Genomic DNA, 72,089 nt, shown 5'->3' on the forward strand with positions numbered 1-72,089 from the left:
GAGACTATCTATAAATGAACTAAGACATTATCATAGTCCATGAGATGCATTGTATGTGATTTATGTGAAAAGTCACAGAAGATATAAATCACAAGTTCTTTGTAAACTCAGAAGTTTAGTTCGTAGTCGGTGATGAAATTGGACGTTTCATCTGCGAAGACTATAACATATCAACTAAGATGATTTGTCTTGATCATGGAAGTGGAGACTTCTAGTTGGTATGTTGATATGTTTTAAGAGTTAAGACATATTGAACTGGACCGCTGTGAGATTTATTATTCTCCTAACGACTGTCAAATGAATAATAAATCTCACGACTTCTATTTACATCAACTCTAAATCCTGAGAGAATAATGGACCTGATCATGAGATGTAGGTTGCTTTGATATATCAGGAGTGAGATCTATTAGTTACGGTCAAAACCTCAGTATGTTGGGCATCCGCATTTAGTGTTGATGGAACATATATTCTCAAGATGGAATTCATAGTCTCTTAATGGAGATACAAAATATTCCCTTGAGATAAGTTTAATGAATTTAGTTATTCAAAGTGTTGGGCCCAACCACTTTAGTAAGGAGTTACTAAAGTATATATTTATGAAATTGGATTTCATAAATATATGACGAATAACATAAATGATTAAACCGGGTACTCAAGGATTAAGATGTAGTAATCTTAAAAGTGGCAGTCTATATTCATGACTTTGGATTACTACGAATATTTTAATGGAGGGGTTGTATGCATGATAAAGTCTTGGGATATAATTTATTAATAAGGCCTAGAGTGCAATTATATTTATATAGTGGTATTAAATATAATTAATGGTAACTTTGGGCTTGTCAAGAGTTGACGGAAAAGCCCAAGGCCCATTGGAGCTAGTGTCTTATTGGTCCCTTTTGGTCCCACTCCAAGCCACACACTAAAGCCCAATTGGAAAGGCCCAATAGGCCAGCCCAATTAGATAATCAGTTAGTTATAAAGGGAGAAACATACAGAATTTTTATTTAGAAGAGACTAGAAAAGAAAAAGAAACGGTGTGTGAGAGAGTGAGAAACACACTTTCATTCTCCCTTTGAAAAACTGATTGAGAGACCACACATCTTGGGCGTAAAGTGAAATTGGAGTGAAGATTAAAAGTGTTCCCAAGTGCTTCTAATCTTTGTTTTGAATTTCTCCACACCAAGGTACGCTATCTTGTTCTTAAATTCTGAAATTTATGTAGTGCACGTTATCAATCATGAATGAAATAGACCCTTGTTCATTGCTTCCGCTGTGGGTTTTGCATGAGATGAAAAACCAGAATTTTTCCTTCACCCTTGGCATCATCCAACCTCTTCTTGAGTTCGTTCACTATTACTTTGTTGACAACCTCTGCCTGTTTATTCTCCTGTAGATAAGTAGGGTGGAATATCTTTTTGTAATGCCTAAATTGCAGTAGTATCTCTTAAAGGCCTAGCTATCAAACTGAAGGCCATTGTCTGAGATGAAGGTACGAGGAACTCCAAATCTGGTGACGATATTTCTCCAGAAAAACTTTTTTGCATCTAAGTCTCTGATATTTGACAATGGCTCAACTTCAACCCACTTAGTGAAATAATCTGTGCCAACCAGTAGCCATCTCCTATTCCCCGCTGCCTTAGGGAAGGGTCCCACAACATCCAAACCCCACTGAGCAAAAGGCCAAAGATTAGACAGAGGATTAAAGATGCCCCCTAGTTGATGAATGTTTGTAGCAAACCTCTGACACTTATCGCACTTTTTCACATATTCTTGTGTTTCTTTCTGCATATATGGCCACCAATACCCTTAAGCTAGTGCCCTGTGAGATAAAAATCTACCTCTTCTGTGGCTTCCACAAATTCCTTCATGTAATTCTTCCAATAGTAACTTGGTTGCCTCAGGGTGTATACACAATAGGTGTAGTCAAGAAAAAGAGCATTTATACAGCTTTTGGTCCTCGGATAACTAGAACCGATGAGCCTTTCTTTGCACTTTGTTAGTTTCGGACCTCTCTTCAGGTAAGACATCTTCTTTAAGAAATAGCACAATAGAGTCCATCCAACTAGGCCCTACTCGAGTTTGATGAACACGGGCTGCATTCCCATTCATCTCATTAGGTCTACACAAGTCTTCCACCAGGATAACTCGAGGTAAGCTTTGTGTTGAGGACGTTGCTAATGTGGCAAGAGGGTCTGCATGAGTATTTCTGCTTCTAGGGACTTGCACTAAGATGAAAGACTCAAATTTTAATTGTAAATGTCTAACCTGGTTTAAATACTCTTGCATCCTTGGATCCCTGACCTCTAGTTCCCCTTTTACCTAGCCTACAACCAGCCTCGAATCCAAGAACATTTCCACCATCTTTCCTCCCATCCTTTGAACCATGGTCATCCCTACTAAGAGAGCCTCATACTCGGCCTCATTATTCGTGGCTAAGAAGTTCAACCTCAAAGATTTCTCAATAATGATTCTTTTCGATGAGATCAAAACCAGTCCCACTCCTAATCCTCTTTGATTTGCAGCGCCATCCACGTACACTTTCCACCGTAGAGGTTCCTTCAGGGAGATTGTGTCAACTGATTTTTCATCCATGCCCAACATCTTGGCATTTTCTTCTAACGAAGGCTCAGTGAATTCAGCCACCAAATTGGCAAGGACTTGGCCTTTTACAGAGATATAAGGCATATACTTGATGTTAAAAGCTTCCAAGATAGTACCCCATTTGGCAATCCTTTCCGTGTAGTTGGCACTTCGAAGTATTGACCTAAGCGAAAGTTGAGTCAAAACAAAAATGGTATGGGATTGGAAGTAATGGGGAAGCTTATGCGTAGCATGCACCACTGCTAGAATAGCTTTTTCCAACGGTAAATAATGCACCTCGACCTCATGTAATGACTTGCTCACATAATAAACCGGCCTCTTTACACAACCATCAACCCGTATCAGCACCAGACTAATGGCATGATGAGCCACGACAATGTAAGCGAATAGAACTTCATCCACCTCGGGTCGAGACATAATAGGCGGTCGAGAAAGATATTCTTTAAGCTGCTAAAAGGCTAAAGCGCACTCCTTGGTCCATTTAAATTCCTTCCACTTATTTAACAACTGGAAGAAAGGCCGACATCTGTCCGTGGACCAAGAAATAAACCGGTTTAAGGCAGCAGTCATCCCTGTTAACTTTTGAACTTCTTTAGGATTTCGAGGTGGCTGCAAGCTGTTAATTGCTCTAACCTGTACAGGGTTAACCCCAATTCCAGGATGAGTGACCATATAACCCAGAAATTACCTGATCCCACACCAAAGGAACATTTAGAAGCATTAAGGCGCAGTTTATGTTTTCTAAGTATCCGAAAGGTGTCACCTAGGTCTCCCATATGTGCGGATGCCATTTTACTCTTCATGACCATGTCATCCACATAGACCTCAATAGTTTTACCTAGTCGTGGCTCAAACATCCTAGTCATCATCCTTTGATAAGTAGCCCTTGCGTTTTTCAAACCAAAGGGCATTACCTTGTAATGATAATTTCCTGTGAGAGTGACGAAGGTTGTTTTCTTTTGATCATCTAATGCCAAAGGTATTTGGTGATAACCTTGAAAAGCATCCAGGAAACTCATCCAAGGATGTCCAACAGTGGCATCCACTAACTGATCCATACTAGGCATTGGGAAAGGATCTTTGGGACAAGCCTTATTCAAATCTGTAAAGTCTACACATATTCTCCACTTCCCATTCTTCTATTTCACTACCACGGTATTAGCCAACCACTCAAGATAAAATACTTCCTTGATAGCTCTGGCCTGTTTGAGCTTGATCACCTCTTCTTTGACAGCCTCAGAATGCTCTTTGAATGAATGCCGAGGTGGTTGTTTTCTCAGTACTACAGCTGGATTGACGTTCAAATGATGGCAAATAAAGCTCGGATCCACCTCAAGAGCCTCATAAGAGTTCCAGGCAAGCACATCAATATTTTCCTTCAAGAACATCATCAACTCTTCCTTCTCCTGAGGAGGTAGTTGAGATCCGACCTGAAAATACTTCTCCTTATCATCATCTATTACAATTCTTTCCAATTCCTCACACTCTATCCCCTCTGCCGTAACGGCAATTGATGCTGGCTCTTTTGATTGCTACAAACTTTGCTTGGTTGATGCCGAAGACTCCACCTCAGTTTGATGCCTAACGGTGGCCACCATGCACTGCCTGGCTATAGGTTGGCTACCTCTTAGCTCTTCCACCAGGTCACCGTACGAATATTTTACCTTCAAATGCAGGGTAGAAGAGACAGCTCCCATGGCATGAAGCCAGGGTCTCGCCACGATGGCTGTGTAGGGGGAAAAAGCATTCACCACTATGAAGTTGACGTCTACTATCTCTGTCCCAATTTGCACTGGTAGCTTGATCTGACACATTGGTATGACTACTTTCCCATCGAAACCTACTAAGGGTGAATCATAATTGGTTAAATCCCTCAATTTCAGTCCCAAACCCTTATACATAGCAGGGTACATAATTTCCGCCCCACTACCTTGATCAACCATCACTCGCTTCACGTCGTATCCTCCTATCTTGAGGGTAACCACCAATGTGTCATCATGTGGTTGTAGAGTACCAGCCTTATCGTCATCAGAGAAACTCAGCACTGGTCGGCCCCCTACCCTACTCCTTTTGGGTTTGGGGTAGCATTCTCCTTCAAGTGGCTGGGCTACAGATATTACCCTAGAATGATGGAAACCAACTCTTCCTAGTGTGGCGAGAACGAAATTGATTATGCCTAGAGGTGGTTTTGAAGAATTATCTTTCTGAGATCCTGACCCTGCTTGGCTTCCCTGCCCAACTGGATGGTATATGAATTGCTTTAGTTTACCTCCTTGTACTAGCTGCTCCAAGTGACCCCACAGAGTTATGCAATCTTCTATAGTATGCCCTCGCTCCTGATGGTATTGACAATGAAGGCTTTGGTTATGCCTTGTAGGATCCCCTCCCATTTTGTTTGGCCACTAGAAAAAATGTTCATTCTTGATCTTCTCCAAGATTTGATGCATTGGTTCTCAAAACAACAAGTTAACTGCTTGCGGTGCTGCAGCAACCTCAGCTGCCTAGAAAAGTCTTGCCGAGGACGATTATTGTTGAATCGGTCAGACCTGAAGTCCCTCCTATCCTGAGGGACCACCTTCCCCTTGCCTTTACCTAATTGTTGATCCTCCTCGACCCGCTTATACTTGTCAATGTAGTCCATAAGCTAGCGTACATTATTAACCGGTATTTTGCTCATTTTGTGGGTTTTGGGGGGGTATTTTGGTCATTTTTTGGGTTTTGGGGGTATTTTGGTTATTTTTAGTTTTCAGGGGTACTTTGGTCATTTTTTGGGTTTTGGGAGTACTTTGGTCATTTTTTGGGTTTTGGAAGTATTTAGTTCATTTTTAGTTTTTGGGGGTACTTTGGTCATTATTTGGGTTTTGGAAGTATATTAGTTCATTTTTAGGTTTCAAGGGTATTTTGGTCATTTTTTGGGTTTTGGGTGATATTTTGGTCAGTTTTAGGTTTCAGGGGTATTTTGGTAATTTTGAGATTTTGGTGGTAATTTGGTCAATTTTTGGGTTTAGGAGGTATTTTGGTCATTTTTTGGGTTTGGGGGTATTTTGGTAATTTTTAGGTTTCGGGAGTATTTTGGTCATTTGTTGGATTTTGGGGGTATTTTGGTCATTTTTTGGGTTTAGGAGGTATTTTGGTCTTTTTTTTTGTTTTGGGGGTATTTTGGTAATTTTTTGGGTTTTTGGAGTATTTTGGTTATTTTTTAGGTTTTAGGGGTATTTTGGTCATTTTCTAGAAATTTAGATTTTATGTTGTTTATTTAAATTTTAGATGGGTTTAGTGAGTATTAGTGGATTTATCCATTTAGATCCATCTAATTAAATAACCAAATGGGTCTTTACCCATTTAACCCAAATATTCAAATAGGTTGGGTTAAGATTTATTCAAATAAGGTGAGTAATGGGTGGGTTCATGGATATGGATAAAAATTGCCACCCCTAGCCGCCACTGCTTGATCTGGTATTTTCATCTCTTTCATTCATTGTGAGCGTGTGTGTTTATAGTGTTTTGATAGACTTCTATCGGTGAATCACGGTGTGTGTGTGTGGGGGGTTATAGTGTTTTGATACTTTATCTTTGAGTTCTGAGTTTTGGCTAGTTGATTGTCGCTTTCTATGCATCTGTACTATTAAGTTTTTATAGTATTTGATATAAAGTATTGAGTTATGAGTTTTGTCTTTTGCTTTTTTGAGTCTTTGACTGAAGTGTGTGGGAGTGATTGTTGCTACGTAGGTGGGTTAGTACCTTACATGAAGAGTTGTAAAGAATATATAAAATAATTTATCAAAATGTCTAGCAAATTCATAAAAAATTGGTAAAGAGTAAAAAAAACTAATAAATTAAAGTATTCTAAGTAATAATAATTAAAGTTCACTTACAACAATAATTAATATGTTATTGTATTAGAAAAAAAATGTGTCAAATGAATTTATAGTGTTTTTTTAATAGATTTTGTATAATTTATGTTTCTTATTGACCCCTTTGAACAAAAATCCTGGAGCCGCCACTGCTCAACCAATGTGAGTGAAGGAGAGAGAGAGCTAAGAATGAAAATCAAGATTTTAGCAATGCTATACATTATAAAAAATATGAGTAACTTATCAACAGTAAGTCTTTATTATTATTTTTTTTTATAAGACAACAGTAAGTTTTTTTTTTTTAGCGATAATTACAACATGCTGCTAACCTCGAAGCAAGTCTTTATTAATGATGATTACAAGTTAATTTTTTCATCAAAAACAACTTTTTCATAACTCCAATGTCATAACTCATAAGTAATACCAACACAAGCTTCAAAGTTTAATGCTGATTACCTCGTTGGAACAAAAGCAATGATAAACATAACCAGAGTCTAAAAGTTTCTCAGCGTGTTGCTTGTACAGAGAGTTTCTTTCAGATTGTCGGTATGGACCATAGTCTCCACCAACACCAGGACCTTCAAAGTATAAACACGGTATTACTAAGAGTTTATATCTTAATCAATTCATTCACTTTCTTGCTCAGAAGTAGAAGGACATCAATGTTCTACTACATATAATTTAATATAGAAGCAGGCAAGTCAAAAACACAGATAGAATTGTATAAAAACCAAATGAAAACAAGCAATGCTAATTATGAGTAGAGAATTATCACTCAACTCCAACTCCATCTCAGTAGCCAACTGTCTATCATAGCCAAGAATGTGTGCAAGCTAAACAAATAAATACAATTAAGTCTTGTGAAACAAAAAAAAAAAATTACATTTTTTCACAATTATTAAGGTGACAAGTTGTGATTGATGTATAATAAAAATGGTATTAGCATCTTATCAGGACACATGGAAACTTAACACCTCAACAAGTTACAAAACAACAACTACAACTTATTAGTTTCAGAATTTTAGGGTCATCTAATGTATTATGACATTCATAATAGAGTGACTAAATTTTATAATTACCATTACTCTACTACAACCCTTAGACCCTAAACAAAATATACGACACTATGCACAAAATATATGACACGATTGATTGCGTAACAGCATAGGGTGCCTTGTACAACTTGGGCTTTTTAAGCCCAAGATGGACTTCAGAATTTCAAAATTAACGGTAACCTTTTCTGACACCTGCCCAGCCGTCTCGTCTGCTATATAAACAAACCGAACCCCCAGAGGAAACCCACCAAAAAAAAACTTTATTGGCTTTCAATCATCATAATCAGAGAAGAAGATCAGATATGTCTCTCATGGGCATTACCAAAGTGGTTTACTACATGGATCCATTGATGTCAAAAAATCTGCTTCAAAAATTTCCTGACAAGTCTTCTGCTTTCGACTTCAACTACTCTCAGAGTTCTATCTGGTCCCCTTTGGTTCCTCGGCTTCACAGTGCCATTGATTTGGATTTTGAATACTTTGGTTTCGTGACACCAAAGAGAAAATCACTTGGCAGCAAAAGCAAGATCAAGAAAGTCACTTCTAACATCAAGAAGAAACTCAAAGTTGCTGCCAATCTTGTGAAGTCCAAGGCCAAGCACAACAACAACATCAAAACCAAGGCTTCTGACTTCTCCCCATCTCCTCTCAAACCCACAACAAAGGTATTTCTTTTTCTGTTTGTTTCTTGAGAAATTTTTTATTTTTTATTTTTAGGGTTAGCAAAAAACCTGAAACTAATAAACCCTTTTGAGAGAAAAAAAAAAAAAAAGGAAAATTAATTTTAATACATAACAATTATTTTGGGGTTTTTTTTTTTTTTTCGTAGGGTTTTTTTTTTTTATATTTTTCAATCTGAACAATTTTGAAATTATTAACCTGAAAGTAATAAACCCATTTGAGAGACAAAATTTAGGAATTAATTTTTGTTAGGGAATGATTATTTGGTCAATGAATACATTGTTTGTTTGTTGGCATTCAAACCCATTATTCTTGTTTGTTCTTGTCCTCTGTCTGAAAACAGAACAAACAAACATGCTCTATAGATTCTGTAATTCGAATATATTATGTCTACTGTTTGAATTTCTTTGGGGAAACATATAAGATTTAGAACCAGTATCCTTATTATATTTTACATTGTTTATTACAGGCTTGTTGGACTAAGGCACTGAAAGCTGGCTCTAAAAATTTCAAGAAAACGAGGAAAGATCCCACGGCCCATGTGAAGCTCTATACCTATTTGATGAGCGAAAATATTTAAAGATTATTAATTGGTAAGTTTTCTTGTTGTGTCATTTCATTTGTAATCTGCCTACCAATTGTTTGTGAAAATACCTAACCAAAGCCTTTTTGTGTGAACTATGTGTCATTTCCTTGGTTGTTCTGTTTCCAACATGTATGGCATGTGCTTAAACTCTGCTTTATAACATTTACAGTTCCGTTAGAGTTGACCAATTGATAAGTCCTTAGGGATAATGTTTGGGTAATGAAAATTTCTGCTTTATAACATTTACAGTTCCTTTAGAGTTGACCAATTGATAAGTTGGAGTGATAAAGTGAAGCATGATGAAAAAATTTAAATTTTATGAAAATATTTATGATCGTTAAATGAAAAACATAAACAGAAAACAAGCTGCCGTTTAATTATTTTGAAATAAAGAAACCAAGCTGATATATTATTATTCACAGTTTTGCTTTTATAATTTCCAAGAACCATAAAATGTGGAGAAAGTAAGGAAGAAAACTATTTTGAATGTGATGCTTGTACTTGTGTTGGATTCTTTTTAAAACAATGACAAAGCAGGACTGATCAGCTGCCATTTTATATTTTAACAAGGAGAAAGCTGCCATTTTTTTTTGCTATTACTACATGAGCTTATTGAAAGCATGTCAGTTGCATGGGTTAGCATAGTTAAATATCTGGATTTGTAACTAATATCTGTTATAAGTTAGTTGCATTATTAGTTAGTTACCTCCACATCGGCATGTGCATGCTAAGAGCAGCACACAAAATTCGTTGTAATGAATCTCATTGTACTGTCTCATTTTCTTAATGAATTAAATACTTCTTTCTCTACTTGTTATTGTTTTTTCCATTTCTCATCTTTCGTTGCTTGGTATTACCAGTTTGTGCGACAAAATATCTGCATAATTCATCTTCTGCCACTTATATTGTTGTCATGCTGCAATACTCTCTGCTATGGCTTTTTCCTGAACTAGCTTGGATTAGTCATTTTGAAATATGAACTAGCAATCTCTATAATTTGTCTTTGCCTTTCCTACTTGGCAGATGGTCTCAATGCATAAATAAGGGTTGGATTTGCTGTTGGGATTTCCGTAATTGCACATACAAGAGAGCAACATGAAAAGGCTGGTGAAGAGCAGGGTTTGAAGGAGAGTTTGATGCTCTATAACTCTTAGAGCCAATAGACTCAGCAAGCCCCATAATTTGACAAATTTATGTGCCCCATCATTTACTGGGTTTTGCCATGTATATTATGTGTCTCAATTAGGCAATTTATATTTCGTCGTTCTTTATTTGATGTAAGACGTGTGAATTTTTTGAGTGCATAGTTTGTTTTTTTGTTTTTTTTTTGGGGTGATGTCAATTTTGTTATTTTATGTAAAAACAGCATCTGCATGCCTTCCAAGCATTTCTATCAAGTTATCTTCCATGAATTGTCATATTTGATTGTTGGCAATTGATAATATGAAATAATTACAATTAAAATTTTCAAGAAAAAAGCTAATAAAAATCTAAGCTGGATCAAATATCACAACACAACTAACAATAGGCATTAACAATACTTAAAATTAGAAAAGAAAGGAAAAGAACAGAAAAACACACGCACGCACACTTGAGACCAAATAAGTAAGTAAATAAGGAAAAAATTTATCTCTTTCTAGCTGCTTTATGCTTCACCAAATACTTTGTAGTAAAATGTTCATTACTTCTTTTTAGAAAATTCCATTCATATTATTCAATGAATTACAACTAGTTTAGTTTTCCAATAGCATATGGTGTACAGGCTAAGTTTCTCATGATTAATACAATTTCAATTTAAAGACATTAATAAAAACATTAATGTGAAAATCTATGAAAATTCATAAATTGTTGATTTGGATAAAGGTGTTTAAAAAGAGAATGATTTGGATTTCAACTATGTGGTAGATAGAAAATTTGGATCTCAACTTCTAACTCATTTAAATGACTTATATAGAGTACGTATGACATGATAATTTTTCCCACTCGATGTATATATTTCAATTTTATTAATACGTTGGTTTAAAATGATCAAGTATAAGATGTAATTTCAAATACATAATATTACCGATATTTTTGTTTGAGAAAATGTTTCATCATGTCTAGTTGAGTATTTTATAAAAAAAAAAAAAATCATGTCTTGTTAAATCTATATTTGGCTATTTATACAATCAAGTGTTGTTAAAATCCTTCTTATATTAAAAAAAAAAAAAGTGTTGTTAAAATCCCAAAAAGTTACAGCCCAGACCAAATTGATTTTCAAACAAACTTTGCCAAATCATTTGATTTGTCTTGAGTGACTTAGTCATCATAAATTTTGGATTGAAATTCGGTGTAATAGCATAGCATAGCACCATCTACTATCTTTTTAATGGTTCAAATCAAAAGTTAAAATGTTGACTTTTGACATTAACCATTAGATCAAAAAAGTTAACATGTAAAAAAAAATTGAGTTAAAAAAAGTTTAAAATTTTGAAAAAGTAAAAATGTTGTGAGAGGGATTCGTTGACTATTGCACCTGATCACAACCCATAAATTATATATAATATTTTTTTAAAAAAAAATTGTTCTGAACCCCTACTATAAACATTTGCACACCCTAAAAGCCCGGTTAAATTCATTTTTAAACTCCCAAAAAAAAGTCCAACTGAAAATTGTTGGTCTTTAATCTCAGATAAAAAAGCTTATAAATCAAATTAAAAAAAAATCATAAAAAAAGGGGCCAAACCAAACCTAAGAGGGAAAAATGCAGTCCTCTTCCACTATCCCTCTTCACTCTCCAAACCCAAAGAAAAAAGGTAGCCACTTCACACACAAACAATCTTTTGCCATCTTACTCAGATCTACTGCCGCATCACCAATGCCTAGATTGTCCCTAATTTGCCGCCGCCACTAGGGGTGGCAAATGAGTTGGTTGGGTCATAAATGGGTTGTGTGTGTAATTACCTATTTATCCATTTATGACCCGTTTATATATAAATTAATTATCCATTACCAACCAAACCCATTTAATTAGTAACCCACCCATTTAACCCAATATGACCCAAATACATCTAAAACTACTTGAATACCATCTTGACCTCCAAAATACCCTTAAATACCTAAAATGATGCAAATACACACTTCCAAAATTACCAATATACCCTTTGTGGGGAGTAAAAGGACCCTGATGGAGATGTGGGCCTTTGGGCCATGCTAAGGAAGGCCGACCTGCTCTTGGGCTTGGAACTTGTTAGTATAACGGGTCGGCTCATACGCCGAGGATCCGAGAATCCAGCCGAGGATGAATTTCTCTTCGGACGGACACCGGAGAACCCGGGACTTTATGGTAAAAGTTAGAGAATGACATGGTCAAGACCAATGGTTAAAGGGGGGAAGCCCTTGAATGTCCTAGAAGCACCGATGTTAGAGAGATACCAAAGATAAAGGCTGCCACCTCCACATTAAAGACCCTGCACCTACCACCCTGGCCGCATTAATGGGGAAGTGACACCTGAACAGTGGAAGGGAAACTTCTGGTTACTATTCAAAGGCACTGAGAAAAGAAATATCTAGGCTAAGGGGGAGTTTGGGGCAACACGTGTACAAAGTATCAAAAAGAAGAGTATTTAAGGAGCAACCTAGAACAGAAATAGGAAATCCCTTCTTTGTAATCTAAAAAGAAAAAGAAAAAAAGAGAAAAAGATAATAGAAGAACTGTTCTCGGCTTACGTCCGAGCAGGTTAATTTACAGTATTCCTTGTTGTTTTCAAGTGTTTACAATCTTTGGCTTGTCATTTAATCCTCAAACACTTCTAACCTGGGTTTCAAGCCCACACTCTACAAATTATATTGTTTAAGGCTCATTGGGCCTGAGCCCGTAACTGTTCTTGGGGCCAGGTGCAATTGTGCTCTTACACCCTTAGACATCCAAAATTATCCCCAAAATCTCTAAAATAAGCAAAATACCCATGAAACCTTTAAAATGACCAAAATACCCCCGACATCTCTAAAATCACCAAATATGCTTAAAAACCACTAAAATGACCAAAATACCTCCAAATCTCTAAAATGACAAAAATACTCATTGAAACCCAAAAAAATAACCAAAATACTCCTGGAACCTAAAAATAACCAAATTACCCCCAAAACCTAAAAATGACCAAAATACCCCAAAAACAAAAAAATGACCAAAATACCCCCGAAACCCAAAAAATGACCAAAATACCTTTGAAACCTAAAAATGACCAAAATAACCCTGAAACCTAAAAATGACCAAAATACTTCCAAAACCCAAAAAATGACAAAAATACCCCAAAACCCAAAAAATGACAAAAAAACCTCTAAAACCCAAAAAATGACCAAAATACCCTCGAAACCCAAAAAATGACCAAAATACCCTTGAAACCTAAAAATGATCAAAATACTTCCAAAATCCAAAAAATGACCAAAATACCCCTGAAACCCAAAAAAAAAAAAAACCAAAATACCCTTGAAACCAAAAAAATGACCAAAATACCATCGAAACCTAAAAATGACCGAAATACCCTCAACACCTAAAAATGACCAAAATATTTCCAAAACTCAAAAAATGACCAAAATACTCCCGAAACCTAAAAATTACCAAAATACTTTCGAAACCCAAAAAATGACCAAATACCCTGAAACCTAAAAATGACCAAAAAACTTCCAATACCCAAAAAATGACCAAAGTGCCCCTCAAAACCCAAAAAATGACCAAAATACCCCTGAAATCCAAAATACCCTTGAAACAAAAAAATGACCAAAATACCCCCGAAACTCAAAAAATGACCAAAATACCCCTGAAACCTTAAAATGACCAAAATACCCCCGAAACCTAAAAAAAAAATACCGAAATACCCCAAAACCTAAAAATTACAAAAATACTTCTGTACCCTAGAAATTTACCGAAATAACCAAAAAATCTAAAAATTATTCGAAATAACCCTAAAACTAAAAGATGACAGCAATGCCCTCATAACCTAAAAAATGAATAAAATACCCTTAGAATCTAAAAGATGATCAAAATAACCCTGAAACCTAAAAAATTACCGAAATTCACTCGAAACCTAATAAATTAACAAAATTCCCTAGAAACCTATAAAATGACTAAAAGACTCTTAGAACCTTTAATTTGTCAAAAATATCCTTGAAACATCCAAAATACCATAAACCTCTATTTCAATAATTTTAGATGTTTCAGGTGTATTTTGGTCATCTTACATGTTTAGGGGTATGTTGGTCATAATTTGGATTTCAGGGGTTTTTATCGACCATTTTTTAAAGGTTTTGAGGTTATTTTGGTCATTTTTTAGGTTTTGGGAGTATTTCGATCAATTTTGAGGTTTCATGGTATTTTCGTAATTTTTTTAAGATTCGAGGGTATTTCAGTTAATTTTTAGGTTTTGGAAGTACTTCGGTCATTTTTTAGGTTCAGAGAGTATTTTGGTAATTTTTTAGGTTTAGGGTGCATTTTGGTAATTGTTAGGTTTTAGGGGTATTTCGGTCATTTTCTTAGGTTTTTGGGGGTATTTTGGTAATTTTTTAGGTTTCAAGGGTATTTCAGTCATTTTTAAGGTTTAAGGGGTATTTTGGTATTTTTTTAGGTTTAGGGTGTATTTTGGTAATTCTTAGGTTTCAAGGGTATTTTGGTCACTTTCTTAGGTTTTGGGGGTATTTTGGTAATTTTTTAGGTTTTGGGGGGAGGGGGTATTTTAGTCATTTTCTTAGGTTTCATGGTATTTTGGTCATTTTTAAATTTTAGGGGGTATTTTGGTAATTTTATGGGTTTCGGAGGTATTTCAATCATTTTTTAGGTTACGGGGTAATGTGGTAATTTTTTCAGGTTTCGGGGGTATTTTAGTCATTTTATAGGTTTCAGAGGTATTTTTGGTAATTTTAAGGTTTCAGAGGTATTTCGGTCATTTTTTAGGTTTAGGAAGCATTTTGGTCATTTTTTTGGGTTTTGGGGGTATTTTGGTAATTTTTGGGGATATTTTGGACATTTTAGAGGTTTGGGGGGGTATTTTGCTCATTTTAGAGGTTTTGGAGGTATTTTGCTCATTTTGGGGGTATTTTGGTCATTTTAAGGTTTTGGGGATATTTGGTCATTTTTTGGGTTTTGGGGGTACTTTGGTTATTTTTTGGGTTTTGGAAGTATTTTGGTCATTTTTAGGTTTTGAGAGTATTTTGGTAATTTTTTGGCTTTCGGGGGTATTTTGGTCATTTGTTGGGTTTTAGGGGTATTTTGGTCATTTTTTGGGTTTCAGGGGTATTTTTATAATTTTTAAGGTTTCAGTGGTATTTTGGTAATTTTTTGGGTTTTGGGATTTTGGTCATTTTTTAGATTTCAGGGGTATTTTGTCATTTTCTAGAAATTTAGATTTTATGTTGTTTAGACCCATCTAATTAAATAACCAAATGGGTCTTTATTCATTTAACCCAAATATTTAATTGGGTTGGGTTAAGACTTATCCAAATAAGGTGGGTAATGGGTGAGTTCATGGATATGGATAAAAATTGCCACCCCTAGCCGCCACTTCTTTAATAGATTTTGTATAATTTATGTTTCTTATTGACCCCTCTGAACAAAAATCCTGGAGCCGCCACTGCTCAACCAATGTGAGTGAAGGATAGAGAGAGCTAAGAATGAAAATCAAGATTTTAGCCATGCCATACATTATAGAAAATATGAGTAACTTATCAACAGTAATTCTTTATTAATTTTTTTTTTATGAGACAACAATAAGTTTTTTTTTTTTTTGAGAGATAATTACAACATATTGTTAACCCCGCAGTAAGTCTTTATTAATGATGATTACAAGTTCATTTTTTCATCAAATACAATTTTTCATAACTCCAATGTCATAACTCATAAGTAATACCAACACAAGCTTCAAAGTTTAATGTCGATTACCTCGTTGGAACAAAAGCAACGATAAACATAACCAGAGTCTAAAAGTATCCACCAACACCAAGACCTTCTGTTGAAAAATTTGGTTTTGTATCTCATACAAAACACACAACGGAAGCAACAAATATGGATCTATTTCATTCATGATTGATAACATGCACAATGTAAATTTCAAAATTTAAGAACAAGATAGCGTACCTTGGTGCGGTGAAATTCAAAACAAAAGATTAGAAGTACTTGGAAACACTTTTAATCTTCACTCCAATTCCACTTTATGCCCAAGAAGTGTGGTCTCTCAATCAGTTTCCAAAGGAGAATAATCAAGTGGCTTCTAACTACACATACACATCATTTCACAATGATGTATTTTTTCTAATAAAAAATTATGTATGTTTCTCCCTTTATAACTAACTGATTATCTAATTGGGCTGGCCTATTGGATCTTTCCAATTGGGTTTTAGTATGTGGCTTGGAATGGGACCAAAAGGGACCAATAAGACACGAGCTCCAATGGGCCTTGGGCTTTTTTGTCAACTCTTGACAAGTTCAAAGTTACCATTAATTATATTTAATACCACTATATAAATATAATTGCACTCTAGGCCTTATTAATAAATTATATCCCAAGACTCTAATAATATCATTTGACTCTTCTATGAAATATCCATAGTGAACAAAGTCATAATAAACTGTCATTTTGTGAACAACTATTTTATCTTTGAGTACTCGGTTTAATCTTTTAGTTATTCACATTAAAAGTGTGCGCCCTGAATAACCAGTTTCCATTAAACTTATCTTAAGGGGATATTTTGTGTCTCTATAAAAAGAGATTATGAATTCCATCTTGAGAATATGTGTTCTCTCAACACTACGTGTGGTTATCAACGTACTGAGGTTTTGATCGTGAATATTAGATCTCACTCCTGATATATCAAAGTAACCTATACTTCATAATCGAGTTCGCTACCCTCTCAGGATTGAGAGTCTATGAAATTAGAAGTCATGAGATTAATTATTCAGGTGACAGTTGTTGATTGAATAACTAATCTCACAACGGTCCAGTTCAATATGTCTTAACTCTTAAGACACATCAACACATCAACTAGAAATCTCTACTTCGATGATCAAGACAAATCATCTTAGTTATGTGTTATAGTCTTTGCAGATGAAATGCCCAATTTTATCACCGATTACGAACTACATTTTGAGTTTACAAGGAACTTGTGACTTACATCTTCTATGACTAAATCACATAAATCACATACAATGCATCTCATGGACTATGATAATGTCTCATTAGTTCATTTATAAACAGTCTCCTATAATTAAACAATTTAATTATTTATGACATGCCAATAAATTGGATTTTAAGGCATAAACCGCAACACCTTCAAAGTATAAACACGGTACTACTAAGAGTTTATATCTTAATCAATTCATTCACTTTTTTTCTCAGAAGTATAAGGACATCAATTTTCTAGTACATACAATTTAATATAGAAGTAGGCAAGTCAAAAACACAGATAGAATTGTACAAAAACCAAATGAAAACAAGCAATGCTAATCATGAGTAGAGAATTATGGCTCAACTCCAATTCCATCTCAGTAGCCAACTGTCTATCATAGCCAAGAATGTGTGCAAGATAAACAAATAAATACAATTAAGTCTTGCGAAACCAAAAAAAAAAAATCACATTTTTTCACAATTGTTAAGATGACAAGTTGTGATTGATGTATAATAAAAATGGTGTCGGCATCTTAGCAAGGGCACATGGAAACTTGACACCTCAACAAGTTGCAAAACTTTTTGTGTTTTTAGCCGCAACAACAACAACTACAACTTATTAGTCTCAGAATTTCAGGGCCATCTAATGTATTATGACATTCATAATAGAGTGACTAAATTTTATAATTACCGTTACTCTCCTGCAACCCTCAGACCCTAAACAAAATATATGACACTATGCACTGAAAATGGAAGGAAAAGCAACCTCAGCAATTATACTAATCCTCATCCAAGACGATGGCATTGTTCCTATGAAGGTCGTTGCCATTGTTCTCAATCTCAAACCCAAATTCAAGTATGCGCCATTATAGGTTCTAGTATCTCAATTAGTTTACTCGTTTATTGTAGGCTTTATAATGTCCAACTCAAACTCAATTGACAAATATAATTCACGTGATTATTATTTTTTTATATAATTAAAAAAAAACATTTTATGATAACATCATTCAAAATATATAAAAAAAATTAATGTGAAAAATATGGGTCAATCGACCCATTTCTAAAAAATAACTCGATTCTGACCCGAACTTGCCGGTTTTGAGTTTCAACGCGTCTAGTCCCAAACAGACTTTAATAATTGTTTGGGGGGCCTTGAGGGTCTTTTTCACCTTATGCCACACGATTGATTGTGTAGCAGCATAGGGAGCCTTGTACAAGTTGGGCTTTTTAAGCCCAAGATGGACTTCAGAATTTCAAAATTAACGGTAACCTTTTCTGACACCTGCCCAGCCCTCTCCTCTGCTATATAAGCAAACCGAACTCCCAGAGGAAACCCACCAAAAATTTTTTTATTGGCTTTCAATCATCAAGATCAGAGAAGAAGATCAGATATGTCTCTCATGGGCATTACTAAAGTGGTTTACTACATGGATCCATTGATGTCAAAAAATCTGCTTCAAAAATTTCCTGACAAGTCTTCTGCTTTCGACTTCAACTACTCTCAGAGTTCAATCTGGTCCCCTTTGGTCCCTCGGCTTCACAGTGCCATTGATTTGGATTTTGAATACTTTGGTTTCGTGACGCCAAAGAGAAAATCACTTGGCAGCAAAAGCAAGATCAAGAAAGTCACTTCTAACATCAAGAAGAAACTCAAAGTTGCTGCCAATTTTGTGAAGTCCAAGGCCAAGCACAACAACAACATCAAAACCAAGGCTTCTGACTTCTCCCCATCTCCTCTCAAACCCACAACAAAGGTATTTCTTTTTCTGTTTGTTTCTTGAGAAATTTTTTATTTTTTATTTTTAGGGTTAGCAAAAAAACCTGAAATTAATAAACCCTTTTGAGAGAAAAAAAAAAGGAAAATTAATTTTAATAGATAACAATTATTTTGGGTTTTTTTTTTTTCAAGAGTTTTATTTATTTATTTATATTTTTCAATCTGAACAAGTTTGAGATTATTAACCTGAAATAAATAAATCCATTTGAGAGACAAAATTTAGGAATTAATTTTTATTAGGGAATGATTACTTGATCAATGAATACCTTATTTGTTTGTTGGCATTCAAACCCATCATTCTTGTTTGTTCTTGTCCTCTGTCTGAAAACAGGACAGACAAACATGCTCTACAGATTCCATAATACGAATGTATTATGTCTCCTATTTGAATTTCTTTGGGGAAACATATAAGATTTAGAACCAGTATTCTTATTATATTTTACATTGTTTATTACAGGCTTGTTGGACTAAGGCACTGAAAGCCGGCTCTAAAAATTTCAAGAAAACGAGGAAAGATCCCACGGCCCATGTGAAGCTCTATACCTATTTGATGAGCGAAAATATTTGAAGATTATTAATTGGTAAGTTTTCTTGTTGTGTCACTTCATTTGTAATCTGCCTACCAATTGTTTGTGAAAATACCTAACCAAAGCCTCTTTTTGTGTGAACTATGTGTCATTTCCTTGGTTGTTCTGTTTTCAACATGTATGGCATGTGTTTACTTATTCATGGGGACTTTTCCTTCCATTTTTGCAAGAATATTCTCGATGGCTTTGTACTGTGGCCATGGTTGTTCACTCTCTTTGTTGAATTTAATTTCAAAGAATTTGGTAGGTGATTCACTATCTTTGATTACCACTGTCCTGAAATAACAGGGAAGCTTATACCTTTAAAGGAAATATACATTAGTCAAATAAGAGCTAGGATCATGATCAAGTCCCTAGGGATAATGTTTGGGTAATGAAAATTTCTGCTTTATAACATTTACAGTTTCTTTAGAGTTGACCAATTGATAAGTTTGAGTGATAAAGTGTAGCGTGATGAAAAAATTTATGATCGTTGAATGAAAAACATAGACAGAAAACAAGCTGCCGTTTAATTATTTTGAAATAAAGAAATCAAGCTGATATATTATTATTCACAGTTTAGCTTTTATAATTTCCAAGAGCCATAAAATTAAAATGTGGAGAAAATAAGGAAGAAAACTTTTTTGAATGTGATGCTTGTACTTGTGTTGGATTTTTTTTTAAAACAACGACAAAGCAAAGACTGATCAGCTGCCATTTTATTTTTTAATAAGGAGAATGCTGCCATTTTTTTAGCTATTACTAGATGCGCTTATTGAAAGCATGTCAGTTGCATGGGTTGTTAGCTTAGTTAAACATCAGGATTTGTAACTAATAGCTGTTATAGGCTAGTCGCATTGTAATTAGTTACTTCAACATTGGCACGTGCATGCTAAGAGCAGCACACGAAATTCAGAGGTTGTAATGGATCTCATTGCACTGTTTTGTTTTCTTAATGAATTAAACGCTTCCTTCTCTACTTGTTATTGTGTTTTCCATTTCTTATCTTTCATTGCTTGGTATTACCAGTTTGTGCGACAAAACCTATCTGCATAATTCATCTTCTGTCAATTATGTTGTTGTCATGAACTAGCAATCTCTATAATTTGACTTTGCCTTTCCTTCTTGACAGATGGCCTCAGTGGATAAATACGGGTTGGATTTACTGTTGGAATTTCGGTAATTACATATACAAGAGAGCAACATGAAAAGACTGGTGAAGAGCAGGGTTTGAAGGAGAGTTTGATGCTCTATAACTCTTAGAGCCAATAGACTCAGCAAGCCCCATAATTTGACAAATTCATGTGCCCCATCATTTACTGGGTTTTGCCATGTATATTATGTGTCTCAATTGAGCAATTTATATTTCGTCATTCTTTATTTGATGTAAGACGTGTGAATTTTGTGAGTGCATAGTTTTTTCTTTTTGTTTTTTTTGGGGGTGATGTCAATTTTGTTATTTTATGTAAAAACAGCATCTGCATGCCTTCCAAGCATTTCTATCAAGTTATCTTCCATGAATTGTCATATTTGATTGTTGGCAATTGATAATATGAAATAACTCTTTCTCAAAAAAAAAAAAAAAAAAAAAAAAAAAGATAATATGAAATAACTACAACTAAAATTTTCGAGAAAAAAGCTAATAAAAATCTAAGCTGGATCAAATATCACAACGCAACTAACAATAGGCATTAACAATACTTAAAAATTAGAAGAAAGGAAAAGAACAGAAAAACACACACACACACTTGAGACCAAATAAGTCAGTAAATAAGGAAAAAATTTATCTCTTTCTAGCTGCTTTATGCTTCATCAAATACTTTGTAGTAAAATGTTCATTACTTCTTTTAGAAAATTCCATTCATATTATTCAATGCATTACAACTAGTTTAGTCCATTCATATTATTCAATGCATTCCAACTAGTATAGTTTTTCAATAGCATGTAGTGTACAGGCTAAGTTTCTCATGATTAATACAATTTCAATTTAAAAACATTAATAAAAACATTAATATGAAAATATGTGAAAAGTCATAAATGGTTGATTTGGATAAAGGTGTTTAAAAAGAGAATGATTTGGATTTCAACTGTCTTTTTTCAAGATAGAAAATTTGGATCTCAACTTCTAACTTATTTAAATGACTTATTGAGTACGTATGACACGATAGTTTTTCCCACTTGATGTATATATTTCAATTTTATTAATACGTTGGTTTAAAATGATCAAGTATAAGATGTAATTTCAAATACATAATATTACCGATATTTTTGTTTGAGAAAATGTTTCATCATGTCTAGTTGAGTATTTTATAAAAATTAAAAAACAATCATTTCTTGTTAAATCTATATTTGGCTATTTATACAATCAAGTGTTGTTAAAATCCTTCTTATGTATATATATTTTTAAAAAGTATTGTTAAAATCCCAAAAGTTCCAGCCCAGACCAATTTGATTTTCAAACAAACTTTGCCAACTCATTTGATTTGTCTTGAGGGACTCAAGGGCTGTTTGGCTGATCAATTATAACACGTTTCAACACATTTTAAATAACTTTACACACATATCAACACACTTTTTGACCTATACGTATATCAAAAACACTCAAACAACATTACTTAAACTAACTTACCAAACAGCCTCTTGGTGGTCATAAATTTTGCATTGAGATTGGGTGTAATAGCATAGCACCATCTAATACTTTTTTAATGGTTCAAATCAAAAGTTAAAAAGTTGAATTTTGACATTAACCATTAGATTAGAAAAAGTTAACATGTAAAAACAAATTAGAGTTAAAAGAAGTTGAAAATTTTGAAAAAGTTAAAATCTCGTGAGAGGGATTCCTTGTCTATTGCACCAAATCACAACTCATAAATTTCACGAAATTTAGGATCTGCAAAGAGCAAGTAATGCTACAAATACAAACTATTTTACAATATTTTTATAAAATGCTAATGTGACTTTAGCATTTTCCAAATAATTATTGGTAAATAAAAATGTAATGTTAGTTGTGGAGTCCGAATAAAACTAGTAAAAATTTATCATATTAATATTTCATAAAAGTGTTGTAAAATAATTTGTGACGAGCAAAGAATAAAACCTAAAAGTTGTTAATTGCGTTAGACATTAATGTTACCAAGTGTAAAAGTTCCCGTAAATACTGCTAAATCAAAACTGAACATTGCTGTTGTCTAAATTTACTAATCATATTTGGTTTTTTTTTCCTGTTCCTTGGAGGTCTCCCCCACGTTTTTTCCTTCTTCGCCGCGGGTCGGTGATCTTTCTCAATCATTCCATTTTCAGCATGTCCCTCCTTTGGTTCTTGCAATCATTCTTATTATTTTCTAGTTTCTTAGCCTTTGCCACGGCTAATACCGATGATGATGCAGCCCAATTCGAGTTGTTCCATAGACATGCACCACAAGTCTACAAAAATGGAACCACATTAGGACCCCCAAAGAGCCAGCTTGAACGTGTAAAACAGCTTGTGCACAGCGACAATGCAAGGCAGCAAATGATATCACATAGGCTGATGAAGAGCAGCAGCCACAGGAGAAAGGCTTTTGAGTTTCAAGATGGCAATGATAATAATAATAATTATGTTCATCAGCTGGTTGATATTCCAATGAGATCAGCTGCTGATACAGGTGCAGGGCAGTACTTTGTATCGTTTAGAGTTGGAAGCCCTCCACAAAAGTTTGTACTAATAGCTGATACCGGTAGCGATGTCACCTGGATGAATTGCTATTACAGGCCTAGCCCTGTGTGTCACCGTGAAAATTGTCCCAATTTGGGTGCCACTAGGAGGATCTTCCATGCTTCTCGATCACCAACCTTTAAGACCATTCCTTGCGTTTCTGATTTGTGTAAATATGATCTCTCTGGATCTTTCTCTCTGGACTACTGTCCTACAGCATTATCACCCTGCCAATTCGAATACTCGTAAGCTTCTGCTTCTTTTATTATATTCTTAACCTATATAATTTTCTCCTTTTTCGTTCACAAAACCCGTCATAAAAAATCAAAATTCTTGTATATGTTTCTTTTATTGATATGGCTGGATTTGAAATTATTGCATCTCCTTCAAGATTATTGCTTTTTACAATCAAAATAATATACCAATTGTTTTTTTTTTTCTTCTAACTAATTAATTAATTTTTTTTTTTTTAATGTTAGACAAGACTCAAACCCAGATTTCTTAATTGGAAACTTTCTATATTAGGCTAACTGAAACCTACAAATTCTCTTATATTTACATAGTCTTATAAGTTGTTATGGTAAAGCTTGGTCGTAAGTTGTTGTGGTTATAATTACGCCAAGTCAAATAACAAAGAGCCTTATGGTAGATTCTAGCTAGACCAAAAACAATAAACAATAACATGTGAGACTAATCATGAGACTCTCAAGAGTATATTAGACTAATCATGGGTCTTTGAGAGATTTTGACATTTTGAGACTTAATTTAAGCAAATAAGTTTTTAAATTTTTTTTTAAAAAAAAAAATTTTAAAAATTAAGCGGGTGTCTAACATACAGTCGATACATCATTGAGCCATGTTTATTGATAACGAAGTTTTGTGGTAAATTCATTACAAAATTACTAACCTCATTTCTCAAAATGAAAATAAGGCTGACTTCTTAATTTACATTGATTCACTTCTTGACTTAGTGGAAATCATTTGATGTCACAATTATTAAGTTGATATCACATCTAAAAAATCCAACTTCTAGTATTCCATAAGTTGTCTGCGTTTGAATTATGATATCCTCATTGATATAGTCTGGTCTTCTTTATAAATAGAGCCAAGTTTTAACTATTGAATTTTAATTTAAAAATAATACTCACTGAGTTGGGCATAATTAATTAGTTCTCACTCTTAGACATGAATGAGATTTGGAATTTGAACCATAAGAATAATGAACTTTACGACGTTAAATAATTTTTTACTCATTCCTAATGTTTGTGATAGATATGCAGATGGTTCAAGAGCTCTGGGGATCTTTGCCAATGAGACTGTTACAGTGGGGCTTGGGCTCCACAAGCACCGAAAGAAGAAACTTCACAATGTCTTGATTGGGTGTAGCCAAATAAATGAAGGGACTGTTCATGCATTTGATGGAGTCATGGGCTTAGGCTACAGCAAGCATTCTTTTGCCGTAAGGGTGGCAGAAGAGTTTGGATATGTGTTCTCATATTGTCTGGTTGATCACTTGAGCCCAAGTAACTTTGCCAACTACCTAAGCTTTGGCCACAAAAGTGAAGTTTCAAAATTGCATAACATGCAATACACAAAGCTCATCCTAGGAGTCATAAATCCATTTTATGCTGTGAATGTTGCTGGTATCTCAATAGGTGGGACAATGCTTAAAATCCCATCGGAAGTATGGGACATTGAAGGCCGTGGTGGAGTCATTATTGATTCTGGTACAAGCTTGACTGCTTTAACAGAACTTGCATACAAACCTGTCATTGCCGCTTTGGATCCCCACCTAAAGAATTTTCAAAAGTTAGGCATCGACATTGAGGAATTGAACTATTGTTTTAATGCCACAGGATTTAAGGAGAGCCTTGTGCCAAAGTTGGCATTTCATTTTGCTGATGGGGCTCAGTTTGTGCCACCAGTTAAGAGTTATATTATTGATGCTGATGATGGTGTGAGGTGTCTTGGGTTCACTTCAATAAAATGGCCTGGCAACTCTATTATTGGTAACATTATGCAGCAGAATCATTTCTGGGAGTTTGATCTTGTTGGGAAGAAGTTAGGTTTTGCACCTTCATCCTGTACAATGCTTAAGTCCAAGGTTTAAATGTGGCATTCTGAATTTTTGTTGTTAAGTATATTCCTCCCACAGCACATTATTGTGTGCTTGTCTGTTTCATTTATACGTTTTAAAAAACCATTTGGAAGTATTTTTGGTTTTATGGTGGATTGGGTGCAAACCATGATCAGATCGTAAATAATTTAATTTATAATTATTTGATTAAACAATTAAATAAAACTAGTATATATTTTGCTCGTCTCATTTTGATTGTTTAGTTTTGTTTTTAGTGTGTCCCAAAATATTGTCCATTTTGTAAAGACAATAAAATTCTTACTTATATGTCCTTTAATTTATTGATTATAGACAATGTCCTTTATACTTTTGTTTTGTATAGCCTTATATTACAGAAGGCAATGTTTGAAATTTATATCTTTTTAGTTGGGTATCAAATTGTGGTTGGAATGTGGAAGCTAGCAGAAGCATACATGTACACGACTGAGAAATAAACATCTACACAGTATGTAACTTTTAACATGATTTTGTCAATTTCATGCCTACAATGCCAATTAAAATCCAATATCATGATATGGATTACAATCAATATCAATAAAACCTTACAAACTAAACATACAGGTTCTCACAAGTAACGCTCACAAACCTGAAATCTCATAAACACAAATATAAACAAAGTAAGCCTCACACAAACATACAATAAATAAACTTACTAATTAACACAAGACAATCTTCCAACTCCAGAAACACTACCACACCACTCCTCTCACAAGAGTACTACCTTGGGCTTGGACTGAGCTCTCACCTAAGGCTAACATCACCAAATTCTTTGCAACAATATTATTTATAAGACTCCAATTCTATTCCCGGATAGATAAGGAATATACAATTACTATTTGTCTATCTATATCTCTCTCTCTCTCTCTCTCTCTCTCTCTCTCTCTATATATATATATATATATATATATATATTACTTCAATGTTGATACACCTAGAATTAGTGATAAAGATTGTGATCGATTGAGGCCTACAAGGGCATTAGAGATTTAAATCTTAAGGAATTTCTTACAATCAAGTTGTCACGCCCTAAATCCAAGAGGATCCAAAGTACGACGAAAACGAACCATCAAGAGAAATTCTCAAGGATTTTCTTTTCAATTCCACATGATGATATAAATATATAAACATATTGAAATCTCCATAATATAAGTTCGAGCTTTATGATACATTTACAAACAACACAATTTACAAATCATGTGTCTCCAATATATACATAAATATATTCTGAAACACCAAAAGAACCAACAAAAATCCACCGTCTTCCCTAAAAAACCTCCCTAAAATATACAACCTCAACAACAAATCTAAGTCTACCAAGCCCAAGTCTAACAAACTCTAAGAGTCTAACTATTGTCTCCTCAAAGTTAGTAAGACTAGAGGCCATTAATAATGTTTCTCGTAACATAGTACTCCAATCACTAACAATAAAGGAAGCTCTGTGCTTGAGATATAGCTAACTGATTTGAAAAACTGTTAGGGAGTGGGATGAGCTAAAACTCAGTAAGTAGCATAATTAATAAGATTGAGGAAAATGCAAGGTTCATGATGATGTGCAATTTATAAGACACGATATAAATTGGGAATTTCCAACTAAATTTTGCAAGATCATTTTAGTTGATAATGGGATAAGAATGATGCAACACAAAGTTTCTTAAGATAGCCACCATGAAATTATGTACTATATTTTGTGAGCAATAACATTACAATTCCAAAACTAGAAAATCTAATACAAGGCAAAATGTCACAAAGGCACCATATTATCATAGAGACAGGTCAGGAGATCCACCCACTCACAAGTGGCATGATATACCTTCAAGGTTTTGCCTCTCCCCCTATTGTTAACAGGGGAGAACGTGTCATGTAAGACCTCTTTTGCATGTGGAATGTTGGCCCCCATGGGCTGCAGTCTCACCTAAACACTCAAGGGTTTACCTCTTCCCCCATGGGCAGCAGGAAAGAATGTGTTATCCAAAGCGAAAGACACTGACCTAGCTTTGATACTATTGTCACAAACACTATGGGGAAAAAATTGAGGGGAAAGCTTAAACCAACGTTATACTTTACAACCTATCCCAATGATCTTCCCACTGTGAAGATCTTTCATAGCATAACCATGTTGAAAAAAGAAGAGAGTAATTGCGAGTTCACATAATTGACCAACAAGTAGTAAGTTATGAGCAAGACTAAGAACATGAAAAGTGTTAGAAAGTTATAATTTGTGGTAGTTTTAGAATCACTAATAGACTTAGTAGATCCATTTACAATGTGAATAGGAGGCATATGAGAGGAAAATAACTTGTGAGAAAAAAAGAGACGGATTAGAAGTCTTATGATTATAGCATGTGGTATCAATGAGCCAATGAAAATTACTTGAAGTGGTTGAAAGAGAAAAAAGAATGGATATTATGGTGAAATACATCTTGGTTGAAGAGTGTTTCTGTATCAATCATATTAAATGTGAAAAGTGTCTCAATAGGGACAATGGTTATGTTAGAGTATGTAGCATGAGTAGGTGTAGTGGTAGCAGTAGAGTTAGCTTAAGTTCGCTTCCAATGGTTTTGAGTGATAAAACTCTTTTTGCGATAGTAACTGTTAGGTTCTAAGAAATTAGGAACTAATGTATTAGAACTTCAATATGTATATGTTGACAAACCATGATCAAAATGTTTAGTCTAGATTTAGGCTGCTCAAAGTATGTGTTTATGTAAAGTTGGAATCGAGTAATTGCAGGAAGTTACTATTCAATTTCTGTAAGGCTTGATCAATCGAAAATTAGACTCGATTGATCGAAGGTCGTATAAAATGTTTTTCTGCAGAATTTTCTAACTCAGCCCAAGCCTATTTGATTTGTAGGGTTTTATGTTTTATGTCTCATATAAATAGAAAAATCCTAGCCACGTTTTAGTTGTTGTTGTTTCTGTGTGTGTGAATCTCTTGTGAGATCTAGAGATATTTACCTTCATACACACTTAGAGTTATCAAGATCAAGATTGATGTCGAGAGCTTGGTGATCGCTTCAGTTGCTGTTTCAAGAGCTTAAAGAAAAACAAGTGGTATACTTGTGGATGTTGTGGATCTAAGAAAGAAGTAGTCCATGGACTCGGAGTTGTCACGTGGTCGTGATAGTAAGTTTTCTACTTGAGGTAGCAATAGGATGTTAGTGGTTTAAGTCGCTATTGTAAAACTTCAATTCTTTGATATTGAATTTTGTTTTACCTTGAGGACAGTTATGTTAAATCCTCCTAAAGTTTTTTATCGGTTTGGTTTTTCTGAGTTATCATATCGTGTGTTATTTACTTTTCCACACTCTTTACATGATATGATTTGTTTGTGTTAACTTAGATTTGAATAATTTATCTAAGTAATCACTTGGCTAAATAACTAGGTTAATCAACTAATGTTTTTAAGGGGTCTAAAAATGTACAGTAACGATAGTAGACAACTGAATTTCCAAGAGCAAAGAAACTTCCATGAGTTGGAGTTCAATCAGTTGGGGAGGATGGAACCAACGAAGCCATTGCTGTAGAGGAATTGCCTTTGTATTTTTCTTCAGATATCAACTCTTGGATTGCACTATCATGTGTAGGTAGTTGGATCACAATGCAAGATGAATGTTCTAACAAATTCATACTCATCAATCAAGTGCCACCCAAAAAAATAAATTTGTTGTGTTAGGTGAAAAGCATCATAATAAAAAACTAGAGGAATCTGTTGACATCTTCAAAATTATCCCATTCTACCTCAAAATTGTGTTAGATGATTAGCATCAAAATACTGGAGAAATCTCTCGACATCTTTAGAATTATCCCATTCTACCTTAAAATAAGAAAACTGATCCCAAACATCAGATATTTATGAAAATTCAGCAATTAAATACCATTTTTCTTGTTGCATATGACGAAGAATGGTATATATTAATATTGATATGAAAGATCAATTACGTGATAATGCAGTGCCAAGAAGTTCAATATGTTCATATAAAAAAAAAAGTTATATACGTCATATGTTGTCTCAAACCATCGTAGCAATGTTCTACTGAGGACTACCTTACTATCCTAGTCATCATAATTGATAAGGGTATTTTTAGACCTACAAAACTGACGACATGACAAGGCTGACGAACACATTTCCGTGGATAGATGAATCCAGAGGAAGCGAATCTTAGTAAGACAAACCTCAATATGGATGGACCTAAGGCAGATGAACCCAATAAAGGGGGGCGCATGGTACTCACGTGGCTCCTACGTGGCTGGAAGTGCTCATCAAGAATCTTGATATGGAAAAGCCTTGCACTCTATGCCTAACCATAATTAAGGGTCATCTACAAGGAAGACCATTTCGAAAAATCCGGAAATTTCATGGAGAGTTCTCCCCATAAGGAAAGACCTTCCTCCTCAAGAAATTAAGGTCAAATCTACACCACTATATAACCCCCTAAAACCCTCTCTCACAAAGGTACGCACAATTTCTCTAAAGCTTATACTTTCTAGCATTGTTGGAACTCTCTTCTAACTTAACCTTCAGAGGGTCTTTGGCCGGTATCCCACCAGTGCCCTTTGATTGGTTCTTCTCTTTTATTCTTCATGTGCACTTATTGACATATGTATGGACGATCAACTCACTGACGATTTTTGTGCATCATCAATAATATTTGTTGAAGTTAGATTGCATCTCATCATCTAATTTGACTAGTTTACTAATTTCTCCAATGACATATCTCCATAGATCGTGCCCTTTGATTAAACTTCTTATAGCATAAGCCAACTGATTGTAGTCAATCTAGTGTTTTTGTCGATTGTAGTGAACACAATGTAGACATTATTAATTTTGGACATGTGTCCAAATCGTGTTGGGTAGGTGTACTCAATTTTGAAGAGTTGAAATTCTTAGATTGGGATAATGGAAGGACAACATTTTGTGTGTGTTTCGCTACTTATGTGTTTCACTACTTATTAAAAGTTAAAAGAAATTATACTTTATCATCTTAAACTATGTTTCATATTACACTTTGGATATTAAACTTTTCAAATGCATATTTTGTACCCTAAATTATCACATTTGTTACACTTTGCACCTCGACATTAAATTTTCGGTAAATTTGGATATAAATTCAAAGTTTAAAATGCAAAGTGTAATTAGGAGAGGTAATTAAGTCTTTTCACGAAGTGCCATATTTTTACATCAAGTTAATAGCAAATTTGATGTTAGGATGCAAAGTGTAACAATAATTATAGTATAGGGTGCAAAATGTGTTTTTGAAAAGTTTAAGATTTAAAGTGTAATCGATGATACAATTTAGGGTGGTAAGGTATAATTTTAAAAGTTATCTTTTTTCTTAAATCATGTATTGTTTGTAGGTCCCAAAAAATTAGTTTTTTTTTAAAAAATATTTATATTTTAATTTTTTCTAGCTAGCTTAAAGTGCTCCATTGGCCGGTACTGTTTTGTTCCATAATTTTTTTTAAGTCTCGTGGGTTACACTCTATTTTTTATTTTTATTTTTACTATAGTAATTTTAGCCATAAATTCATTTAGCTTATTTTATGCAGCAGTTAGATAAATCATTCTCAAACAAACACTTTATATCAACATTAAGGTGATTAAATCACACCCAACAAGTATTTGTTTGAGGAGTTTTGTTGAATCAACATTTTGTTTTAATTTATGCATTTTTTGAAATTGACTTTTTTTTGCTAAATTTTTTGAAATTGACTTGTGTGTGAAAGGTTGTATTTAGTGTATAAAATTCTCTTTTTTACAAGTTTCAGGAGAGATTATGGTAGGTAGCATTACTCTTTGGACTCGAACCTGCAATGCGTCACTTTTGATAGAAGGTACTTGCCTTAACACTAATGTGCAACCTCTAATTGGTGTGTAATATTATTTTCTCTTCACCCTTTTTCTTAAAAACAAAAACACAAAATAGATTACAGTGTGTCCAAATTCTAAGTGGAAAAAAGCTTTATATTTTGTTGCTTTTTTATTTTAAAGTTTAAGGTATTTTAAGAATTCAGTTGAAAGATTTAAATTTATTTTGGTTTTAAAATTGAAGGATTCATTATCTAACACAAAAAGACAATAAAATAAAACTAGCCTCGAGAACACGTTCATACGTGTGCTCAGAAGTTCTTCTATCATTTTCTTTTAAAGATCAATAATTTTCAACTAGTAAAAAATATGCAAAAATATGGCTGAAAAATTCCCTAAGAAAGAAAGCCTGAAAAGACTTTGAAGAAGAATTTTTATTACATCAATATTGTAAAATAGAAAAAAGAAGCAAACCCAACAACAACAACAACAACAACAAAGAGATATGAACAAAAAAAATTCTGAAGTCCTAAAACTCACATAGTAAAATAATCAGTAAATTTCAGGCAGTTGCCCAAAAATATTTTTAGATTCCATTGTTTTTTTTTTGTTTTTTTTTTATTTGACATAATCTACCACTTTTTTCTCATAGGGTACCTTCTTCTTTTTGCCAGAAGTACTTATAAAATTATCACAATTTGTTGTTGTATTTTTATAGCAAATGATTGTGGAAAGTTACGAGAATAACACGTACATGATAACTGATAGGTGGTTTGTTTTTTTAATCTGTTAGAAAAAAAAAAAAAAAACTTGTCTCTTAAAAAAATATTTGAAAAGTAGTAAAAAGTGGATGACAAGGCAATGTGGGGTTTAAGGTGAGCATTAAATAAAAAAAGAAATAGATAGCTGTTTAGAAAATAAAATTGCACGTAGCCAATTTATATATAAAAAAAAGGTTAATTACAACTTACTTTTGGTTGAAATTTAAGTTGTCTATTTGTGGTTTGAAATTTGACACTATACTCACCTAAGGTTAGCTCAATTAATATGTATTTTTGCTTTTTAAATTTATTTATTTATTTATTTCCCTCTCCTCTCAAAACATACAAAACAAAAAAGAATAAGAGAAAATATGATAAAAAAGTGAGAGTTTTTTAGTGGAAGCTCTTATGGTGGTGGTAATGTTTGTTCTTAATTTTTACAAAACCCTCACTTTTTTTTAATCTTAATTTCTCTTATTCTTTTGTATTTTGTTTGTTTTGAGAGAATAGAAGCATAAAAGAGAGCAAAAATACTTATTTAGCCCAATTTTAACAGAAATTGGTTAGGGAGCCCTAATATACCAAACACCGTTAGTGATTCACTCCTCTTTCTTTTGTCTCCCTGTCTTCACTTTTAGAAAACCTCCATGAATACTCTTTACAAATAATTCCGAAATACTAGAAAAATCAACACAATAATCCATAAAAAAAATACCAAAAACTCACTGAAGGTCCCCTGAAAACGCTACCAAAAAAAAAACACTTATAGCATTCTTCACTATCCACACATAAAAACGATCCAAAACTCGCACTATCGAATCTAATGGTTGTGTTTTGATCTGCCTCATTGTCAGCTAGAGGAGTGTTCGCTCCATCTGACAGCGAAGACACCTTCTTCGTGTTCGCCTTGGGAGAATCTGCCGCCTCAGGGAAGAGAGTTTTCTTTTTCTTTTTGAGAAACAGAGAAGAGATTAAGAGTGGAGAGAAACGAGACATAATAGAGAGAGGGAGAGAGAGATAGAAGAGAGCAGTAACGAGGTTTGGTCCGTTAGGGACAAAGTTGTCTTTTGAGGATCAAATTGATAAGTTTTAAAATGTTTTGGACCTAGTTGGTATTATCACAAACCTCAAGGTAGGTTTGTGAAATTTACTCTTTAAAAAAATATTTTTACCATATTACTCAAATTTTATACCTACTTAAACTTGTGCGTTGGGTAGCTTTGACAAAACAAAATGTTCAATCTCCAGCAGGGAAAGTCCCTGTGTAGAATAGATAATTAAAAAAAAAAAAAAAAAAAAGCAAGTCAACGGTAAATGATACGGTGGGCGTAGGTGGCGGTAGAATTCTAGAGTTAATGGTTTACTTACTCCATGTCGCCGGTAAACGGCCAGCCCGTTGTTTTTTGAAGTTTTACTTAAAAACAACAAACCCGTGAAAAAGTCAGTCCAGACTCCAGCCATCCACAATTTCACCACAGTACTACTGTAAACAACACCCCTTTATCATATCATTTATAACATCCCAGCTCTCTCTCTCTCTCTCTCTCTCTCTCTCTCTTCAATAAATTTATATCTTCTTCAGATATATTCACTCTCGTACATCAAAATTTGATTCAAACCAAGCCAAAACAATGTCACCTACAACAACAGCAAGCGCCATTGTCTCATCCTCATCTTCATCCTCCTATTTCACTCTTTTCCCTCCCACCTCAGCCTCACCCAAAACAAAACCCATCACCAAACTCTCCTTCAATTTCTCCAAAACCCAAACCCGCAATCTCACTCTCTCCACCAAAACAACAACAACAACAACAACAACAATTCGATCCGCAGTTTCCATCGAAAAAGAAATCCCAGAAACCGAACGACCCAACACATTCCTCCGCGAATCCGACGACCATGATTCCCCATCATCCTCATCCTCCACCGTCCGATCCCGGTTCGAGAAAATGATAAGGGAAGCACAGGACAGTGTGTGCAAAGCAATCGAAGGCGCCGATGGTGGAGCTAAGTTTAAGGAAGATGTGTGGTCGAGGCCTGGTGGCGGCGGAGGCATAAGTCGAGTTCTTCAAGACGGTGCCGTTTGGGAGAAAGCTGGGGTTAATGTTTCTGTCGTTTATGGGGTTATGCCACCGGAGGCTTATCGTGCCGCCTCCGCCACCGCCGAGCTGAAGCCGGGCCCCGTTCCGTTCTTTGCTGCCGGAATTAGCTCCGTAAATTACACTCTTTTCTCTGCCTTTGATTGTGAAATTTTTTATCCAAATTGTACAATAATGTGTGTTTGTTGTGGTGGTGTTTCAGGTGTTGCATCCAAAGAACCCATTTGCGCCCACATTGCATTTTAATTATCGATATTTTGAGACTGACGCTCCTAAAGGTACCCCCATTCAATGCTTGCCTTTTTTTGATTTCTCAGAATGGAACGTGTTGTGTATGGAATTTTAGTAACATTGGAGCCAATGTTTATGTGTCTGTGTGAACCAATTGTCTGGCTCTATTACTATGTGTTTTTCCGTTGGTTTGATGCTGTTTATGTGCTTTGGTTAGTAACAAGTTCTTGGGTATAGAGTATTGCACTGAATTACCACAATTTAAACTAGAATACTTATTTTCAAACCGCCCCCCAAAAAAAAACAGAAGAAGAAGAAGAAGCAAAGAAGACTCCCCGGGATATTTCTGTTAAAATGCTGCATTGACTATGTGGGTTTTGATTTAGCTCAACTAGTAAAGTCTTTTGTTGTTGGGTTCAAATCCCGCTTACGCCAAAAAAGAAAGAAAGCTTCATTGACCATGTTTTTCTGGTTTTCTAGCCTTTTGGATGTTGAGAATTATAATATGATTGTCTAATTTACAGTCTACTTTTTTTGTTTTACTCTTGAAAAAGGTTTATTTATTTATTTTTAGACTCTGTAGGCACTATATTATATTTCAGTACTCTTTTGCTTATGATAATTTCTTTCTTGTTATTTCTTGCATTGGGTTGGGTTGGGTTGTCTTAATCCTCAGATAATATGAACTTGCTGCTAGGAATTTATGACATCCTTTTTAAACTTTGAAAGATGTCTGTAGGGATCAGACTCTTTTGATTTGCATGAAACTTAATTAACATGTTAATTCAGATGTCAATTGAATAATAAGTTCTTCAAAATTTGCAATAACACGCATCATTCTTTTCCTTCTATTTAGTATTGAATCTATTAATAGATTTATCTTGCGAGATATTTTTATTATACATACAGTTTTTTTTTAATAAGTAGTTTTTATTATAAATATAGTACCAAAGAAAGCAAGTATTAATGACTAATTCTTCATCTCATGTCCCATAATTGAAAACTGGCAACCAAGGCATCCTTTGTGATGCCTGATGTCTGTGGCTTTAATCTCACCTTCCCCTTACCCCATTATTTGCCTATATATATATATATATATATAAAGTTTGTTTCACTGGTCTTATTTATTTTTAATTAGTATGATTGTTTGCATTTGTGTATTGATATTTCACTGTTGATTCATGCAGATGCTCCTGGAGCACCAAGACAGTGGTGGTTTGGTGGAGGAACCGATTTGACACCTGCGTACATCTTTGAAGAGGATGTTAAGCATTTCCATTCGGTATTTGCTTTAAACATCTGACATTGAATAATTTCCTTTAAATGAAATATTGACCAGCTTTCTTGCTCTTATAAACAAATCATATTATTTGTAATGATAGGTTTTAAAATTTTGAGGTGCTTCTCTTCCTGTGCTTCCTTGCGTAGGTTCAAAACACAGTTTTGTCTGTTTGTAATGAACTGGAATGGGGTTTTTTTTTCCCTGGCTTATATGAGAAATAGGCTAGTTCTTTAGGATAAATGAGTAGAACCAAAAGGAGAAATACATTGGGGCTTCTGCATATGCTTAATTCATCATCTTCTTAAGGTGTCCATTTGTTACCTCCAAATTAAGAATAGTAGTTCTGACATTCAATTGTGCATCTATAGCAGCCTTAAGAAGAATTGAATGCATGGTTTCGTTTGTATCTTCAAAAAGTTATAATGTGATAACACTAATGTGTTTAGGCATACTGATATTGACCCTCTTCTGTAGGTTCAAAAAAGTGCTTGTGACAAATTTGATCCAACATTCTATCCTCGATTTAAGAAATGGTGCGATGATTATTTCTATATCAAGGTATATTTCCTTTTAAAGCTTATTATTATTAAAACTTATAATGTGGAGCTATCGTTCTTTGCTTAAAAAAAATGTGGAGCTGATGATGCATTGATTTTTCCAACACTTGTTATGAATCTCGGTAACTTCTCAGTGTTTTTGTATGTCACCTAAACACACTCATATGTACAAGTTGGGTTGATATCTCAACATTTGTATGAAGTATGGGATTTAAAATTGTTTTGTATGTCAACAAGTTGTACACAAAAATGTAATCCTTCCAGTTAGACCCACCTGCGAGAATCCAACCCAGTCCAATATATGGGCTGGTTTTTCCCCGTATTTATTGATTGCATGGAAGGGAGAGACCATCTTAAGTTCAAACCGTCAAAGTTCTAGTAAAACAACCCCTTTGAGTTCATCTGAAGTAACTTGTTGAGAAAAAGTGGAGGAGAGCAAGTTGGTAGGAAACATGTGGGATGGGGTTATAGGTAAACCACATTTCGTATGTTAGTTATTGAACACTAAATGGAATCCTTCATAGTTTTTTTTTTGTTTTTGTTTTTTAAGTTGAGCTTATTATCATACCCTTGAGTTTAGAAAGAATGCCTGCAATTTCTGACCAGACCAGCCAACCTTCCCTTCTTTGCCTTTTAAGAACTCTTATTTTTTGGGTGTTTGTGTGTTGGGATGAATTTTTGGGGTCCAATGTGAAGGAAATACATCAAAGTTTTTAACTCCCCAACTAGCCATGGATTTTAACTCATTTGCGACTTCACTTTCATTTTTTGAGTTATTTAGTAATTTAAAGTGAGTTTTATTTCCTTGTTATTACTGCCTCTGGGCCAGGTTTCCTAACCCTTTATGGGGCAGGTTGTACTCGCAATTTTGGACATTCCAAAGTGACCTGAACTTTGGACATTGGTAACTCTTGCTAGGTCTGCCATTTGATTTCAAAATCAAAATGATCAGCAAAACTCTCTTCTTCAATGTTAATATTTATCTACAGAGCGATGTTTATTTTTTATTTTTTTTATTTTTTTAATCTCTTTACTGGTGCAAATCAGAGAGCTGGCTCGTTCTCTCCAGTATTCTTTGGTTGTTGATACTTTCATTGGCTGAATAGGATGGAAGTGATCTGTTATAACTACCTTGGCTCTATATATATTACATGTGAAATGTATTGAATTTTCTACCCTCTATTACTAATGGTATATGCAGCACCGAGGTGAGAGGCGGGGGCTTGGGGGAATATTTTTTGATGATCTAAATGACTATGACCAAGAGATGCTTCTATCCTTTGCCACTGGTAATTGCTTGAGAATATAGAATTGATGTCTTATCATGTGTTTTTCAATAAGAACTCTTTAGTTTTGTCGCACTTCAATTCTCTTCATGCTCACATCTATTGTCAATATGTAGAATGTGCCAATTCTGTGGTTCCTGCTTACATACCAATCATAGAAAAAAGAAAGGATACACCATTCACAGACCAGCACAAGGCATGGCAGCAATTGCGAAGAGGGCGTTATGTAGAATTCAATTTGGTACCAAAGCTGTCTCTAAAGATATTATTAAACATTAAACATCTGTTAACTCTTTGTTTTTTTGTTGTTGTTATGAAGCCTTGTTAACATGTTTTCTTATCAACAAAGGTTTATGATCGTGGTACAACATTTGGGCTAAAGACAGGAGGTCGAATTGAGAGTATTCTTGTTTCTCTCCCACTAACAGCTCGGTGGGAATATGACCATGTAAGCTTTTCGGATCTTTCTGAATGAATACCTGTACAATAATGCTAGAAAGTGGAATATCCTTGAATCATAATGCGGGGATGGTTTTGTTGTTTGATGTTTGCAGAAACCAGAAAATGGAACTGAAGAGTGGAAATTATTAGATGCCTGCATCAATCCAAAGGAATGGATCTAACATTGTTCAAAATTAATGTCTTTGTATCATCCCTTCCCCTCTTTTCCCCTCTTTATTCTGTTCTTCAATGAGTGTTTTTATTGCATGGTTAGAGGTTAGTGATTGGTGTCTAGGACGGGTGTAATTCACTAGTAAAAGGTGATAGAGATGTAAATCATAAAATTATGAGTATGCTATCTTTTGTTGAGGACTAATAAAAATTTTCTGGTGAAAAAAATACATTGTTGAATAATTCCACTGTACATTTAATAATTCCCTAGTAATATTTTTCAGCAAGCACCTTTATTACCAGTCAGCTAGCTGTTGAGTCATGATAAACCGGCGACTTTGTTTTTCTTGCTTCTAATTGTTATGTGAGCTCAGCTGACCGTTATGTGAGATCTAGGAGTATGAGTGTTCATACTAGATCACTCATACTCCTAGATCTCACATAAAATCACTGTAAGAAATTGGATTTATTCATTCCATTTTGGCTTGACAGTACAGATATTGGAACCCCTTTGTGTTCATGTATAAATTGCCATAAAAAAAACAAAAAAAAAAAACCAATTTTGACAAAATGCTGCATATTTAGCACTATTGGTGCGTTGGAACATTCTCAACAACTAAAAGGTATCTCCCTGAATTTTTTCCACCAGTTTTATTTTGTTAAATCAGGTTAGAAGTTCAATTATAGACTGTCCAAAGTTGTGAAATCTGTAGATACATAAGTACAGACCCCACGGCATCCACTACCACTAGGAGCACAACTGGTCAACAGCATAAACACATGCAACTAATAATTTCTTTCCCACTAAATTAAACTTTACTAACATCATTTATAAAATTTGTATTTTAGCCTCACTTCATGAATTTATGTATTCAGATTATAATAATATTTTCTTCTAAAAAGAAGATTATGATAACATTTCTATTTTGTTTTTTGAGTTTATTTTTCAATGATCTTGATGTTGAAAAATTGAATTCAACTCAAACCAATAATGAGATAACAATCTGCATTTAGATGCATTTAATGAATTTTGTATGTCAGAAGTCGATGTACCTATCATCTATTTTAGCACCGTGCTTCTTTTTTTTTTTTTTTTTTTTTTTTTTTTTTTGACAACGGTTGATATGGTCTTTTATTTCCAATGCATAATAAAAGTTGTGTTTATGATAGACTAATGTAAACCACCAACTTAATCTTAGGAAGTAGTGAAAAAGGCTGTAAAAGCTCCTAGTCAAACTCAAGACAGCCACTTCGAGACCGAGTGCCCAATCACTCGGCCAACCCCCTGGGTTTCGAAAGTTGTTTTCAGTCTTAGTTTTTTGCATTCTTCGTCCACTCCAATTAATTTTTATCAGTCTTGCTAGGTTGCGCAGGTATGCCTAAAAATGGCAACAGTACAAATGTATCCAACATGTGTCTGGTAGTAAAATTTTTATTTTTATTTTATTTTATTCTAGGTACTGCTCAGACACAAGATAGGAAAAAAATTATGAAAAAGAAAGAAAACAATATGATCAAAGGATAGGCCACTAATCTTAATATCTTCACCGATGAGATTGATATGAACAGGATTCTATTGCAAAGTCCTTGCTCCTTTCGATAAATATCTGATGGTCCTTCATCGGCTAGGTGTAAACGAATGCGTTAGTGCGGTGTGCTGTGACAAAGCCTATTTCTGGGTACAGATCTCAAATTTACCCAGTAGGCATATGACAAAGGAGTATGGGGCTCTAATTGGAAGCACTTTGGGAGAGGTTATCTTAGTTGATGCTCCTGAAAGTGGTCGAGCATGGGGTACCTGTGTTAGAGTCCGAGTCAAAATTGACATTACCAAGCCACTATGCTGGGGTAGGATGGTTCGATTGAGTGGTTCATATCGACGTTGGGTTTCTTTTCTGTATGAGCGCCTACTGATCTACTGTTATTGGTGTGGAGAAACTTGAAGTAACTTGTTGAGAAGCAGTGGAGAAACAACTTGTCAGCACTGCAATATATAAGCCAATTCAGCAGCTCATCAAATTCATCAATATGTTGTTTTTTCTTGGATGAAAACATGTGGGATGGAGTTACAGGTAAATCACATCCTGTTAGTCAGTTATTGAACACATGGAATTCGTTCATAGTTTTATTTTTATTTTTAAGTTGAGCTTGTTATCATACCCTTGAATTTAGAAATAATGCCTGCAAATTCAGACCAGACTTGCCAAGCCAACCTGCCCTTCTTTGCCTGTTATAACTTATGTTGTTTAGGTGTTTATGTTTCAGGATGAGTTTTGGAGGCCCAAAGTGAAGGGATTGCATCAAAGTTTTGCTCCCCAACCAGCCATGAATAATCAACTCATTTGTGACTTTACTTTCATCTTTTGAGTTATTTAGGAATATAAGGTTAGTTTTATTACCATGTTTATTACTGGCTCTGGTTTAGGTTGCCTAACCCTTTAAGGGGCAGGTTGCACTGGGCAATTTTGGACATACCAATTTCGAAGTGATCCAAACTTAGGAAATTGATAACTCTAGCTTGGGTCTGCCCTTTGATTTCTGTATCAAAATGATCAGATAAATTATCTTCTTCAGTGTTGGGTGTTGACATTATCTTTATAATGCCCTCCTCATCAACAGACTGATGTTTATTGGTTTTATCTCTTTACTGGTGCAAATTAGAGAGAAGGCTTGTTTACTCCTGTTTTCTTTGGTGGTTGTATGTTTTCATTGGTTGAATAGGATAATAGTGAACTAATTTGGCTCTATTTATCTTACATGTGAAACTAATTGAATATTTGACAGTTATGCCTTATATTGACTACTAATGGTATATGCAGTAGCGAGGTGAGAGGCGGGGGCTTGGGGGAATATTTTTCGATGGAGCAATTGGAGAGCATTAAGGAAGCCCCCACTTTTCAGAAAGTGGAGAGAAAAAATTCAGACTTTGATGTCTATGTGCTGATTACAACATGCACTACACAAAGTACAACTGAGAGAACACAACAGAACAGAGTTTAAAGACTGATTGACAGACAGGGGAACAAGAAACCTGTGTTTTGAAAACTTCTTTTTTTTTGTAAGGACTCTTGAAGTAGAATTATATTCTCTCTGTTTGGTAAGCCTTTTGAATGCTTTGTATTTTGAAAAAATAGCGATTTCAGAAGTTGTGTTTTGAATAGTTAAAAATAAAAAGAAAAAGTAATTAAGCCTTTGATAAAATCTTTGCAAAATGTTGTTGCTGTGAAAGAAAACACAATTTTCTGGAAAATTTTGAAAAAAAAGAAAAAAAAGAAAAAAAAAGGATCCATGAGTTGCTTTGGTTTTTTGTATTTTTTCTTCTAATTTTAAAAATGCAAAGTTAAGCTGCTATTTGTTTTCGGGTTTGAATATAAAATTGCTCTTTTTTTTCTCCACAAAATGGCAATGCCAAACAGACCCTTGGCATGTTAGTTAATTGTCACCATCATTCTCTGATGGTATGTGTTGTGTAGGACTAGTTATTGCTTTGAGAAGCTGATGTATATAATATGGTCTTATGTTAGTTTCTCTCACATTATTTTACAAGGGCTGCGTTGATGTATCATTATTATTTTTAGTAAGATAAGAAAGGACTAGGTTCATCAAATTGATTTATTTTTGTTCCATAATGAATTCTGTTTTTGTGCTTCTCTTGTCTAGAATAAATTACAACTAAAGTTTTTTTGTTTAGGCAGGCAGGAGTAATTGGTTTGATTATTTCGTAAGCACGTTGTAATATCCACAAAGAAAAAGAGTAAAAAAAAGAAAAATAGACAAAAAGAGGGGCGTTTATTTTAATTACTTAATTAAGTACAATTTATTTTAAGGTAAGTAGTAAAGTTCATATCAAAAGCTTTGTAGTGGTGTTTCCAATGGCCTCATTCCCCAATACTATATGGAAAATCCAAAATCCAAACTCAAATACAGTATTGGGGGTATCCAAAAGACCCCCAATACTATAATTGAATATATGGGATATAAAATGTAAGTGTGTTAATATGTGCATATTGTATGTCTGAGTAAAGTGACGTGGTGCTCACTTCTCTTACATTCGTGATAGACCCTACTAATTAAATTCATTGTGAGAATGCATATGTGATAGAGATAGGCATGACAAAAAACCGAGAGCTATCAAGAGAGGAGGAAGCTGAGCTCTCTAGGAGCAAGAAGAAAGTTAAGGAAGGACATTATGCTGAGTTTAATGATGGCTTAAGCAAGGGTGGGCAGTCACAGGGAGGTCAGATGCTTTGGGGGGTTGCTAAGAAATCATTCAAAGACAAATTGGTGGGTGAGATCCCAGGAGCTTATGCAAAGGCATTTGAGTTCTCGGACCTATTGGACATGGAGGCGGATTCAGACGAGGAGGTGGAAGAGCTCCGTGAGGGGTTAGCAGCGGTTAAACTCACGAGAGAAACCAAACTTGGAATCAGGAAACCGTGGTCCAATGCACTAATCATTAAGCTTTATGGTAGAGCAATAGGACTTAGCTTTCTTCAGAGTAAGCTTAATCTACTGTGGAAACCGTCGGGTCTTTGGACTGTGTGGATCTTGGTAAAGATTTCTATTCAGTTAGGTTCTCATCGAAAGAAGACATGGATGCTGTTCTCAAAAATGGACCGTGGTTTATTGGGGGGTAATTTTTATCCATTAGGCCATGGAAGCCCTTCTTCAACCCAGCTAGTGCGTGTGTGTCGTCCATCGCGGTTTGGGTGAGGTTGCATGAACTACCTATGGAGTTGTATGAGACAGAAGTTCTTAAAAAAATTGGTGGAGCTATAGGGAGAGTTCTTTAGATAGATTCCCATACTGCCATGGAGGCCAGAGGGAGGTATGTTAGACTCTATATCCAACTGGATGTCACAAAGCCGCTTATCAATACTGTTCTCATAGGAAAGTTTGAACAACTTGTGGTTTATGAAGGGCTTCAAAAGCTGTGTTCTTTAGCGGGAGGATTGGGCATCGAAAACCAAAGGATTGAACAACCTGTGGTTTATGAAGGGCTTCAAAAGCTGTGTTCTAATGCCCACTCACCATTAGAAAACCAGAGGCACCGATGGAGGGTGGTCCGGCGAGTGATGGAGAGGAAAGGACTACGCACCATGGAGTGTTGCCGCGTGGTTTGCATGACTCGTCCTGCACTAACATAGGTAGTGGCACGACGCAAGACAGGGGAGATGGCATGGGCGACAGGTATAGCCCTTGGATGCTTGTGACACGTAAAAAGCTTAGGCAGAAGAAAACAAGTAATTCTGTTACCTCTGGGGAACATGCATTTCACGGGTTGGGCCAAGCTAGTCATGGGCTTAGGAAGGAGTCAAAGAGTGAGACAAGGAATTGGACTGGTAATGATAGGGGGGCTGAGTCTGTTGGGCCTTTGAGAGTGGGCCGTGATCTAAGGTTTGAGTTTAATATGGGGGATAAGCAGGTGGAGTACCGTTTTAGCCCTTTAGTTAAGGGCAAAAGAGTCTTAGAGAGGAGCAGGGCAGCAAAGAGCATATCTAAGAAGGATACAGGTGAAGTAGGTATTCAATCTCTAAGCATGACGATTGTTTGGATTTCTCGGAGTAATAATGGAGATGGTGGGTGCTCTGAGGTACCGTTCAAATTTTCAGCTAATGGTCGTACTGGGATGGATACTTAAGCTCGACGGCAGGAGTGTGGAAACTCTGGTGATGGGTATGGCGGAGATCAGAACGAAAATAGCGCCGGTGATGCGATGGACCAGAGTAAAGACAATGTGTACAAGGGAGGACTTTGAAAAATTGGACCTTCTACCCCACACGGAGCAAAGGGTTCATACGCTCAAGCCAATGCTACTATCTAGCAACCATATAGTGGCGAGGGGGCCAAATTTGGGTGTGTTGGTACTTCTGCTGTCTTTGCATCTAGGGAAGGAAAGGGCAAAGAAGTTGATGGCATGGATGGGATGGAGGTGGAGGAGGGAAGCAATGAGTTTTCCTCATTTGTTTGATTGCTCTGTTCCTTTTCATCAAAAATCAATAAATTATGAATATTATAGTGTGGAATTGTAGGGGCGCTTTGAAGCCCAACTTTCAGAATTATGTCGGGGAGCTGGCTAGGAACCATAATCCTGCCATTTTGGTGGTAATGGAAACGCAGGTTGGGGGAGACAGAGCAAGGGATATAACAAATCAGCTCCCGTTTGATGGTGTTATTGTTGCTAACTCGATTGGCTACGCGGGTGCATTTGGCTTCTGTGGAACTTAGATAGAGTGGAGGTGGAGTAGCTTGCAAGCATGGAGCAAGAAATTCATGTCAAAGTTAAGGTATTACCCTTTAACTTTTCTTGGATTTTTACTGTTGTGTATGCTAGTCCTAGAATTGTAGAGAGGCAGGTGTTGTGGGAAAATCTTTCTAAAGTTGTTGATCTTCATAGTAAACCTTGGATAATTGCGGGTGATTTTAATGAGCACCTTGCAGGGGAGGATAAATATGGGGGTAGGCCAGTTAGCATAAACAGATCCCTGATGTTTAAGGACTGCCTTGATAAATGTAATATGGTGGATATGGGCTTTAGTGGGCCGAGATATACGTTGACGAATAGACAAGCGATCCATCGTCTTATCCAAGAGAGAATTGATAGATTCTTTATGATTTTGAGCTGGTGTTTGCTCTACCCTGATGCTAAAGTGTCACACTTAACCAGGTGTCACTTGGACCATTGCCCAGTACTGATGGAGACAAATCCTAGAAGGCAGTTGCACTTTGGATTTTCCATGGGGAGAGTGTTAGGATGTGTGTCCTTAAATCCTATTATATGATGCTATGTATGTTATTATGTATGACATTATGTATGACTTAATGTTGTGTTTAATAAAGTTGTTTTATTATTATCTAAAATAATGGTAACATAAATATTGAGACATTATTATATAGTCCATGAGATGAATTGTATGCGATTTAGTCACAAAAGATGTAAATCACAAGTTCCTTGTAAACTCAAAATGTAGTTCGTAGTTGGTGATGAAATTGGGCATTTCATTTGCGAAGACTATAACATATCAACTAAGATGATTTGTCTTGATCATGGAAATTGAGTTTTCTAGTTGGTATGTTGATATGTTTTAAGAGTTAAAATATATTGAGCTGGACTAGTGTGAGATTTATTATTCTCCTAATGACTGTTAAATGAATAATAAACTCACGACTTATATTTGCATGAACTTTTAATCTTGAGAGAATAATGGACTTGATCATGAGGTGTAGGTTGCTTTGATATAACAAGAGTGAGATCTAGAGTAATGATCAAAACCTCAGTATGTTGGACAACCACATTTAGTGTTGATGGAACATATATTCTCAAGATGAAATTTATAGTCTCTTAACGGAGATATAAAATATTCCCTTGAGATAAGTTTAATGGGTTCAGTTATTTAGAGAGTTAGGCCTAACCACTTTAGTAAAGAGTTACTAAACTATATATTTATGGAATTGAATTTTATAAATATATGATGAATAAATTTAAAGGATTAAACCTGGTACTCAAGGAATTAAGATGTAGTAATCTACAAAGTGGCAGTCTTCTTTTATGACTTTGAATTACTACGAATATTTTATGAAGGGGTTGCATGTACAATAAAGTCTTGAGATATAATTTATAAATAAGGCCAAGAGTGCAACTATATTTATATAGTGATATTAAATATAGTTAATGGTAACTTTGGACTTGTCAAGAGTTGATAGAAAAGCCCAAGACTCATTAGAGCTAGTGTCTTATTGGTCCCTTTTGGTCCCACTCCAAGCCACACACTTAAGTCCAATTGGAAAGATCCAAAAGGCCAGCCCAATTAGAAAATCAGTTAGATATAAAGGGAGAAACATACAAAATTCTCTATAGAGAATTGAAAGAACACTATTGCGAAGTGGTGTAAAGTGTTAGACACTTTGACATTCTCCCTTTGGAACTGATTGAGAGACCACACATCTTGGGCATTAGTGGAATTGGAGTGAAAATTGAAAGTGTTCCCAAGTACTTCTGGTCTTTAGTTTTGAAATTCACCGCTCTAAGGTACACTATCTTGTTCTTAAATTCTAAAACTTACATAGCGCATGTTATCGATTGTGTATGAAGTAGATCCGTTAAATTTTCACTGTGTATATTTTGTATGCGATACAAATACCTGATTATCCAATAGAGAGCTAAGGGAAAAGGTGGCTATATGGCTCTAAAAATTTATTTAGAGAAGACTTACGACAAACTTGAATGGAGCTTTATAAGGGGTATGTTGATTAGATACAATTTTCTTGACAATCTTATTGAGATAATAATGAGCTGCATATCATCTGTTTCAACATCGCTTCTGTTTAATAGAGGGAGCCTTAAACCATTCAGGCCATCTAGAGGTATAAGATAGGGTGATCCGCTGTCTCCGTACATCTTTATCCTTTGCATGGAATTTCTAGGCCAGCTTATTCAAGAAAAGTGCGAGGCTAAAGTGTGGAGTCCGATTAAAGCATCTAGAAGTGGGCCTGCCTTCTCTCATCTCTTCTTCGCCGATGATCTTGTGTTTTTTGCTAAGGCGAATGCAGATAATTGTATTGCCATTAGAGAGGTCCTTGATAGCTTTTGTAGGTGCTCCGGGCAAATAGTGAGTGACTCTAAGTCTAGAGTTTATTTTTCTCCAATTATTGATCATGATGATAAGGAGGCCTTTAGTGATATCCTTGGCTTCTATCAAACCGAGTGTTTGGGGAAATACCTTGGTTTTCCTATAAAGCACCAAGGAAATATTAGTCAAGATCTCAGATTTGTCTTGGATAGAGTAAAGTGTAAGCTTACGGGTTGGAAGGCCAACCTCCTTTCGTTGGCTGATAGAGCTGTTTTGGTTCAAGCCTCATCTTCAGCAATCCTGGCTTACATTATGCAATGCAACTTGCTACTTGGTAAGGTGTTGGATGGTATTGATAGAGTAAACAGAAATTTCCTGTGGGGTTCAACTAAAGAAAAGGGAAAAATGCATTGGGTGGGCTGGAAGATGGTCACAAGAACTAAGGAAGAAGGGGGGTTGGGGCTTCAAATAGCAAAGGGTAGGAATACAGCGCTGTTAGTAAAGCTATATTGGAGGTTCCATATTGAAGATAAACCTCCATGGGCAAAGGTTCTCAGAATGAAGTATTGCAACCCACAGAGAATTAGTTTGAGAAATGCAAGTAAGCTTCCTAGCTCTAGAATTTGGAAGGGAATGTTGCGTGGTGAAGAATCTTTTAAAAAAGGAATTAAGTGGTTGCTAAGCTTCGAAAGTAATCTGGATTTTTGGAATGATAATTGGTCTAATTACGGTCCCTTAAGAAATATTATCAAGGGGCCTTTGTCTAGAGAGGCCGCAAATTTGAAGATTAAGGATGTGGTGGACTATAATGGCAAATGGGACTAATTTGCAATTCAAATGTCCTTTTTGGAGGAAATTTTCAGAGATATTAAGGCCACTCCAATCTCTTTTTCTGCCAGATTAGAAGACAGGTTGGCTTGGAAGTATTCGGCCAAGGGTGATTTTGAGCTTAGAAGTGCTTCTAGGCTGGCCACGGATTATTTGGGTGATGCTCCGTTCAATGGTAAGTGGATTTGGAAGCTGAAAACTCTGCCAAAAATTCAAATTTTTGTCTAGAAGTGTATGCACCAAAACATTGGGGTCAAATAGTGCTTAGTGGCTAGAGGTATACAAGCTGATGACTGCTGCCCTTAGTGTCATGTTAGGGGAGAGTCCATTTTACACATGCTGTGTGATTGCCCTTAAGCAAGAGTTTGTGGCAGCAACTTAGAGGGCAGGTTGACAATAATAATTTCTTCTCGTTGACCCTCCAGGATTGGCCAATATCAAATTCCACTTCTAATGCTTATCACCAAGCGGGTCCCCTGCCTTGGAGTCACGTGTTCTTATTTAGTATTTGGCTTCTTTGGAAAGATAGGAACTATCTTCAACCATAAAAATCCAAATCCCAATTTGGGCAAAAACATTATGGACCATGCTTTGGAGCTTTTTTTCTGTGTGAACAGTGTCCTAGTAACTAAAAGGACTATTCTGAAGAGCATTAGATGGGAAAAACGGAAGGCTGGTTGGCTTACTTTGAACATTGATGGCTCAGCAACAAGCAACTCCGGTCCAACGGGTGGAGGTGGACTGATTAGAGATGAAAACGGTGATTGGGTGACAAGTTTTACGAGGAGGATTGGGAATACAAATAGTCTCATGGCAGAATTATGGGCGCTCCGTGATGGACTGCAACTGTGTCTTCAAATGAATGTGCACTCTGTTACCATCGAGTTAGATGCTAAAATCATTGTGGAAGCCTTTAACTCTCCCACCTCTTCAAATTCCATTGTCTCTTCAATCATGGAAGATTGCAGGCATATGGCGAACCAAATTCCTCAGAAATGTTTTAGGCATATTTATAGGGAGGCAAACAAGTGCGCTGACTTTTTGGCTAGATTAGGCATGCTGCTGGATAGGGATTTTATTGTTTTTTCTAGTTTGCTTGTGGACTTATCTAGCTTTTTGGAGGCTGATGCCACTGGATTTTATGTTAATAGGCTCTATCATGAACTTTTGTTTGCTGTCTAGTTGTTAATGAAATTCCTTTCTACCAAAAAAAAAAAAAAAAATTCATTGTGAGATTCATCGCGAATGTGAGAGGAAGGTGTGTGCATGAGAGAGAGAGAGGAATTTTTTTTTTTACTTTATAGTTTATATCATTCGAGACAGTGTACATAGGATGTTCTACTTGTTCTGTGTATTAAATAAATTCAACATTTGGAAGCCAAAGGAATGAGGCATCTACTATTTACCAGCAACTGATAATCCATAAACCTTTATAGTCATATACTTTCAAACCGTGTGGAAGAAAAAGTTACAATAGTAAACCTACATTGACAAAAAAGATGGTGTTAGTTAGAACTCGGTATAATCTATTTGGCCAACTTGTCTATACCATTCTCGACCAGTGGTATACTTCAGAATTAAGAAGTTACTTGGATTCATTTTTTGGGAAGATAACCCATAGTTATGGTTAATATAACATATTGGAGCACTACTTTACCCAAAAAATTTAAACTTAAGAGATAAGTTCAATTATGTTATATTAATCACTTCCTCTTAAATATTATTATTCAACGTGGAGCATCATTTCTTACGATCAATTGGTAAAGTCTCTGATGATTTGTATAAGAGACATGGGATTCAATCCCTGTTTACACCAAAAACTGATTGGTGTCTTGGTTTGGTGATAAAGAGCTATTATTAGGAGCGGACACCATAGGTTGAAACTCTCTAAAAAAAAAAACCATAGGTAAACTGGTGACAACAAATCCTCTTTTGGCTAGCACTCTAATAATTTCCATTTCTCATTACCAAAAGGTTGTGCTTAAAGTGTAATTTAAAAAGAAAAAAAGAAAAAAGAAGAAGAAGTATGGTTTATTGGTATATATATATATATGTAACTTCCCTCTAATATTGTGATGGGTCCACCACCGCGCACCTTTGGTGCGGTGGTCACTCCACAAGTATAAGTACTTGTGAGGTGTGGGGGACAAGGGCCGGGGTTCAAGTCTCCAAGAGGGAGCTTTACACACATATACACTTAGATTAGGCTAGAGTAGAAATTTTATCTTGTATAAAAAAAAATATTGTGATGGGTCCGAACCAACATCTTTTCATCTCTTTCTCTTACTTTGGTCAACCCCCTCTCTCCTTTCTCATTCAATTGATAATTTGACCATGGTCGATTGACACTAGTTCAATCCAACATGATCAGGTTGGGTTATTGGTTGAACAAAAACCCGATTGAACTTGATACATGAACATGCCTAAGTAAAGAGAAAATGAGGATATACCAAGAGTTATGGATTGAGAAAGTCTATAGGCACAATAAAATCTCACAATATTTTTACACCACCCTTGTTTTGATTTTTGAATTGTGCATTGTTGTGAGTTCAAGTATAATTTTTTTTAATAAAAAAAAATTATAATTTCATTTTATTCTTACCTATGGTGGGTTGATACCTCAACTTATGAAAATATTGTGAAATTTTGTTTTACCCATTGAAGAACTCAACCTCTTTTTATCATTTGATTTTACTTTGACGAATTGTGGGATGCCACCTCAGCTTGTGAAAATAGTAAGATTTTGTTGTGCCTGTCTTTGTGGATTTGAAAAAAAATTGATGAAGAGTTGGCATTTAAGATGAAAGGTTTTCAATCTCAAAAGGTGCTTGTTACCAATAGACCTGTGAATATGGTGGTGCTCTAATTAGCAGCCCCTGAATCTACTGCACCTGTAGTCTTGATGCAGGAGGCTGATTAACTTTCACTACTCGATGCAATTGGTGAGATGATACTATTTCTCCACAGTCAAATTCCATCCTAACCTTTTCACTTGTGGATGGTCCAAAGATGCATATTTAAAAATAATAAAAAAAATTAAATATAAAATAAAATACAGAGCAAAGAGAGATGTTTCAATAAAATAACGAAGTTGAAGCATTGGCTGTAGCAAGAGCCATCTCCTTTGCTCATTGTTGATGTTCATTTTGGGAAAAGCTCAACAGCAGAAAGAACCGAACAATATGGGCAGGAAAAGAGTTAGTGGATTGAGAGAAAAAACTCATCAGGTCCGAATGGCAAGAATGATGGGTCTTAGGCCCATAAAGTAAACAAATGAGCCTTGGGAAAAGCAAACAGGTCTACGGGGGCCCAAATGAAGAAACAGTAAACCTATGGGCATTATGTAATGTAGAAAAGTGAGAATGAGTCACAGCAAGCCCGAAGTAATGAAGTAAGAAAATAAGGGGTTGATGGAAAGCCCATGGACTCCAAGGATGAAGGATATGGTAATTGGGTCAAGGAAACCCAATAGAGTTAGTAAAGGCCCATGGAAATGTAGAGTTAGAAATGAGCCAAGGATGCCCAAGGAAAGAAAATGGGCCTAGGATGCCCAACGAGGAAGAAATGGACCAAAGGAATCCACAAGCAATGTAATGGTTGAGAAAGCCCAAACTAACATGACTATAAACCCAATGACAATATTGAGACATTGTAACTAATTGAGGGAAAAGCATACAGTAGGCCTGAAAGAGGCCCAGCAAGCGGGGAACAAATAGCACCACAACAGGAATAATAGAATGGCATGGCAAGAACACTGGCAAGCCAGCAGAAGGAACAAGTAGTGGACTAAAAAAGAGAAAAGCCCACAATCAAGCAAGGCCCAGCCCTTGGAGGAAGCAACCCATAAAGAATGGGGGATCAAAAAATAGTTCATGCTATAAGAGGTTAAGAATGAGCAGTAGGATGCACAGGCAAGCCTCCAGTTCACGACAAACGCATGAGCAGTAGACAAGTTTTGGACATACATGTAAGTGGAGCAAGCAAAAGGCCCAGACACCACCAATCTATATCCAACCAATACAAGAGTGGTGGGTCATGGGTCAGAGGTAAAATAGGGTATGGTCTGGCGAGGTGGAGAAGGGAAGGTCTATTCTGGGGTTCCCACTCAAACTCTTTTGGGAGAAATGTCTTACTGGGATGACATACTACCCAAAAGAAAGAGGATGAGTTGGAACCACTAGGTGTATACCATGAGAGATAGTGTGAGAGAGAATGCCCACCTTGTTGCGGATAGGCATGCCACGGTGAACAAGCAAACAAAGTAGAATTTTTTGTCTGGTAATGGGGTGTGGCATGCTTAGCACAGGCAAGTGGTGGTGGTCGGGCAGTTGACAAGACAGTAAGTGGTCTGAACGTACACCCACACCCAGACAAAAGTAGTTAAAGGGTACAATAGTAAAAACTAGTCACGACGGGCAGTATATAAAGGGCTTTCGCTGTGTACAATATCATCACCACAACTATAGCAACCACTAGGAGAGAATTACAATACCACCATCACCATAAGACTACACGAGTAAGCACGAAGAAAGAAAGAAAAGGAGTGGGAGAGAATCAAAGTAACAAGACGGAAAAGAAGGAGAAAGAGAATCAGGAAAAGAAATAGGGAGTGTAGAATGGTAGACATGCACCAATAGGCTAATTCCTTATCTTCCTCTAAAAGCCTACCCTCTGTTGAAGATAAATGATTTGTTTGAGTATAAGCCATTCAAGCTCGTTCCCTTAAAGTGGGTAATTTCTAATAGTAGGTAATTTCTAATAGTAGGATCCTCCTGTGAGGTTACCCACATTGAGGAAGTGGTTCCCTTCTTAGTCTTAGTCCTGTAACACAACTAAACACGGCAGACTAACCTTTTCTCCTTTTGATTTTATTGTTCATCATAATTATTTCCTTTCTTGTCTTTGTAATTTTACTCATAACGTGTTTCTTATTGCTATATCGTTTCTTTTGTTAAGGATTCCTTACTTATTTCATCTAACGGGGAGCATATTGCCTTTATTATTGTCATACTGTACTTGTCTGCCATAATTCTTTTGTAACAGTTTTGTCTGCCATGGGTATGTAACCCATGTTTTAGCAAAAAGGGGCATAGTTTATGCACAAGCCGGCCAAGGTAGGTTGCAATTGGACTGGTCCTAACTCTCCTATCCAGAATACTTGGGCCTCGGTACGGCAGGAGGTAGTCCAGCCCAAAATCACAAAAGGCCCACCACACTCATGAATTTGGCTTCTCATCCTTCATCCTTGAAGGACCTTGAAGTTGTAATTAAGGCACTCATAAACGAAGAAGAATCCTTCACCTCTTATGGTCATATCCTAGCTTCTGCCAAGTCCACCATAAATGCCTATAGTTGTATTTCTTTCTCTCACATGCATAGACTAGGCAATTCTTTAGCTCATAACCTAACTAAACATGCAAGACAAATTAGAGGTTTTTTATTAGCTCATAACCTAACTAAACTAATTTGTTAGAATTATGAGAGCTATGATGAGAACGGGCTCAGTTTGACCATATGATTAGAGAGGTGTAAAAAAAAAAAAAAAAAAAAAAAGGAACACAACATAGGTTAAAATTTTAAAGGGTTTTTTTTTTGATAATCAAACGTAACCAAATTTCATTAGTTGGGACTTAAAAATTTGCTTGCAAAATTTTAAAGGGTTAAAGAAACTTAATTGGAGACCATTTTACCAATTTTTCTCTCTATAGGTATGGTTAGCATATAGCATAAAGCATAAAGAGAAAGGCCTTTTTTCATCAAACTTAACACATTACTCTAGAATATATGATTCATTCAGCAAAGTATGAAGCCAGTTAAGAAAGCTTCTTGTGCAGAAATAAAATTAACAAAGGTGCAGGCTGCTTATACCGGAAAAAAGAGTTTAGCTAGCCCACTTGAAAGTACAACTAGAAACCTGAAGATAAAACAAATTGAAAATGTAAGAATACATAAAAGGGAAAATATATTTCATGAGGCATAATGAACTACTATATAGTAAATCTTGTTGTTAATGGAAAGAAGTGAATTCAGGGATCATTACATTTTTAAGAAACTGCAATCATAACATACCATAAGAAGGCTTCATTTAGATAGATGCCATTACCGTTCATTGACATGGTTATGGAGATTGTATTCCACTTCTTCCTCACTGACTTTGCAGTTTCCATTAGCTCCACAAGTTTCCACTCGTTATTAAACAAGAACTTTCTCTCAACATATCTATAAATATTTTTACCATATCCAAATTTTAAAACATCCACCAGGATCAAATTTCCAAACAAATAAAGACCTCCATTAATTAATTGTTGAAAAAGTAAAGGCAAGAAAGCACTGGAAATATTAATCGGAGTATACCCATGAGTGAACAAAATCACTTGGTAAATTTATTAAATCACTGTACATTTTCATTCAGGCATTGAATGTTTATGATAGATTTAAGATATCATAAATTCTATAATAAAACTAAATTTTATCTAAACAGTAAATTCAAAAATTCTTATAGATTTCAACAAATAATGCCACATTTGTTGTTCCACCAAATTTAACCATTTCTAGGAGATTAAAAGCCCGTTTAGTAGAGGAGTTTGAGTTGAATTATTTGTAGTTTTTTGATATACGAGTGAGTGAAAAAGTGTCTGAAAATGTATATAAAGTTATTTAAAATTTGGTAGGATGAGTTTGAACCGCTCTATCAAACAGGCCTTAAAAAATGTCCGCCACATTTTCCCTTAAAAATTTCCACATTGTTAAGTGTCAGAAATTCTTTCAGCAAACTCTATCCTAATGCCTCCACAAAATGTTTGGAAACTTGTTCGGTTACCATATGCAATGTAGTTGCAGCAAAGTCCAAACCTCTGAAGTTTCCACCAGATGATTATTGAAACTTGAAACCACTAGCATAATAAGAAGATGTCTTTCCCCAATCTGGTTCAAAAAATTTCCCTCTTATACATAACAAGTTCTCTTGTTCCTGGAGATTTTTCAAGAAGATGTCTCTTGCATTAAAGAAACCAACAACTTGAACCAATCAAGTTAATTAATTAAATAAATAGATAGTTTGAAACTTCCAGCAACATAAATATAGATTTCAGAAACCAGGTCAAGTAGTGGACCCAAATTCCATCATTTCTCATACGAAAGTCAAAAGGTATCTGACACATTTGAACATTCTTCAACATATTTGTTAGTAATTTTGAAAACATGATAATGCTTAACAAGTACTAATTTGTATAATATAACGAACATAGAATCTACAAAAAGAGAAATGTAAGGAGTATCAAACCAACAGAGTAGTAGCTCCAAAAACTCCTGCACTAACTAAATCGCTTCTCATCCATCATTTTTATTACTGTTAGGCCAATCAAGGAACTTGTACCCTTGTAGTGAGGGTGGCAGATAACTTTGAGTTGCAGATGGATTATCAGGGGTGTATATATAGTCCTTAGCATAACCAAGTTCCTTCATTAACTTCGTTGGTGCATTCCTCAGATGAAGAGGCACTCCCTCGTTCTGTCCAACTGATTCCCTCACTACTTTCTGTGCAGCCTCTATAGCTCGATAAACAGAGACAGACTTGGGAGCCAAAGCCAAATAAGCCACACATTGTGCAAGAATCACATTGCACTCAGGCATTCCCAAAAAATGGCAGGCTTGGTAGCATGCGACAGCCTGGTTAAGTGCAGATGGGTCCGCCAATCCAACATCCTCACTTGCAAACCTTATCAATCTCCGTGCAATATAGAGAGGTTGTTCGCCTCCTTCTAACATTCTTGCCAACCAATAAATTGCAGCATCTGCATCACTTCCTCTCATAGATTTGTGAAGTGCACTGATCAGATTATAGTGCTCATCACCATCTTTGTCATAAGCAAGATGCTTACTCTGAAGTGCCTCCTTAGCATAATCCAGTGTGACAATGGCTTTCAAAGAACAGACCCCATTTTCCTCATTTTCCAACAAATTCCCACCTTGGGTTTCTCCTTCTACACCTTTAGATTGGTCCCCATGAACTCGGGCAGCCGCTGAAATAGCAGCAATCTCCAAAGCATTCAATGCCACACGAGCATCACCATCACAATTCGCAGATATAAACTCAACAGCTTCCTCATTCACATCAACACGCATCCCTGCACTCCGTGCCAATCCCTTGTCCAAATCGCCCGTGGCCCGCTTAAGCAGGACCACAACATGATGGGGTTTCAAGGGATTAAGAGTTAAAACCCGACACCGAGACAACAAAGGTGTAATCAAATGGAAAGACGGGTTTTCCGTAGTGGCACCCATGAAGACAATACTCCCATCTTCAATAACCGGCAAGAAAGAGTCCTGTTGAGACTTATTAAACCTATGGACCTCATCCACAAACAACACAGTCCTCTTACTATTCGAAATTCTTAGTTTTCTAGCATCCTCAACCGCGTCCCTAACATCCTTAACCCCAGAAGTAACAGCAGATAGTGAAACAAATCTATAAGAACAAGAAGAAGAGGAAGAACAGGAATTAACAATGGCTTTGGCAATGGAGGTCTTACCAGTACCAGGAGGACCCCAGAGGACAATAGAAGGGAGACGATTGCATTGGATTGCGGAGCGAAGGAGAGAGTTAGTGCCAAGAAGGTGGTCTTGCCCGACAACGTTGTCTATGGTACGAGGTCGCATGCGCTCTGCTAAGGGCTCGTGGGCCTTGTCGTTTTGCTGTTGTTGTGGAAGTGGGTTTTTTGAGAGTAATAGTTTGGGACGCTTGGAGATTGGGTTTGTTGATTTTTGTGGTTGTTCTTGTTGAGGTACGGCGTTGGGAGGTGGTGGGGAACTGTTGTTGGTGGTGGAGGGTTTGGAATGGAAGTGGAAGAAACGGTCGAGTTTGGGTTGGAATGGAGATGGGTTGTTGTTGTTGTTGATGATAGGAGGAGGGGGAGGAGGAGTAGAAGTGGTGGTGGTGGTTGTGGCGGCGGTGGTGGATTTATGGTTGAGAATCCATTCGGTGGCTTTGAGAGTGGATTTGCCACCGGTGGCTGCTAAGGCTTGGGCTGCCAATTCGTCTGGAAAGCCCATACTCAGTAGCTGTTCCATCTCCATTTCATTCTCTTCCATCATCTTTTGGAAATTGGGGGAGTTCGGAGTCTTGCAGAGAAATTTTGGTTGGTCAATGACAAGTCTGGAGTGTTGATGAGAATTCTAATTTCTTGGCTTCTTTTGTTAAAAGTAAAGTTTTATGTACCTTTTAGCCCACTTTTTGGCTCCAAAAGGGAAAACTGAAAAGACACAAGGCGGAATGGACAGCATTCTTTCTTTGTTTGCCACGTTTGTACGCGCGGGTGTGTGTGTGTGTATATATATATATATATATATATATATATTTTTTTTTTTTTTAATCCAAAAATCATGAAAACTTTTCTTTTTTGGTTGATGGAAAGATAAAAACTTCGTTCAAAATTTAAAGATAAAATTATATCATGGATAAGAGTTTGTTCTAAGAAACAATGACACTCTTCAATTCAAGCAAAATAATTAACTACACTTAGAGTATGTTTTGCTAACAGATGTGCAAGCCTATTACTTCATCGACGCACATGAGAGAAAGTGACATTACAAAACTCATGACAATAGTGCCAAGGCCGGCTCAACATCTTTGGAAGCTTTTTAGGTGAAAATTTTAAGAGGGCGTTTGGATCCGCCGTTTTGTACGTCTACGTTTTTTTTTTTTTTTTTTTTTTTTAACCCAGCAACTTATTTTGACTTTTCAGCCATGAACAGTGCACAAATGCACTGTTTATGGGTCCCACAAATTTCACTTTTTAACAACTTTTTCATTAAAAATGGGTCCTACAAAACTATTCATATATTTAAAAATTATTTTGCTACAGTGTTTTCAGTTTTCAATTTTCAGTTTCAGCAAAATAAGAGAGGGTTTGGATCCACGTTCACGTCTGCGTTTCTCTTCATTGTGCGTTTTCAGCTTTTTTTTTTTTTTTTTTTTTTTTTTTCAGCCGCTGTTGTTGACCAATTCTCCTCATGAACAGTGCATCCGTGCACTGTTCATGGACCCACAAATTTCACTTTTCAGCAACTTTTTCATTAAAAATGGGTCCCACAGCACTATTTACACATTTAAAAATTATTTTGCTACAGTGTTTTCAGTTTTCAGTTTTCAGTTTTCAGCAATAAGTTCTATCCAAACGGACCCTAAGTTCTATCCAAACGGACCCTAAGTGATGCATTTTTTATATATATTTAAATATTAATTAATTAGTTCAATAAATTAGTATTACTATAATACAAATGAGTTGATATTATATACATCAAATTATTAATTGATGTGATAATTTATAATAATTGATAAAATAAAAGTAAAAGATAGAGTCAGTGTGTACGTATACAACTATACATTGAGTGTGGGTGGGTTAGTGTGTGGGGGCTAGCTGCGATCTATGACCTATGTTCAAAATCTGTTGCTGTGTGCATATAGTGTGCGTGGGTTAGTGTGTGGGGGCAGTTGTGAGCTATGGGCCTCTGGCCTTTCACCTTTGTGCAGACTGTGCTGTGTTGTGTGCACTGTGCAGTGCCAATTAGCTAGTGTGTTGTCTTGTCAACCAAATAATAACAAAAAATTTTGAAATATTGAAATTCAATAAAAAGCCATCCCTCTTCAATTTTTAAATAATATTACATATTTTTTTACACATTTTTTCACCTACATATATTTCAAAAAATTACAAACAACATTACTCAAACTCCTCTACCAAACAGGCCTAAATCTACCTGAAAATTTTGGAAAGACAGAGGGAGAACGGGGTTACCTCTGCTATGCCCATACCACCACTCTTCAATCTTGAATCTACTGTGAAAGAAGTAAATTTGTTGCAAAGAATGACTAGTTAAAAGAAAGATTATAGAAAAATATCAAGGATTCAAGAATCAAGATGAAGAAAAGAAATATAAGAATATAGATGGAGAGGTAGAGAGATAGAGACACGAGAGATTTTTTCTTTTGTTTTAGAATTTTTTTATTGAGAGTCAAACTTACTGTTAAACACACACACACACACGTACTTAATTACACTCTTTCACAAAGTTCAAACACATTATTTATAATCTCTGTTTTAGAAATTCATAATCTCTATTTTAGCATATTTCAAGACATTTATGTTATATTATTTTTTTTAGAGAGTTTCAATCTACGGCGTCCGCTCCTGATGATAGCTCTTTATTATTAGAGCAAGACACCAATCGGTTTTTGGTATAGGTGGAGATTGAACCCGAGATCTCTTATTTAACCATTAGAAACTTTACCAGTTGAGCTAACTAGAATCCACAACGTTGTATTATTATTTATTAATGAATTTTTCAAGTATTAATTTTGATTTTAGCATATTTCAAGAATGAGTTAATGAATTTATCTCCTAAAATTTAATTTTGTTAGCCGAATTTTGACTATTTTTGTTTTTTCCGTTTTTAATCTTTTGTATTTTAGGATATAATGTGACCTTTTTAATGCATTCTATTGACCAATAAATGGATTTAATTTTTTTTTTGTAATAAAAATATATAGATTAATATTTTATATATATATATATATATTTTTTTTTTTTACAAATGGGGGCCTTATTCTATTTAGGGGCCGTAAGCGATTGCATCAATTGTATCTATAGTTCAACTGGCCCTGAATGGTGCTAGAATCACCTTCCAAAAAAAATTCTCTAATACCCACCTCTTTCGCAAAAGTGAATAAGTGATACCAGCCTCAATAGCTTTAGCTTCGGCTTCAATAGCACCCAGTGGTTCAAGAATTTTCCTGCTTAAACCAACCATGCATAAACCTTCCTTGAAATGTCATTAACTTTTTTGTGAAGAAGAAATTGACCATTTTTTAATCCTGGAAATAAATTCCCAAATACCTTGTTTCCTAGAATGTAAAAGGAGCATCAAAAGGAAGAGTCATATTATTGGGTTTGTTACTGTCCTTCCGAATTAGCGTTAATGTATTATGAGATGTGTTTGTCAAAAAAAGAAAAAAGAAGTATTATGAGATGTGTAACCTATAAAAGTTTGGTTTAAAATTGCCACGTTCTTTAACTAAAATGTGATTTAATTTAATCTCTTTAAATTTAGTGGCTTTTTCTGGGTTGTATCTACTGATATGATGATAAAATGCTTTGGAAACTAATATCAAATTAATATTTCATCAGGGATCATACTCCTCTAAATAAGGGAGATATCCATGAATTAGTATCAACAAAATTGTAACAAGAAATAAATAACTTTCTGGCTCAGTGTTTTAACTATAATAGAATTCAATAGCAACATAAAAAAATAAGAATGAGAATTCATAAATTCTAACAGAAAAGTGCTTGCATTATTATTATAAGTAGGCTTGTGTAACAACTTTTTCAATTTGCTCAAACCGCTCGCTCCGCTCTGCTTCGCACTTCCCTACGTGGATATAATACTTATTCCCAAGTAGGTTAAGTGGATTCAACTATTAAAGTGGTAGGTTGGGTTGGGTTGGGTTGGGTTGGGTGGTGGGTTGAGTTTTTTTAAACCTCCAAGACCCTGGCTAATTAAATATTGCCATGTGTTATTTTGCATTAAGACATTTTGGCTAATCAAATAATACCATGTGTCCCTTGGAGAACAAGACCTAAAGAAATTTCGTTTAAATTATGACATATGTCATCAATGATAGCGAATCATGTGTCATCACATCTCCCCTAAGAATCTATAAATTTAGATGCTTCTTAGTCTCAAAACTCCACGGGAATCAAGCTCCAAAACTTCCAAGAACTTCAACTTTCGAATGTGAAGAATATTTGAAGCAAAATCATTCAAATTATCCTCTTAGATATCAAAGTTCATTAGAATCAAGCGAAAAAGCTTCCAGAAATGCCAAGACACTATAGATTAGTGAAACTCTACAGATTCAAACCTCTATAGCCTCGAAGAACTTCCACTACAAATCCTCAAAGATATAGAACATTTGAAGAACATTCATCCATATTATTTTTCCAAGTCTCAAAATTTTACTAGAATCAAGTTTCAAAACCTTTAGAAATTTCAAAGACTTTGATCCATTGAAGCTTCATTAAATTCAAGCTCTATAGTATCGAAGAAATTCCACCACAAATCTTCGAAGATCACACGAAGAGAATGTGAAAAACGCGAAATCTCAGACAATAGCACAATTAGAGATTCATCGCAATTCCCTTCCAAAGACCTTTCAATCTACTTTCTAATCCAATTGGAGGACATCTTGTGTTCGATTCAAGGCTACATCGAAAATACTTGAGTTAAAGACTTTTCCCATGAGAACAAATTAGAGGATTATTTTATTGTATTAGAATCTAAATATAGAGAATTGTACCTATAAATTTATCAATACAAAAATACATTTGTGAAACTATTTTAATTATTTGATTTCCAAACTTGAGATTTTGTGTTTATATATGTGTGTGTGTGTGTGTGTGTGTGGTGGGCGAAAAGTGGATCAGATAATTATGATTGGTTTTAATCCAGTTACTATTTGCTCACACAATTCTAGAGATAGGATGCAAGGTCAATCTTTAAGTACCAGTTATAAAACAAGAGATGAAAGTCAGATAAAAAATATATGTGAGGTGATTAATATTTAACCGGAAGTAGCTTAAAAAGTGGCTAAGTATTTGTCCTTGGGTTCAGTCCGAGGAAGATGGTATAATTGGATGATTTTTCTCTCTTTTTGTTTCTCTCCCAATCTGGACCTCTCCTCTGATCTAGATGCTTATAGGCATTTTATAATTTAGCAAAGATGCATCTGGATCTTATGTTTGGAGGGTCATGATCAGACTTTCTTGATACTTATCCCATTAAGATCTTTGCTAGAAAATTTTTACACTAGGGTATTAGCTGTGGGAACACTATTTAAGGTCATTTTCCCATTAATGCGACCAGCTAAGTGGTTGTAGTGCATTTAATGTGAAGGGGATGACCACTCTATCCTTCATTTTTCTTTTCTTCCTTATTTAATACCAAGTTACCTTTGTCCCCCTTTGGATTGCGCCATGCTCCCTTTGACTCTGTCCATCGTCTTTCCGAGGTTAGGCAGATGTCATTGGTGCCTTCGCCAATCATAGTTGTTCAACCTAAGTCTGAGTTAAGTGTACACTTTCTGAGGACAACCCACCCAAGTTTCCTGAGGTTCACCTCTACATGAACTTTGTCAGTCATTTGGATCCTCATCCCCCCACAATAAATAAATAAATAAATATATATATATATATATATATATATATATATATATATATTCCTATTAGTCTTTTATCTCATATCAAATTTCAATTTTTTTCTCCTTTTAATTAACACCATGACTTACACATGCATGCTACTATGGAAAATTTGATACTTTTCCAACGTATTCATTAGCATACATAATGAATGGATATACTTAATTGGTTTTTATTTTTATTTTTATTTTTTTAAGTAAGACAATACTCATATCATAAGTTGCGTGAAGCCGTGAACTTTGATCCATAAGACATCATCAAATGAAACCTTTCTAATAAAAAAATGCTGGAAAGTGAAGGAATTGAGCTGAGAAATCAAAACCTTTATTTTTCTTTTTTGAGAAAAAGAAATTAAACCTTACTCTGCAAAAATTAAAACAAATACTAACACAATAAGTGACTTTCTTTTTCTTTTATCCTTGAAAAACTAGAACAGCAAAAGAAGGAAGAGAAAAAACTATTTCATTTTCAACTATTATCCTACGTTTTATTGGCATCCTTACAATGGCTCCACTTTTTTGGAATAAGACAGAAAGCTGGATCTTTGGCCCCGCGAGTTCTAAAACCTTAGATTTCAATCGGAGGTAAATACTAGTGAGTTTGAAAACGCACATTCTAAAGGAATTTTATTGATATAAAGAAAGCATTCTTGTGTGTTCTAGTTAGCTCAACTGATAAAGTGTTTGATAGTTGAATAAAAGATTTGGAGTTTAATTCCCTTATATATCAAAAACCGATTGTCATCTTGATCTAATAATAAAGATTAAAATCACAAAGTGAACGCCATAAGTTGAAATTTTATCCAAAAAAGAAAAAAAAAAGTATTCTTTTACTTGTGACTTACCATAAATACCCCACCAAATACCTAGTCCTCTCTGTTACATAAAGTTCCTTCTCTCTCTTTCAAGTCCCAACATCTCTCACATGTGAGAGGGATGGCAATGGGATAGGGTGGGCCTAAAAGATGGGGTCTTCATCTTGCCCCACATGATGGGGGCAAACTTCCTTGCCCCATCTCCACCTAGCCTTGCAAAACTTTACTATGTGTTAGGCCGCCCTTCCCCACGGTTATAATTTAAAAAAAAAAAAAATTACAAAACATGTTTCATTAATAGAAATATACTTGAAATTACAAATAAATTTATCACATCATATTAAACTAATTTTACCAAGGACTGACTAATATTATCTAAAGTGTTTAACAAGAAAATTTCACAAAAAAAATCTTAATAGCTATGCATTTAGATAGTTAGTAATACAAAGTAAATCCTTAAAAATAATTGTTTAGAACATAAAAACATGATCCAAACTCCTACTACATAACAAAATAGATATTGCCTAGTTCTTCAAAAATAATTTCTATTTTCTTCCACTATAGGGTGAGGCGGGGATAAAAAGCTTAAACTCATCCCCTCTCCGCCCCAAGGTGCGGAATAAGTCTGTGAGTCTAAGTGTGTGTTTAGCATAGATTATTTTTGTCAACTTATATTACTATTCGGCTTATTTTTGCTACTATTCATGGTGTTGGAAAATCTGGTTTTGTATCTCATACAAAACACACAGCGGAAGCAACAAACATGGATCTATTTCATTCATGATTGATAACATGTACTATGTAAATTTCAGAATTTAAAAACAAGATAACGTATTTTGGTGTAGTGAAATTCAAAACAAAAGATCGGAAGTACTTGAGAACACTTCTAATCTTCACTCCAATTGCATTTTACGTCCAAGAAGTGTGGTCTCTCAATTAGTTTCCAAGGGAAATAATCGAGTAGCTTCTAACCACACATACACACTATTTCACAATGATGTCTCTCACCTATAAAAAAAATTATGAATGTTTCTCCCTTTATAACTAACTGATTATCTAATTGGGCTGGCCTATTGGGCCTTTCCAATTGGGTTTTAGTGTGTGGCTTGGAGTGGAACCAAAAGGGACCAATAAGACACTAGCTCTAATGGGCCTTGGGTTTTTCTGTCAACTCTTGACAAGTCTAAAGTTATCATTAATTATATCTAATACCACTATATAAATATAATTGCACTCTAGGCCGTACTAATAAATTATATCCCAAGACTCTAATAATATCATTTAACCCCTCCATGAAATATCTATAGTGAACAAAGTCATCGTAGAGAGGGAAAATTCCCAACCTATCACAAGCTATCACATCATACTACCAAGTCCACAAAATACAACTAATTACAAAGCACCACGTACTGCTGTTAGGTTTTGCTATCACTATTCAGAAACCAATAGAAATTTGCCAAGTGTCATTGAAATAGAGGCATGAAACACATCAGCATGCATAAGCGATGACACAAGCAGCCCTGCACATGTAAGCAATGACACAAGCAATCCAGCACATGTAAGCAATGACATAAGTGGACCAATCAAGCTGTGACATGTGTCACCAATCAAACTCCGCCACGTGTCGCTCACCCACCCCCAAACTCCTATAAATAGAAGCCTTCCTAAGACATTTGGGGAGACACAAAAAAGATATCTTGAGTTCAGAAATCCAGAAACTCTGCTAGAATCAAACCCCGAAGCCTCCAAGAACTTCAAGAACTTCAACCTCGAATACAGACAACATTCGAAGCAAAATCATCCAAACTACTTTTCTAGATCTCAAAGGTCACTAGAATCAAGCTCAAAAGCCTCTAGAAACCTCAACAAACCACAAATCAGTGAAGCTCTAAGGATTCTAGCCTTTAAAGCCCTGAAGAACTTCCACCACAAACCTTCAGAAAAGAAGAACGCACGAAGAACACGAAGAGCACGAAGAACGTGAAGAACAAAGAATTTCTAACAAGCTCATAGCCAGATATTCATTGTAATTCCGTTTTAAAGATCTTCGGTCCATTCCTCAGCCAAATTGAAGGATATCTTGTGTTCGAATCAAAATTATATTACCACAATTCCAATTAACAAATCTTTCAAGGAGATCGAATCAGAGGATCACTCTTTTGTAATCACAGAGAATTGTACCACATATTTATCAATACAAATTCGCATTTGTGAAACTATTTTACTTGTTTGATTTATTTCGAACTAAGAATTTAGTCGTCTACAAATTCTAGCACGCCCGGTGGGACCTCTCTGCCTCTCATCTCTTGCTCCTTCAAAAGAAAAGAAATTCGATTTGCTACTAGCTTCGATAGCCTCTAACAAGAATGCTCAAAAATCGGTGATTGATGCTTCTGTTGTCGATGGTTATGTCGGCCCAATCACTCGCAGTCGATCCAAAGCTCTTGATCAACCGCAACCCCAATCAACCAAAGAAAGCAAGCTTCATGCTATCATCTCTCTGGACTTTCTTTCAGATAGAAAAACTACCGCTAAGGATTCATCTATCTCGAAAGATTTTGAGATCAATAAAGAGTCATCCCCAACAAAGACCTTTTCTATCAACTTTTCACCCGTGATGAGAAACTTAAGGAATAAAATGTCTTTGACTCATCCTGTCTCATCGTTTTCTCCATCATATCTAGAGGTCATGCTAATAATGATGACCAACACCTCTACTATGGAAGAAAAGATGGCTGAAATGGAAAAAAGGGTCACCCTTCTCACAAAAGCACTTAAAGATAAGGATGTCCAAATTGCAACCCTGATGAACAAATTGAAAGTCCAAGATTCGGGTGAATCAAATCTTCACCTTGAGCACCCTCTTGGCTTTACCTTGAAGGGAGAAAACACTAGGGGTGATAAGGGAAAAGGAGGTGAAGGCACTTCTCAACACGGACATTCCACCTCAATGGCCTCGATATCTGTCCAACAACTGCAGGACATGATAACGAACACCATATGAGCACAATATGGAGGTTCTTCTACAAATTCTCTCATATATTCAAAACCCTATACGAAGCGCATTGACAATATGAGAATGCCAAATGGGTATCGACCCCCCAAGTTCTTGTAATTCGATGGCAAGGGAAACCCTAAGCAACACGTTGCTCACTTTGTAGAAACCTGTGAGAATGCAGAGACTCAAGGAGGCCTCTTTGTAAAGCAGTTTGTTCGTTCACTAAAAGGGAATGCCTTTGATTGGTATACGGACTTAGAACCTGAGTCAATTAATAGTTGAGAACAGTTGGAAAGGGAGTTCCTTAATCGGTTTTACAGCACACCCCGCACAGTAAGCATGATGGAGCTTACCAATACTAAGCAGTGGAAAGACGAGCCCGTTGTTGACTATATCAATCGGTGGCGTTCTTTAAGTCTAGATTGTAAGGATAGACTGTTTGAAATATCTGCTGTAGAAATGTGCATCCAAGGCATGCACTAGGGACTTCTGTACATCCTGCAAGGGATAAAGCCCCGAACATTCAAAGAATTGGCAACTCGTGCGCACGACATGGAATTGAGTATCTCTTGCCATGGAAATATGAGACCTCCCTTACCTGAAGAAAGGAAAGAAAGGTGGGAAATAAAGAAAAATGACAGGAATACGAGAAGTAATGTCAAAGACTCCATGAATATCAACCCTGCCTTAGCCAAAATTTTAACAGGAAATGTGAAGGCTAATGAGAAGAGGCCTGAGGGAGGCCAACGACATGAGACGAGTCGCTCATCACTCAAGGAATGGAAACAAAAGGTGTATCCTTTCCTTGACGTTGATATGCCCGAAATGCTAGAACAACTCAAGTTGAAATTAATTGAATTGCCAGAATGCAAACGACCGGAAGAGGTAGGAAAAGTTGATGACCCGAACTATTGTAAGTATCATCCCATCATAAGCCATCCAATCCAAAAATGCTTTGTTCTTAAAGAACTCATCATGAAGCTAGCCAAGGAAAGGAAAATCAACTTAGATGTTAGTGATGTTTCTCAATCAAACCTTGCAACATTTGCTTGCGGGTCATCTAGTTGCATGTCTCCAACTACTAAGCAGGGGGCAAATACCACGTTCATCCGATTTGGTTCTTTGGAACCTATTCAAATTCAGCTCTCACAAAAAGCATCTGATTATAACTCAAATGATGATAAAATGTCAACAGTGGATGAGGAAGAGGGTTGGATGTTGGTTACTCGCAGGAGATGGAAGAAGAGACGAGTATTCCCTCTTCATTTGATCACCCAAGAGTCTAGAAGAGCACAAAACCAAATTCAGCCTCAGTCAAGAAGAAAGAATGATAAAAGGAAAGAAAGACTAAGAACGAAAATGTATGTTGATTCGGCACAAACCCAAAAATTTCGAAGTCTCGTCACATTGGAAGAATTCTTCCCCATAAAATTCTTTCAAAACAAGTCAGCGGAGGCTGTTCACACAGTCTCGTTGCGAAGTTGATGACAAAAAAAAAGGTGTTGACCATGGTAGTTCAAATGAGACTTTGTCATCTTTAGAACAACTCAAATCTCAAGTTGATAAAGTTGAACCCTCGCAATCCTCCACCTCACCAAAAGAAGGGATCACCCAAGCTCTTGAAGAGCCAAAGATTTACACTCCTTGTACCAATACACTTCAACAAACACAAGAATGTTGCGCGTGCTCTCCATACTTAACTTTCACTGACGAGGATCTATTGTTAGGCTCTAAGCCTCACAATCATCCATTTTATGTCTTTGGTTATGCTCATGAACAAAAGATTGATCGCATTCTCAATGATGGAGGTTCAACTATTAATATACTACCGAAAATGACAATGAGATGACTTGGTCTTGCTATGGAGGAATTATTGCACAGTCGCTTGGTCATACAAGGTTTTAACCAAGGAGGACAACACGCCATCGGCATGATACACTTGGAGTTAATCATTGGAGAATTGAAAAGCAATGTTTTGTTCCATGTCATTGATGCCAAGACAACCTACAACATGTTGTTAGGACGTCCATGGATCCATGGGAACGGAATAGTGCAGTCAACTTTGCACCAATGTTTCAAGTATCTTCAAAGTGGAATAAAGAAAGTCGATGCAGACTTGAAGCCTTTTTCTAAGACTGAAGCTCACTTTGCTGACGCGAAGTTTTATGTAGAAGATGACATCCCTAATGAAGTTCTCCCGGTTGAAATCTCGTCCACGAAAAGTAAGCAAGGTGAAAAGAAGCATGTTAAATTCATCACTAGAAAGGATATTCCTTCCCCAAAGGAAGATCCAGGATATGGGAATAACCAGTCTAGTGAATCTACTAGTAATTTAGAGAGAGCGAAAAGTTCAACGCCTTCTAATAACCCTCCATTCCTCCGTTATGTACCATTATCACACCGCAAGAATGGACAATCACCATTCGCAGAATGCCTTCAATCTACAATGGACATGCGAAGACCTCCTACAAAGCTCACGATGAAGGATGTAGCCATATTGAAAGAAAATCATGTTATGCCTTTAACTTCATCCATAAATCCTTTGCCCTCGAAGCCATTAAATGGATTCGTGAGGTCTTCACAAAGTCTGACAGAGCATGGTATTCTACCAAGTAAGCGGAAGAAAGAATGGTTTGACCCAAAGGTATATAAGCTATTTGCCAAAGCAGGCTACGATTTCTCAAAACAAGGCGGCCTAGGGAAACTAATTCTAGAAGCCACTGGAGAAAAGATGCACGGCCTTAGTAAAACACAAGGGAAAATGCAGCTTGAAGGGCATGAAATTCCTATTTCAAAGACCGGAATAGGTTATACTCCAGAACCACAGGCTCAAATATGGATCAATAAAAGAAGCAATGCTTCAAGTTCCCAATACATAACAGTAGAGGTCGACGAAAGTTCGAATCAAAGAAAAGATCACTCTTCATCACGCATGTCAGTATTCGATTGCAATAAGGCTTCATCGTCAAGAATTACAGTTTTCGACAGGTTAAATACGGCTTGTTTAACGCAAAGTCGGGACACTTTTGCATATGGATCAGTCTTTAATCGATTGGGGGCAACGAAAAGGCCCATTGATAGTTGCTCTCAAAACTCAATAAACTTTGAGGTTCAAAAGGCGGAGAAAGCTAATGATGAGATCCGCAGTAGTATTCCTTCACGCATGAAACGTAACTTTATCTTAGATATCAGCATTGAAGGAGCTCTCAAAGTCAAAAGGTGAACGATTGTACACACAAGTCAGTCACTCGTCCACAATAAGCAAATTGAAGAGGTATCATCCTCGTTTCATATTACAGTAGAAGAAGATACACTGTCAGATGTTGAAGCCACCAAGGATGAGGTCGATGAAGCTCCCTTAGCCTTGGAAGATGGAGTACAGGCTATAGTTGATGAACTTAAAGAGATCAATTTAGGAACTACTGAAGAACCCTGACCAACTTTCATCAGTGCCCTTCTCACTCCTGAAGAAGAAGAAGGATACCTCCAGCTCCTGGTAGAATATAAAGATGTGTTTACTTGGACTTACAAAGAAATTCCTAGGCTCAATCCAAGTATTGCTTTACACCATTTGGTAGTAAAGAAAGGCGTGCGCCTAGTAAAACAAGCTCAAAGACGCTTTCGGCCAGAGCTTTTCCCTCAAATAGAAACTGAGGTCAATAAGCTAATTGAGGCAGGCTTCATTCGTGAAGTACAGTATCCGGAATGGATCGCTAACATCGTCCCTGTCAAAAAGAAGAATGGACAAATCCGGGTGTACATTGACTTCCGTGATCGGAACAATGCATGTCCTAAGGATGATTTTTCGTTACCCATCACTGAGGTCATGGTTGACGCCACTACTGGTCATGAAGCCTTATCTTTCATGGATGGTTCTTCTGGTTATAACCAAATTCGAATGAATCCTAAGGATAAAGAGTTCACAGCTTTTCGTACCCTTAAAGGCATTTACTGTTACAAAGTAATGCCTTTTGGATTAAAGAACGCTAGTGCTACTTATCAACGAGCTATGCAAAAGATCTTTGATAATGTACTTCATAAATACGTGGAGTGTTATGTCGATGATCTGGTGGTTAAAACAAAAAGGAGGGAAGACCATTTGGTAGATTTGCGATCCATGTTCAACCGCTTAAGAAAGTATCAACTTAAAATGAACCCTCGCAAATGTGCTTTTGGCGTAACATCTGGGAAATTTCTTGATTTCATTGTGAGGCATCGCGGTATTGAAATTTACCAGTCCAAAATTGAAGCTATCCAGAAAATGCCAGAGCCCAAGAACCTGCGAGAACTTATAAACTTGCAAGGAAAACTAGCTTACATACGACGATTTATTTCAAACTTGGCAGGTTGATGTCAACCTTTCAATAGATTGATGAAGAAGGATGCACACTTTGAATGGGATAAGGCTTGTAGCAATGCTTTTGCGCGCATCAAAAGATACTTGCTTAATCCTCCAGTTTTAGGTGCTCTTATCTCTGGAAAGCCTTTGGTGATGTACATCGCGGCACAAGAAAGGTCTCTAGGTGCTCTTATGGCACAAGAAAATAAAGAAGGGAAAGAAAGAGGCTTTTATTATCTAAGTCGAACTCTCAATGGAGCTGAATTAAATTATTCTCTTATTGAAAAGATGTGCCTCGTTCTTTTCTTTGCCATAGACAAACTGGAGCACTACATGCAAGCATATACGGTCCGTTTGATAGCAAAGGCAGACCCGATTAAATATGTCCTCTTCAGGCCAGTGGTTTTGGGTCGCATAGCTCGATGGGCAGTCTTGCTGTAACAATATGACCTTGCATATGTTCCGCAAAAAGATATCAAAGGACAAGTATTGGCAGATTTCTTAGGTGATCACCCAGTTCCATCTAATTGGGAGTTCTCTGATGATTTCCCGGACGAAGACGTGTTTTACATTGAAGTAATGCCACCATGAATGATGTTTTTCGATGGGGCTGCATGTCAAGAAGGAGTGGGGGCAGGTGTAGTGTTTGTTTCTCCACAACGACAAATACTTCTATACTCATTCTCATTAAGTGAACTTTGCTCTAATAATGTAGCCGAATATCAAGAATTGATCATTGGTCTACAAATGGCCATTGAGATCGGCATATCGCAACTCGAGATCTTTGGGGATTCCAAATTAATTATCAACCAAATCTTGGAGCAGTATGATGTTAAGAAAGAAGACCTTATCCCTTATTGCAAATATGTGAAGAAGTTGCTCGCAAATTTTGAGGCAATTACATTGGAGCATATACCAAGGAAGGAGAATAGACAGGCTGATGCTTTAGCTAATTTGGCTATTGCCTTAGCATTATCCTAAGAAGAGACAGCCAAAGTTGCTATTTCCCAAAGGTGGGTGGTGCCTTTGGTGGTTGAAGAAGAAGAAGAAGAAGAAGAGCAAGCCAACATCATTTTTGTATGCCTTGTCGAAAAGGAAGATTGGCGACAAACGATCATCGAGTACCTTCAACATGGAAGACTCCCGGATGATGTATGCCAAAAGACCGAAGTTCGGCGAAGGGCTACTCGATTCATTTACTATTAAGAAACTCTCTTACACCGTTCATTTGATGGTTTGTTTCTCCGTTGCTTAGGAGAGGAAGAAGCTAAACAAGCCTTAGAGGAGGCTCATTCTAGAATATGCGGTGCACACCAATCAGGTCCTAAGTTACACTACAGGATCAAGCGAATGGGTTACTATTGGCCTACGATGGTGCAAGATTCCATGGAGTATGCTAAGAAGTGCAAAGCTTGTCAATATCATGCCAACTTTATCCATTAGCCACCAGAACCTCTACACCCAACTATAGCTTCTTGGCCTTTTGATGCATGGGGGCTTGACGCAATAGGACCATTAGCAAAATCATCCAGTGGCCATTTGTACATCTTGGCTGCAACTGATTACTTCTTAAAATGGGCAGAAGCTGTGCCTCTTAGGGAAGTGAAGAAAGAAATAGTGGTCAATTTTATCCGAACTCACTTGATCTATCGGTATGGTGTCCCTCGGTATATCATAACTGATAATGGCAAACTGTTTCAGAATAGGCTGATGACAGAGCTATGCGAGAAATTTGCATTTAAATAGTACAATTCTTCTATGTACAATGCCCCAACGAATGGATTAGCCGAAGCCTTTAACAAAACTCTTGGCAGTTTGTTAAAGAAAGTAGTATCCAAAACTAAGTGAGACTGACATGAAAAAATTGGAGAAGCATTATGGGCATATCGAACAACATTTCGAACGCCTACTCAAGCGACCCCATATTCTCTCGTTTATGGAGTGGAAGCTATCCTTCCCCTAGAACGCCAGATCCCATCACTACAGATCGCCGTTCAAGAAGGGTTAACTAAAGAGGAAAATGCCAAGCTTAGGTTACAAGAGTTAGAGGCACTGGATGAGAAAAGGCTCGAGGCCCAACAACGCCTTGAGTGCTATCAAGCTCGTCTGTCAAGCGCATTCAATAAAAGAGTTAAACCACTATCATTCCAAGTTGGTGACTTAGTCCTCGCCGTTCGAAGACCTATCATCACGACTCATCGTATAGGCAATAAGTTCACCTTAAAATGGGATGGACCTTATGTTGTGCAAGAAGTCTACACTAATGGAGCTTACAAGTTGATTGATCAAGAGGGTGTAAGGATCAGCCCAATCAATGGGAAGTTCCTCAAACGCTTCTATGCTTGAAAATCAAGAACTGCTCCTTAGTAAGAGTTTAAACTGCCCACTGCAGCACTACAGGGATACATGATGTCTTCCCATTACCTTTGAAAGTGTACAAATAAAGAGAAATTAATCCCACTCTATGTCACCATTTGCGAGTGTGGCGTAGTGGTTGGATGCCCATGTCGCCCTTGAGGCCGAGGTCTCGGGTTCGATTAGAGGTGATACCCACTATTGCGCA

General features: G+C 36.0%; 5 protein-coding genes and 2 long non-coding RNA genes across 7 annotated transcripts; 5 read left to right on the forward strand and 2 right to left on the reverse strand.

The window, feature by feature from the left end:
• Positions 1 to 1,452: 1,452 nt before the first annotated feature.
• Positions 1,453 to 3,018, reverse strand: LOC142616246 (uncharacterized). The gene is made up of 2 exons (XM_075789128.1): positions 2,332 to 3,018; positions 1,453 to 1,668 (listed from the first exon to the last, which is right to left on the reverse strand). Exons 1-2 carry the CDS (start codon positions 3,016 to 3,018, stop codon positions 1,453 to 1,455), a joined length of 903 nt encoding a protein of 300 aa, XP_075645243.1.
• A 4,739-nt stretch (positions 3,019 to 7,757) lies between these two features.
• On the forward strand, positions 7,758 to 10,183 carry LOC142615167 (uncharacterized). The gene is made up of 3 exons (XM_075787870.1): positions 7,758 to 8,175; positions 8,661 to 8,784; positions 9,801 to 10,183. Exons 1-2 carry the CDS (start codon positions 7,813 to 7,815, stop codon positions 8,769 to 8,771), a joined length of 474 nt encoding a protein of 157 aa, XP_075643985.1. The 5' UTR covers positions 7,758 to 7,812; the 3' UTR covers positions 8,772 to 8,784; positions 9,801 to 10,183.
• Positions 10,184 to 18,234: 8,051 nt separating this feature from the next.
• On the forward strand, positions 18,235 to 20,776 carry LOC142615169 (uncharacterized). Its single transcript, XR_012840685.1, has 3 exons — positions 18,235 to 18,666; positions 19,147 to 19,270; positions 20,388 to 20,776. It is a non-coding gene; the product is annotated as an uncharacterized LOC142615169 (long non-coding RNA).
• Positions 20,777 to 22,556: 1,780 nt separating this feature from the next.
• Positions 22,557 to 25,059, forward strand: LOC142616248 (aspartic proteinase NANA, chloroplast-like). Its single transcript, XM_075789129.1, has 2 exons — positions 22,557 to 23,194; positions 24,222 to 25,059. Exons 1-2 carry the CDS (start codon positions 22,557 to 22,559, stop codon positions 25,057 to 25,059), a joined length of 1,476 nt encoding a protein of 491 aa, XP_075645244.1.
• An 8,044-nt stretch (positions 25,060 to 33,103) lies between these two features.
• Positions 33,104 to 37,965, forward strand: LOC142617087 (coproporphyrinogen-III oxidase 1, chloroplastic-like). Its single transcript, XM_075789782.1, has 8 exons — positions 33,104 to 33,868; positions 33,957 to 34,032; positions 35,173 to 35,267; positions 35,742 to 35,825; positions 37,026 to 37,113; positions 37,227 to 37,351; positions 37,460 to 37,558; positions 37,665 to 37,965. Exons 1-8 carry the CDS (start codon positions 33,287 to 33,289, stop codon positions 37,731 to 37,733), a joined length of 1,218 nt encoding a protein of 405 aa, XP_075645897.1. The 5' UTR covers positions 33,104 to 33,286; the 3' UTR covers positions 37,734 to 37,965.
• A 1,090-nt stretch (positions 37,966 to 39,055) lies between these two features.
• LOC142617088 (uncharacterized) lies at positions 39,056 to 40,891 on the forward strand. The gene is made up of 3 exons (XR_012840897.1): positions 39,056 to 39,794; positions 39,988 to 40,107; positions 40,542 to 40,891. It is a non-coding gene; the product is annotated as an uncharacterized LOC142617088 (long non-coding RNA).
• Positions 40,892 to 54,210: 13,319 nt separating this feature from the next.
• On the reverse strand, positions 54,211 to 56,355 carry LOC142614980 (uncharacterized). The gene has a single exon (XM_075787629.1). It carries the CDS (start codon positions 56,211 to 56,213, stop codon positions 54,450 to 54,452), a length of 1,764 nt encoding a protein of 587 aa, XP_075643744.1. The 5' UTR covers positions 56,214 to 56,355; the 3' UTR covers positions 54,211 to 54,449.
• Positions 56,356 to 72,089: the final 15,734 nt, after the last annotated feature.

The sequence above is a fragment of the Castanea sativa genome, chromosome 11 (assembly GCF_040712315.1).
Source record: "Castanea sativa cultivar Marrone di Chiusa Pesio chromosome 11, ASM4071231v1".
NCBI classification, from domain to species: Eukaryota; Viridiplantae; Streptophyta; class Magnoliopsida; order Fagales; family Fagaceae; genus Castanea; species Castanea sativa.

Excerpts from the sequence above, each read along its gene's own strand:
- LOC142615167 (XM_075787870.1), top strand. The coding sequence starts at position 7,813 with ATGTCTCTCATGGGCATTACCAAAGTGGTTTACTACATGGATCCATTG. Across the intron at positions 8,176-8,660 it reads CTCTCAAACCCACAACAAAG|GCTTGTTGGACTAAGGCACT; the intron begins GTATTTCTTTTT and ends TGTTTATTACAG.
- LOC142616246 (XM_075789128.1), bottom strand. The coding sequence starts at position 3,018 with ATGTCTCGACCCGAGGTGGATGAAGTTCTATTCGCTTACATTGTCGTG. Across the intron at positions 1,669-2,331 it reads TGTTCTTGGATTCGAGGCTG|TGGGGTTTGGATGTTGTGGG; the intron begins GTTGTAGGCTAG and ends CCTTTTGCTCAG.
- LOC142616248 (XM_075789129.1), top strand. The coding sequence starts at position 22,557 with ATGTCCCTCCTTTGGTTCTTGCAATCATTCTTATTATTTTCTAGTTTC. Across the intron at positions 23,195-24,221 it reads CCCTGCCAATTCGAATACTC|ATATGCAGATGGTTCAAGAG; the intron begins GTAAGCTTCTGC and ends TGTTTGTGATAG.
- LOC142617087 (XM_075789782.1), top strand. The coding sequence starts at position 33,287 with ATGTCACCTACAACAACAGCAAGCGCCATTGTCTCATCCTCATCTTCA. Across the intron at positions 35,826-37,025 it reads ATGATTATTTCTATATCAAG|CACCGAGGTGAGAGGCGGGG; the intron begins GTATATTTCCTT and ends TGGTATATGCAG. Across the intron at positions 37,352-37,459 it reads GTTATGTAGAATTCAATTTG|GTTTATGATCGTGGTACAAC; the intron begins GTACCAAAGCTG and ends TTATCAACAAAG.
- LOC142614980 (XM_075787629.1), bottom strand. The coding sequence starts at position 56,213 with ATGATGGAAGAGAATGAAATGGAGATGGAACAGCTACTGAGTATGGGC.